General features: G+C 34.6%; 3 protein-coding genes and 1 long non-coding RNA gene across 6 annotated transcripts; 1 reads left to right on the forward strand and 3 right to left on the reverse strand.

Annotated features, from left to right (window-relative positions):
- The first annotated feature begins 7,110 nt into the window (after positions 1–7,110).
- On the forward strand, positions 7,111–7,731 carry LOC146923281 (uncharacterized). The gene is made up of 2 exons (XR_015012873.1): positions 7,111–7,300; positions 7,412–7,731. It is a non-coding gene; the product is annotated as an uncharacterized LOC146923281 (long non-coding RNA).
- Positions 7,732–10,897: 3,166 nt separating this feature from the next.
- On the reverse strand, positions 10,898–18,836 carry LOC146923282 (ubiquitin-activating enzyme E1 1-like). 2 transcript variants are annotated; one of them, XM_085716052.1, is made up of 7 exons: positions 18,755–18,836; positions 18,215–18,576; positions 16,722–16,939; positions 14,014–14,808; positions 12,453–13,321; positions 11,912–12,344; positions 10,898–11,713 (listed from the first exon to the last, which is right to left on the reverse strand). In XM_085716052.1, the coding sequence occupies exons 2-7, from the start codon at positions 18,561–18,563 to the stop codon at positions 11,117–11,119; spliced, it is 3,261 nt and encodes a 1,086-aa protein (XP_085572178.1). In that variant the 5' UTR covers positions 18,564–18,576; positions 18,755–18,836; the 3' UTR covers positions 10,898–11,116. The 2 variants fall into 2 exon arrangements, with proteins under 2 accessions (XP_085572178.1, XP_085572179.1); XM_085716053.1 differs by having other exon boundaries at positions 18,215–18,579.
- A 9,041-nt stretch (positions 18,837–27,877) lies between these two features.
- Positions 27,878–36,728, reverse strand: LOC146923283 (ubiquitin-activating enzyme E1 1-like). 2 transcript variants are annotated; one of them, XM_085716054.1, is made up of 7 exons: positions 36,637–36,728; positions 36,092–36,441; positions 34,183–34,400; positions 31,006–31,800; positions 29,441–30,309; positions 28,899–29,331; positions 27,878–28,691 (listed from the first exon to the last, which is right to left on the reverse strand). In XM_085716054.1, exons 2-7 carry the CDS (start codon positions 36,426–36,428, stop codon positions 28,095–28,097), a joined length of 3,249 nt encoding a protein of 1,082 aa, XP_085572180.1. In that variant the 5' UTR covers positions 36,429–36,441; positions 36,637–36,728; the 3' UTR covers positions 27,878–28,094. The 2 variants fall into 2 exon arrangements, with proteins under 2 accessions (XP_085572180.1, XP_085572181.1); XM_085716055.1 differs by having other exon boundaries at positions 36,092–36,444.
- A 7,617-nt stretch (positions 36,729–44,345) lies between these two features.
- Positions 44,346–49,074, reverse strand: LOC146923284 (uncharacterized). Its single transcript, XM_085716056.1, has 3 exons — positions 48,581–49,074; positions 46,573–47,665; positions 44,346–44,765 (listed from the first exon to the last, which is right to left on the reverse strand). Exons 1-3 carry the CDS (start codon positions 48,967–48,969, stop codon positions 44,475–44,477), a joined length of 1,773 nt encoding a protein of 590 aa, XP_085572182.1. The 5' UTR covers positions 48,970–49,074; the 3' UTR covers positions 44,346–44,474.
- Between the last annotated feature and the right edge of the window lie 23,015 nt (positions 49,075–72,089).

The following is a 72,089-nucleotide window of genomic DNA, read 5'->3' on the forward strand; positions in this document are numbered from 1 at the left end:
ACACACAACAACAAAAACAACAAAAAAACAAGAGCTAAAAATTAGTCTCTTAAAAACAAAACAAAACAAAACAAAAAAAAAAAAAACAGTTCTACTAATACCCATTCTTGTTTTTGGCACAAATAATGAAGATTGGTTATACTTCATAGTTTAGGTATTTTTAGCTTATAATCTAACTTCAAGTTGTTTGTTAGTCTACTTTCTCAAAAATATCTCACCTTAACCTAAGCCACGTTATAAACCTGAAAGACCTCTAAAGTGTGTATATAATGCTAACTTTGAGTGCATGTTTAGAATTGTTTCAAGTAGAGCTATCAAAACGGGCCGGCCCTAACGGGCTTCAGGCTTTATCGGACCGAGCCAAAAAGCCCGGTTGGAAAACGGGATTGAAATATACTACCCGAGCCCAGCCCTGCACGGGCCGCGGGCTAACGGGCCGGCCCGTATTAAAATTACATTTTTTTTATATAAGAAAAGGTACTGTAAAATACTCCTATAAATTTTTTTATAAATAATATTTTTAATATGTTTAAATAATGTCTAGCACAAAAATAAATTGTAAACATTTTCGTACACTAGTCGTAAACTAAAACGGCGAGGAAAACAATTTTAAATAAATTAGATACGTTATGGTTATAGATATTTATATATTCGATCTTTAAAATTATAAATAAGGAAATGAGTAAATATAATTTTATATTACATTTATATGTGTTAATTCATTGAATTTTCACTTTTATTTTTGACTTTGATAATCAACTAAGTAAAGAATTATTTGAAAAATATATATAATTTATAGGATTTTTTTTGTTATGCGGGCTAACGGGCTACCCGCGGCCCGTTCGGGCTAGCCCTAACGGGTACCGGGCTTTTTAGGGCCGGGCTAAAAAGCCCTATTAAAATTCGGGCTCAATATTTAAGGCCCAAGCCCTATAATTAATCGGGCTAAACGGGCCGGCCCGTTTTGACAACTCTAGTTTCAAGTACATAGCAAGGTGCATTCACATGACAATTAGAGTGGGTAAATGTTGTCACCAATTCCACTGGCTTTAACATACATGTATCTTGAAAAAGAGTGTGGTTGAAAGTATGATATGTCTTCTCTAAGCTTGCCCCGCTTCCATGGAAGTGGTAAGTTAGTCAAGCCTGAAAATGGAATGGATGATGATCTGAGAAAATTCTTCGAAAAGGTATTTCTCCGAAAATTAATGCAAATTTAAGATTTGAGCTATTTCGTTACTTGAGGACAAGCAACAGTTTAATTTTGGGGTAGCATGTTTTCAATCATTTTAGTTGTCAATTGAGTCAATAAAAAGGAGTTTTGAAGAAGTTGCTTGTGGTTTATGGGACATTTTGTAATATTTTCAAATCGAGTAATGTAATTTTGTTTCTTCCCTAAACAAGACAACTTCATAAGTCTTCTTTGGTATTGTCTTGAAAAATCATGTAATTCGACAAAACAAGGCACCTTATGAAAGTTTTAGAAGACATGGAATGAAGTTCAAGAAGGCTTTGAAGACATTACTAGTTGGGAGAATTATGTCCCAAAGTCCCAAGACCAAATTGAAGAAGGAAAACACTCAAAGAAACGAAGTTAAAAATGGAAAAATCAATATCAGACATTGAGGCTGAGCGCCTCTCACATTCTACATGCACCCTAGGCCCGTGGGACAGAGAACGTTTTGCTCTCTGTCAGCTGCCATGCGCCTCACGCCTAGTCCCACGAGCGTCGTGCACGCTATTTTGGGAACACAATGTTTTGTTGTATTTTCTCTGCGGGTTTGGAGATAAAACCCAGTTTCCCAACCCAAACCTAGCAAAAAAAATATGCTTATAAATACAGCTTCTATCAACATTCACAAATATTCATTCATAACTTGGTGGTTCAAGAGAAAGGCAAGTGCTAGGACCATCAAGAAGGATGTTTTCATTCACAAATATTCATTTAGAACTTGGTGGTTCAAAAGGAAGGCAAGCGCTAGGACCATCAAGGAGGAGGCTCTCCTGAACCTTCTTAGAGTATGCTTATTTCTCTTGTATATGTGTTTTGTTACTGTGAATAACTAAACACCTTTTGTTTTGGTTTGCAAGATAAATCTCTATTTATGTGTCGGAATTTACTAATGCGAGTTTTTTATTAAGTTATCATTTGAGATCTATTTAATTTTCATATGTATCAGACAACATAATGCTTTCATGCCCTACATAGTGTGACATACCTAGTCAATGTAACTGGTCCTAGATTAGGTGCAGATCGGGATATGGATTACATCCTACTTGTTACATATAAACTATTCTTCTATCTCTAATTAATTATGGTTATTATTAGTTCTTTAATCAATTAGGGTTAATCAAGGTATGTGGTGAAAGTCTAAGATTTGTATGTAAAACTAGTTCCTTTAAATGAGAATTTAGAAATTTCAACTATGTTACGTTTTAATTACTTATGAGAATGTAAGCCCTCGAATTAAGAACTATCTGACTGTGTATGGAACTCTAGAGTATCGACGACCATGTACCCCATATTGTATGTATGACCTTTAGGGTAATTAAGGAGAAACATGACATTTGGGAGGACGTTAGATCTCACCAAACTAACCACTTAAATAAGAAACTTCATTTAATAACTGGTAAATTTGCATTAATTCCAACAAAGTGGTAGGGGGATTGAAGGAACCCTAATTGCCACTAAAACTCTAAATCAGACCTTTTATTTTCTGCAATAAATCCAACTTCTTTGCACAATCAAATCAATTGCAAAACTCCCCCCAATTTACTGCTTATAATAGATTTAGTTAATTGCCTCGTCGAAACGACAATCCTTGATGAGAATATTTTACTTACTACTTGTAACGCCCCAAATTTTTGTTCAAAGGCATTACTTAAAAAGAATAATTCTTTAAAAAAAACACTTTAGTGTTTCCTGTTTCCTTAATATCAATAATTAATTGTAACAAAAAAAAATCAATAATTAATAGTGATTACTGGTTGCGGGTTGTGTATGTGGTGGATAAACTGAAGTTTTCTTCCTTTTTCTTTGTTTTGCAATATTTGAGAGAACTTTCAATTTATTTTGACTCTATTAATTTGTTGTATTTTTTTGTTTGTTTGGTTATGTATTGAGTTATCTATCCTATTGATGGTTCTATTTGCATATTTATTTTTGTGATAGATGATAAAATAGTTTTATTAAGTCAAGATGATGAAAATAAACAATTACTTGTTAAGCCAAATGTCGAATGAATTGATTGAGAGGAAATCAAAGGAGTTATGGTTTGATGTAAATGAATATTGTGGGACGATATTAGAGATTTTTTTCTTTTTAGTGCCGATTTTAGAGAAGTTAAAAAAAAATAGGAAATCTGTAAGGTGGTTAGAGTGGATGTCTTGAATGTTGTGTGCACTCTTCTTTGTTGCTTGGTGATTTGATTATTGTTGACCATATCATTTAATTTTTGGTGTTTATTATTATTGGGCGTTAGATTTACATTTTACTTTTGAAACCCTTAGTGGTAAGACTAAATATTGAAAAAACTTCATACTAAACGAAGTTGTTGTGAGAGATAAAAATGTTAAGTGGGATTGTCTATTCGACCATCATAAGTTGCTTGTTAACTATTGACAAATTGAGGAATCGATCACCCTCAATCACTTGTTGATAGTGATGAAGTAGTTTTGCATCAAACAAGATAAGTATTTGTGTATCGTCTCCAAGTATTAAGAGTACTTGTTTGTTTGAAATGTAACTAGCTAAACTAAATTGCAAAAGTAAAAGTTGAGATAAATAAGGATTGAAACTTGTTAGGAGTAGAGTTCCTTAACCAAGAGTCACACATAACCTAATGATCCATACGAATTCTAGCTTTATAACCAAAATTATCACAATCAATTCTACACTATCCTTCGTGTCCAAAGCGATATAATTAACTCTAAGATATCGTTTAAACATTCGTGTCCAAATCCCTTAAACGATAACAAAGTCGATCGGATAACTTAATCGACCGTGTCCAGCCTGACTAAATGTCCGAAAGCATTAAACTCTTGATTATGGTGATTATCAAAGATTAACAAAGATGTCAAGTAAGTTAACCTAAGATATATTGCTACTCTAGCCCTAGATTCAAGAGTTCGTGTCCAAATCATCTTGAATTTCATTGAAAGCATTAACAACAAGAATAACAACAATTATTGAATATAAATTGCTAGAACCATATATTGCAAGATCAAAAGATTACATGTTAGCAAGGATCAAGTACCTCTCATCCCAACAAAGGGTATTTAGCTACACATCATCATGGAAGCCTTGCAAGGATGGATTGAAAAGGAAAGATTCATTACACCTTGTGATGTCTCAACAAAGGAGGAAAGATCCAACTTCCAAAATCACTCTCACTCTATATGATCTACCCTATTTCTCTCTATAAAATATCTATATCTAAAAACTAAAAGAAAAACTAAGAAAATATCAAGCTCTAAGATCTCTCCTTCAAAGAATAGCAAAGGGGCTATTTATAGAATTCCTGCTTTGCTTGAGCTCGCCTCGCGAGCAGTCTTACTCGCCATGGCGAGTGATGCTTCCTTCACCATTAAGATTCTGCCACGTCACCTTTGGAGGGTCAAACCGCCCTTACTCGCAACGGCGAGTAGCTCTGCTCGCCTCACGAGCAAGAGGGTGCTTACGGCCTTTTTGCTTTGTTTTGATGCTCGCCACTGCGAGCTGCTGTGCTCGCCTCGCGAGCAATGGGGTACATGCGGCCCTTTTGCACTTTTCTTGGTTTTTTTCATCTTTGCTTAGTGTCTTGAGGTCAAATCCTGCGCAATTGGGTAAAGTAAGGCAATTAAAGCGTAATAAGGCAATTATCACTTTTATCTCAGCTTTTCCCTAAATAACTTGCAAAACAAGTAACAAAAGTGCTTAAAATATAACATGAAAGTATCACTTCCTAGCACTTATCAGATAGTAGACAAGATCATGATGATTGGAATGGATCAAACTCACCAACAATTAGAGTGGAGGAAGTTAATCAGATATCATACAAAGAGGTAGGCAATCAATGATTTCATTTAAATATTTTTCTTAGTATGAAATCTTAAAAGTTTGACCTCTTTAACTTATTAATCTTTTGATTTTATATATGACATTGCTTGATTTTAGATATAAAGTGTTTCAAACTATTTTGACTCTATATTCTTAGAGCAATTTAATTCTTTTTTTTTTAAAGGAAGGCCAGATTTCGGTTTGACCAAGGTATTATTTTCCTTAGGTTACTGTCGGTTATTTTGTTATGTCATATAAAACTTATACTTTTTAGGAACTATATTTACTGATTTGTGTTATTCTGAATATTTTATTTGTTTTTATTTGCAAAAAAAAAAAGTAAATTGTTTGTTTTTATGATTAAAGAACTCACTAAAGTTTGTATATAGATGTGGCGTCAGAGTGCGCAACGGAAAAGTAGAGTATTCATTTTCATAAGACATTTTTTCTATCTTGCCATTCGAAAAAGTAATTTTCTATTAATTTATTTTAATAGTTTATCTTTCCATTAGTTTTGTTCTAATATTTTTAAAGAAGTGGATATTTTTAATTAATGTCTTGGATGAAAATACGGGACGTTACACTACTTTATTACTTGGAAACGGTTTGGTGCACTTGTCAAATTTAATCATCAACACTTATGACAATGATTTTTGTACTAGCAGTGGGAAGAACATGCAATCATTGAATGCGTGGGAGAACCATGGATATTATAAAAATGGTCTAGAAACCAAACTATCAAATGATAGTTGAGACCAAATTTCACTTATTATGAGCATCAGGTTCAACTGAGTGCCTTACTCAAAAGATGGGAAAGCTTTTCTGCTAAGATACAGCATTAGATATGAGTTGTCTTTGTTTAAAATATAATTATGCCCACGAATTAATTCATCACTCGTTTAAAAACTCCAATATTTATTGAGAGATGTTCTTATGATCTTATGAACATGCTAGCAAAATTAGGGAACGGAATTTGACTTATGAGTATATGGTTACTCAAAGCAAAATGTTAATTTTACACGTTTTGGTTGAAAAATCAAAATAAATTGAAGCGTAGTCAAAATGTTATGATACTTTGCAAATCCTCTCTATATATAAATGTCATTTGCATATCTATTTTTAGGTTGTTTTTGAACTTTTAATAACTTTTTAATAAAAAATATGTTATATAATACACATCCATTTTTTTTTAGTCAAAGAAAATGTGTATAATTTTTTTAAACTCTTGAAACTTTAATCTACTTAAAGCATAATTCGATAATGTATATGAATTATTTTAAAAACCCATTTCCATTTACATTCAAAATACTTGTTCCAGACCGACCTAAAACCCAATGTGAGTGGCCCAATAAAGTCATTGCTCATATTCCTCAAGAGAAAGCATTGTGACGGTGCACCCAAAGCCATGTGTGTATGCCGCACATAAGCGTGCCAAAATCAATCCTAACCGTTAGAGACATCTCTTACAACCTCTAGGATTCACACCGCAAAATCCTAAGGTAGTTACCGACCTCCTCGGCTATATAAACATGACTCAGCATCACACTCAAGGTACACTTTTATTCACCCAGTTTTTACACACAATCCAACTCTTTCACATACTGACTTGAGTGTTGGAGTCCTACCGTGTCTACAGGCACCATTCTCCTCCGGAGGCGAACTCTCCTCCACATTGGAGCACCATGAACCACCGCGACAACAACTGCAATTTCTGGAGAACCACCACTATGTATCTCTAATCTTCACAAGACAGATCAATACCAAATAATTTTGTAAATCAATATGGATTATATAAGTGATGTAAAAGACAATGTAGAATAAACCATGGAATTATAAAATTAAATACAAGTTCTTTTTTACTCAATGATTTAATCAACCACAAAAATTGATCGTACAATATGTTATACTTGTGAATAACATATTCTCACTTCAATGGTGCATTATTCCGACAAATACCTTTATCATTGTCCAAAAAGAAATTTGTCCCTTTATTATCATGTAAGGTTAAAAAATTAATCAATAAATTGTTACAAAATATTGTTATAATTAGCAAGCTTCTTAAGTATCCTCCTTATTAGGTGTGCTAAATGGACAAACACAACACATTGGTGTACTTAATGAACTTTATAAACTATATAAAGATCAAGTCATGTTCTACTTTTCACATGAAAAGACGAAAAAATATGGTTGAAATTCACAAGTTTGTTTTTCCTATGATTCAATTCATTTCTTTATTTCTTATCACAACAAAAGTTGGTCGTTGTAAGTCATGTTTTCATACATTTCAAATTTCCTTCTTTGCTTTGTAGTTCATACATAACTTTCTTTAATCATTTTTTAGTAACATTATTTTACTATATTTCTTCATTACAGTGTGTTATGGATGTGAAACGGATGCGGATTGTCCACGATATACACACAATAGTTTTTCTTTGAAATGCATTAATAATAAGTGTGAATGGTCTGCAAAGCCTCACTAGTTCTCTGAGCACCAAATCAAGGAGAATGAAAAAAAACTCCCTATAGAGGAGAATGAGTTATCATGGTAGCAAAGCAAATATGCATTATATGTTATGTTCGAATATTTAATGTACTAGAACAATGATTTTATTTTTATTTTCATAAACTCGTGAACCTTGCATTTATGATTTCGTACTCTAATGTTATCCAAAGACAACAACGAGTTTTAATTATATTGTCTTATTCTCTCTTAATTTTGGAGGTAACATTATGTCATATCCAACTCAAGCATAACATAACGTAATTTCAGTCGTACTACCTATAACAATAACTTTAAGAATTAGGTTAAAAGATAGTTATTATATTACTTCAAAACCTACAATTTTATTTTATAACATGTTTTTACACTTATCATTTTCAATCACTTAAAATTATATGTTTCTTACGTGTTAACTAGATTTAGTAGCCTCTCAGTCTCATGCCTTGTTGGGTTTTAGAATTTATGAAATCTAGAACGTCACTACAAAATTATTGTTACTTACCATAATAACAGTAAATAGTTTAATTAATTATATGTATTGTTGTATCGATATAACACCCTGATTTTTAACAACGAGAGTATATTTTTAACATGCTTTGATGTAGTCTAGGTGACTCACACCTCGTTCTACAATGTCTTCAATTTCGCATCAACTTGCGACTTTACTACTAAGAGCCTAGGGCATTATCCAAGTCCATAGGTAAAGTAGAGGATCATGATCCAAAAATAACATATATAAAAGAATATAGATATAAAACATAACATGGCATAGCAAAAAACATGACTTTTAAGTTAATGAATAAGAGAAATGTACAATTAGTTTAAAATGTAAGACTCGTGTAAATTATCCCAGTATTTACCATTCCATAAAGTGTCGTGGATAACCCCCACTAAAAATTTATGATTTCCATAATTATACAACTCAAGTAATCCCTCACAACGGTCGAGCAATCATGTAGTGCCCATTCTAACATGTCCAAGGTAACCCCTTATGACGGTCGAGCAACCAAGACTCGGTAAAACAACAACATACATATCAATCCAGCATATGTAACAACAACATCTAAATGTTAAGTTGATAACGTCTTGGGTATCTAACATTGTATTTGAATATCATACAATACTATTTAATTAATTGGATCTCTCATATTCATATCAACAGTAATGAATGTGTATTTTTTTACATTGTATGAATACGGTGTCAAACTTTAGTTGATCAAATAACCTTAATCATAACAATTATTATTTTAGAGAACAATACTCATAACAATAACATTCTTCCAATATTTGTATTTCGGAAAATCATATCTAATCAAAATCTATCAAATGCAACAACACAATGATAAACACATAGCAACTTGGCACACAAACATGCGTACAAACACACATGCATTCTAATATATGTAATATCGTTATAATGCTTCCTTACCTCAACAAGCTTTCCTAAAATAATCGCTCATGTGCTCATTGGGGCTTGGTTCCCTAAACCACATAAATAACGTATGTCAATAACAAACTTCCCAGTTTGCACTACCTAACCATATGGTTCATCCAACTAAGTCAAAAAGGAAAGGTTCGTTTTCCCTAACTTTTTTGCTCGAAAACTTAGATAAAAAATTTGACTGTCACTTAGAAAAATGAAATCATTTCAAAAACTTTTCTAGACATTGTTTAACGCTTTAAAATTGTTGTTTTCTTCAAAACTTTTAACCTGGAACAAAATTAAATTTGTACCAACATATGCATTTTTCAAAACAACTCTTGCTTGAAACTTTACGCAACGTACTTTAAGCAAATCACTAAGTGCAATTTTCTAATGGCATTTTGACAGAGTCTCCATTGTATTTACATCGTTTACCAGGACTTTCTATCTAGACAATAATTAGAAAGTCTCAGACAAATTATATCATACAAACTCTTAACACTTTCAAAATAGTATTTTGATTCTAAATTTTTTAATCTTTAACCTTTGATCACAAACCATATTTCCATTTTCATCATTTTAAATATACAGGCTCATCTAACTACGACCTAAAGCAAAATTTATTTATTTTTGTGCCCGAAAACTTAGAGAGGGTCAACCTGACACAAACCTTAGCTATCAATTTTTTTTCCAAAATTTTTCTTAGTTAGATTAATAAGTTGGCTCAAAAGAAGCTTATCCATGTAAAGAAAATGATTTTCTGAACCTTCAAAAACTAAAATATTTTGACCAAAACAATTTTTCTCAAAATCAAAATTTTCTTTTATACATATACTCATAATGACCCGGTCTATAATATTTGTGAAGGAATAAATGAGAAAGAGTTGAAAAACCGACCCCTTACCACAATAACAGGGTTCGGCCAACATAGAGGAAAAAAGGGAGAGAAATTTGCTACCTCAATCTTGCAATGTATTCTTGAGAACAATCTATTACAAGTGATGACCAAGGCTAAGCTTTGATCTCTTAAGAACCAAAGAAGGAAAAAATTTGAAGATGAATGTGACAGATAGAGACTTGTGGGTAGAGAGAAGATGAAGAAGAGAAAATGTGTGTAAAAATGAGAGTATTCAAAGGGAAAGTTGAGGATTGAATTGTCACATGATCAAATACATACACTCATGTGTTCGATTTCTAGTCTTAAATTTTCCTCAACTCAATTAAAGCTAAGATAATTATAAAATTTATAGTGTACTTTATTGACTCTAACAATGTGTTAATGCTCTTATCTAAATCTCAATTAAGTCAAATTCCTCTCACGTGACATCTCTAACATATTTTAAGACGATATATAAATCTCAGTACAGGCATTCATGCAAATAACTTCACAAACAAGCTCGTCTACAACAAACTAGAATTAAAGCAGACACTTATCCTTGTCAGCATATGCAAATTAGACGAGTCTTTAATTCAAAAATTATACTGAAATTATGGGTCTTACAATCGACAACAATTTTTCATATTGGTGTTATACTGAAATTATGGGTCTTACAATCGACAACAATTTTTATCTTGGCATATGACATCTATGGACTAGTGAGTTTTTAATACATTTTATCATAATAGTGAAATGTGGTTTTTTTGTGTTAAACCTCCTGTCAATAGTGAATATGGGTCGTAATCCAAAATTCGGTTGGGAGGTAAGTATATGTTGACCAAGAATTGTTCCACACATAAATTAAACTCAGGTTTCGCTAAACAATTTGTTTTTAGTGTAGCTCACTACTCAAGGAAAAAATTTAATAAATACTCGTCAACTTGTGGGACACTCTACCTAGTCCACCATTGGACCAAGATCAATTCCATTAAGCATTAGTAGTCGAGAAATAGAACTAGAAGAGATCAGATGCAGAAGATATAACGTAGACGTAAGTAATTCACCATCTCAAGAAACATTGGTTAACTAAAGAATTATTCAAAGCAAACAAATGATAAACATAAACCGAAGTTGCGTTTCAACTCAAATATGAACTGTGAAACGGTCAACAATGTTTGTCGCCTTGCCTGAAGGCACTACGAATATGGAACACTAAAGTCAAACACTGTCTTTCTAACTAAGATATGTTTAGGACACAACTGATTGGATGAAAACAGCTCAACGGAAATAAATGGATACTTGAGGGATATCAATGTCATTATCATCGTCATCCTCACAAGCCACAACAACATCTATGTGACGACGGTATGAAGGGATTTCCATCTTGGCAATATCCCTTGCTAAATCTACAACTTTTTTGTCCATCCGCTCTTTGTGCCTAGGAAACATGCTATTGAAAAGCAGGCAACTTCCACAAGAAATACTATAAGCATTCAAACCTTTTTCCTTCAGCCAATCAAGAAGCTCCCTGAGAGTAGGATTGTCTTTTATAATCCATCTGTCCCAAACAGTCCAACTCAAATCTTGATGCTTGATGACCTTTGCCGGAACTGGCTCAGCCATGGAAAAGAGAGGCAGTGCTAAGTTGGCAAAGGTGTTTCGGTAGTCCTCAAGTTTGTGCCCTCCATCCAAAGCTTTGTACAACTCCAGACAGACAAGGCCAGTGGCCATAGCAGTTGAGGTTGCAATCGCTGGAATGATCCGCCCAGCAATAAACTTGGCCTTCAGCTTGTCAACTTCAGGAATGCTGTAATTGCGTGCTCTCATGTTGGCAAGCCCAGCTATCACGTCCATATGGTAGTTTGTATCATCATCCTGCAATTTTTAGGTAGAAACTCTTTTCTCAGCTCTGATTTAAATAAATAAATCATGTATTGTGAACCCAATTATATCCTAAGCATGTACAAACTTCCAAAATTGCTTATTGAAACCACCAAATACAATTACAAAAAAGAAAGGACTTCACCAAGCAACATGGTGAATATTATGTCAGAAGAAAAAATAAAAATATACCTTCTCAAACTGGATTGGCTTCATCCTGAAGCCTGGTTGCAGATTTGACCGCAATCTCTCCAACTTAACAATTAGATCATCAATAACAACTGCATCATCCACAGAAGCAGTAGAGAGACTGGTTGCCTTCTCATCTGTCACTATTTTTGCATCCTTCTTTGGCTGAAAGTCAGGTACTATCATTCTATCAACAACTTCTGCCAACTTCATAGGGTTTTTCACCCAGTCAGGGGTAGGGATACCAAATGTTTCTGCGCGTAGTATAGAGGCTGCCATCAGAAACTGGAGATGACTTGGATCAGAGGAGGAGAACTGCAGTGGACGAGGGAACCGTTTCGGTGCAGACCAAAATGGAGCTCCAGTACTAGTTGCAGCATCCTCAGGAAAAGTATAAGCTAACTGCTTCACTCGGTTAGCAAAATAATCTTCAAACCTGTGAATAAAAACCATGCTTGAGTGTAGGACATACAGATACAGATAAAACTAATATACACCGGCAAGAATTAATATAAATAAAACATATATTATCAAGCAAACATACTTAAGCCTGGCCCAAGTAATACAATCTTCAAAAGCCTCGCACTTCTCCTTGTCCAAGCATTCAAGAACGCGCTCCAAATTATCCCTTGCCTGAGCATCACCAGCATTCTTCATAGCATTAGTATATTCACTTGGGTTGGATAAATATGCATTTACTTCAGCTGGAGTTTTCTCAAGCAAACCCTCAAACTCAGATCGAGCCCAAGTCAAGCAGTGGTCAATGTTGTGTGGAAATGAATGCACGGTACACATCGGTGCTTGTTTCTCAGGTGGATCTCTTGAGGCACCATAGTTTTCTGTTAGGTGGGGAATGACCATCTGGGTATTGCATTTAGCTCCAAGAGTTCCAGATTCAAGAAGTGGTTTCTGGAAATACAGGCATCTCTGATCCACATATAGTCTTGCATTCACATTATCTAGTGCATTAATCACAACACTCAAGTTTTCCCAAAAGGTATCATGAAACACATTTTCAGTTTCAGAGCTAACACGGTTTTGCAGAGCTTCAATATTCAGTTGAGGGTTTATAGATGCAGCAGCTGTTGCAGCAACTGTGGACTTCGCCTGGCCAATATTCCAATCACGGAAGAGGAACTGCCTGCTTAAGTTACTCTTCTCTATGACATCATCATCAGTAACTGTAAGCTTCCCTTGACCTCCACAAGCAACTCCCATTAAGGCAAGATTCTTTAAAAATTCACACCCCAGTGCACCAGAACCAACAACAAACACTTTAGCATCTTCAAATTTCTTCTGTAACTTTTGCCCAAAAACTGAAATCTGAGCATCGTAACGACTATTTATTGGTTTTAAATCATTAGGATGCAATGGTTCTGTCGGAAGTGATTCCACAGAGTCGAAGTAGAAAAACTGCAGAGATCACAAGAGAAACAGAAGTTAAAAAACCACAAATACAACTTTGACCAGAAGAAATGTAAGGTATTATAATTATAATCTCCGGGGAGGGGGTAAACTGAATACGGCAAGGAGAAAAAAGAAGTTAAATACATGATATTCACCAACAGACTAGGTATTTTTATAAGCCAGTAAAAACCATATTAATCCAAGTATATCATTGAACTGTTTTAAACTCTTATGACAATGCCTCAAGGTATGGACTACCGTTAGACAGGGATTGTTGTACAGGCAGAGGGAAGAACATGCAATACTTGAATGCTTGGGAGAACCATGGATATTATAAAAGAGGTCCAGAATCCAAACAATCAAATGATAGTCAAGACCAAATTTCACTTATTATGAGGCATCAGCTTCAACCGAGTGCCTTGCTCAAAATATTGAAAAGCTTTTTTTCAAAGATCCAATATAAGATATAAGTTTTCTTTGTTTAAAATATAATTATGCCCAAGAATTATTTATACAAAAGACTAGAGAAGATGCATAGTTCTACTTCCAGAAATCCCAATCAAAACAGCAAAAAGAACACGCAAATCCCTTGGGAGAAATTTTATGGCAAAATACTTCCATATGGGCTAACGTCATTTGCAGTGCCCAATATTTCAAAATACAAGAGGATATAACAATTAACAAGAAATATCAAATACCTGAAACAGTGGATGAAATTTCCCAGAGCATGCTTTGACAACCTCTTGTCCTACAATTCCACCAAACATGGCAGCCATAGGGTTCAATACTGCCCTAGCACCAAAGGCAAATTGCTGTAGAAGCTTGGGATTCACATCTTCCAACCTTCCATCACCTAAGTTCCCATTAATATTACTGGCGATAGAAATGAATTTATGTGCATCTTCCTCTGAACCAGCGACGGGGAAGCGGCCTATCTCAGAAATGAACTTATCCAGGGCCTGGAATGCTAGATGCAGTAGAGGTGGGCGATCAAACTTAGAAAAATCGCTAAGAAGAAATTCGCCTGGATCATTGAGTGCTTCCCTTAGAGGTTTGAAGTTCAAAACCTTTGGTTGTTTGGCCTGTGTGACAATACCACCTTTTTCATATGCACCATAGTTTGTGGTGTCTTCTTCAAGAGTGAATGAATATGCTCTAGCATTTTTAATCTTTCTTGGCTTTCCGTCATTCAACTCTTTCATACCATGAACTTCGGAGAACACAACTAGGTCTCCATCCTGAAACTCAAGTCTCTCATCATCAACGCAAGATACTACAGCAGGGTTGTCATTGCTGATGGACGCAATTATTCCAGTATGTGGTTCCTCTCCGTCAACATCAACAACAGTAAACTCAGGCCCAAAATCACAAAACACGAAACCAAAAAGACCTCTAACTTCAGTTTTAATAAAAGCAATAGGAGGCTGATGACTGTGGCAGTAATCATTGAACTCAACAGCTTTCTCAAGACTGACTTCGGTAAACACAACAGCCTACAAGACAGTTATAATAAACAAATTTAAATTTATTCAAATAAGTCAGAAACAAATGGACGCACTATACAACTACAAAGAAGGACAAGTTTTACTGAAATGGTCAAGTAAATTCAAACTTGCTCCGCTCACATGATTTCATTAATTGATCTACAATAGAATGATGTTATTTCCCTTCACATTTCTACCAATTATATAAAAATAAAGTGACCATCAGAATTATTGTGCGTGATAGACGGTCTACAACAATATAAGGTAATGAACACAGTTGTTTCCAATCATGTTATTGTTGGCATTCATTCCACCTAACATCTAATATCATATCAACACTTCCAAAAACCTTAACATTACATACATATACTGTGTTGTTTAAGATTTTAAGCAAGAAATACGTCTCATTTACTTCAAAATTTTACAAAACTTTTTTTTTTTTTGAAGGAAAAATTTTACAAAACATGTTATCTACATTATATTGGCTTAAAACAATAGTCAAATACATGTGACCCTGTTTTTGCAGCCATTCTTCCTTTAAATATGTTTGTGACATAAAAAAATAACATGAAAAATTAACAATTAATCATATAGACCCAAGACCAAGAACTAAAATATTACTCTAATATGTATGATATGTGACAAGTGACATTATTTCCGTATGATATGTGACAAGTGAGATTATTTCCGAAGTATGACATAAAGTTGAAAAATTCCTCAAGTAGTAGATTAATAAGGGTGGCCCAAGCAAGGAGCAAGTAGTGAAAAGCTATTGGTAATTGCTAATGTTCTATCCTCACTATATTCCTAAAAAAAAAAGTTAACAATTCCATGATTAGTAATAACAGAGTGAAGTTTTCCTCGTAAAATAATATGCCCCTCGTCTTATTATGACTCACTTATAATATGCCTCCCCTCTTATTATGATTAGTTATATCTTCCATGATTTTATAATGTAAACATTAGAATTAGAATAGACCATACTCCCTAGCCACCACAATAATGACTTCCATAAACATTAATCACCTATTATGCAAATGAATCGCCTTCATTCAATAATTTCAAATATTTAAATCTTCAAATCCCATTCCCATTCTACATAATTACTTCACAAACTTGCAGTGTTCTAGTTGTGGTCAATAGAACTTCCTCTATTTCCAAACGAAATACAGGTTCATATCAAGCTTTAATAACATATTTATTTTATTATTTTAACTGGTTTCAAAACACCTCATCTCAAAGTTCAATGGAAGCTTAAATACACATTGGGACACCCGTCTTTACAGATAATAGTATGTTAGAGTCTAAACACATGTGCTGTATAAGTAATATAAAAAAAAAAAAAAAAAAAAAAAAAGAGCGTAACCTGTACTGTTATATAACTAGCAGATATATAAATTCCAAGTATATGTGTTGTACCCACCCTGTACAGATTCAGCTCTCATTTTCTCTCATTAGTTTCTCGCATTCTTCACTTTATAATAGATTCATAGTACACAGTACAATTAAGATAATAGCAACATCAAATAACCAAGAAATGTAAACCAAATAGAGAGAAGTATGTTAGCAATATAATAGGATGTGAAGATGAAATAAAGGCTTAGCACTAAATGCCTCAATAATCTTATTTCATTTTTGCAATGACATTCAACTTTTTAATCATTATAATAGCCAGGTTATATAGTTGATATGCTGCATCCATAAAATAATGTAGCATATGTAAACTATGTATCAGAGGATCTATGAATGTGTATTAAAATGCAAGATTAGAAGTTTGTCATTTCAAAATTAAGGTGTGGATAAGGAAGATCATTTCCTACAATTCCATACACAATCACTCACTTGATATATGGTAGATATACATATGAATGCGTTAAAAAACACTGACTCCAAAAATAAGTAGAGAGCAAAAGTAGAAGCACCTGGAAATTAGAAAGTTGTTCTTTGGTCAGCTCAGTTGTCAAGCTTAGTACAAGCACGGCGTTATTGAGTTCCTGAAGCTTACTGACAGAAGCCACTGCCCTGTTTTTACCAAGATCGTTTTCTGAAAACACAAAGTTGCTTGACAAATCCCATAACTCTACAGTCCCTTCATCGTGCAAGGTTACAGATTTTACACCAGCAAGAATAAGATTCTTTGCTGCACGCAGTCAATTGCAATCCAAGGCATTAGAAAAAGCTGACATGTTGGAATTTTTATCACTAAACTGTTAAAAATAAAACATGAGACAAATGAAATATTTCAAGCAGAGTTTACCCTATTGCTTCTTCATTTGTTGAAAAAACTATTTCGTTTGAAAAAGCTAAAAGCAATACAAGGCATTAGAAAAGGATGACATGTTAGCATTTAAAGCAGAGTTTACTCTATTGCCTCTTCATATGTTGAAAAAACTATTTCATAATCTCTTCTCTTCAATAAAATGTATATTCAAACACCCCATGAAAACTTTGTCCAAAAGTAATAAGATATTCTAAGGAGTTCAACTAAACATTTACTTATAAGCTATCCGGAGAAGTTTATAAATGAGAGCATGGGCATATCTAAAATAATTGCTACATGTGTATCCAAACCAAAGACTAATATAAATACTTATATCAAGAGATAAATTCAAATAAGATTCAAACTTCAAACATGTAATAAGTTCATGTTCCAAATGCCGGTTATTAAAACAAAACACTAAAGTAAATACTTGTATCAGGAGATAAAATCAAAAATTAATTGAACATATATTTTTATGTCATTTAATATTATAAGCATAGTTCTGCCGTTAATTTTATCAAACACTTCACCTAACCTATCAACTATCTGCTATTTCTTACCAAATAAAGCCTAGATCTATCAAATCAATCAAACACATTTATTAGTTGAAAAGGGGTATTTCATAACCAATCTCAACACCAAGTCCCCACATCCCCTAAACAAGAACACTGAAGCAAAAAACGTCATAGTCTCACGGCCAAACAAGTAGCTCATAGCTTAAAGTTTATAGATTATCATTTTTTTCTCAATTTTACCCTTGTTATTTTAATTAGGAAAAAATTAACGATTAAGTAAACATATCTTTTCTATATCATTTAATTTAATATTATTAATAACATTTTATCAGTCCCCGTGAGCTTAGCTCAATTGGTAGGGATATTGCATGATATATGCAGGTGGAAGAGGTTCGAACCCCGGACATTCCACTTCTTCACATTTAAAAAAATGTGTGAGCTTCAGCCACTAAGCTACTTGACCAAAAAATAAAAATAACATTTTATCAACCATACAAATTCAATCAGCTAACTACTTATCAGCTCTCGGCTATCTTATCATCAGCTATCTGCTATTTCTCATCAAACAAAGCCTAGATCTATCAAATCAACAAACATCAACAACGCATAAGTTAGTTAAGAAGAGCGATCATTTTATTACCAATCTCAGCACCAAGTCCTCGCATCCCCGAAACAAGAACGCTACTCGCGAAAAGCCTCCTCATAGTCTCCCTACCATACACAGCAAGCTGCCTGCTATGCAGATCCTCATCAATCTCCTGCGGGTTAGAATTTCCAAAAGCCATACTTGACGCCGCAATCAAATTCCCGGTACTGTTACTGTTATCGCCGCCGCTACTGAAACTCTTGTCACTCTCGTTCACGTTCGATTCACCCATCCGCGCCTTCTTAACCGAACCTGAGTTGTTACTGTTACTGTTACTGTTGCTGTTGTTGATCGGTTCTTCTACAACAACTTCTCCTTCGCTAACTCTCTTTCTTGGAAGCATATAGTGAAATAATCTGCTGAATACGCGGCGACAAATACGCACCATCGAGATTATCAAAAAAAACAAAACAAAATTAAGAAGGTGAAAACAAAGTGATTAAGTTAGAAATTGAAAAACCCTATAAAATCGAATCGATGAAATTGAAAAACCTTAAGAAACATAGGAAGAAGAAGATGAATCTGGAAACGTACCGATAAGGAAGAAAGGAATAGAATCTGATCGGCAATGAGAGAGAACGTTTGGAATTCTTTTTGGTTCAGTTTGGAATTGTGTAAAGAGTGAGGGTTTGGTTTGATTCGGTAATAAAGCGATAAAGAGGGGTATTTCTGGATTTCTGTAGGAATGTTTGAGTAGGATTTTTATAGTTTTACTCTCATCACAATACAATCATTATTTATCGCAACTTTTTTAAATATTTTTACAAATATATATTTAGGGTCATGTTAACTTGTGCCCTAAGGGCACATGTTAAGGAATCCAAAAAAAGCAAATTTGCATTGGAAAACATGATATTTTAACTTTTTAGAAGTTGACTACTCGGCTTTTGATGCATATATTTCTATAATGAGTTCCTTAACATGTGCCCTTGAGGGCACAAGTTAACATTTGCCATATATTTATTAGAAGTTGTGAAACATTAAATACATTTACTAATATTAAAAAGATAATCATTAAATGATGGAGGTAACAGTGGTGGAAAATGTTCTGTTACGGTGGCGACGAAGTCTTTGGAACGAAAGGTGTTTGCAGACACATTTAGGGATGTAAATGGATATTCATGGATGCGGATAGTGTGATATCTGCGTCCGCTCCGTTGGATAAATATTTTTTGAACAAACCGTTGGATAAATATGAAATTCGTACCCTATCCATATCCGTGCGGATATCATATCAGTTTAGCAGGTAATCCACGGATTTTGAGGTATCCGCGGGTTTATACAGATATCCATGGATAACATTTATAAAAGTAAAATAAAAAATTTGTTTAATTTTTTTTAGCTAAAATTTAGAAACAAAGGTTCTTCACATGCATTTTCTTTTCTTTTTAGCAAAACATAATATTCATACATTACAATAATAACAAAATCATTGATTAAACAAAAACATAAATAATGTCTCTTATATTTAATAAAAATAGAGTTCTTTGATTTGACAAAAGCATAAGTAAAGTTCATCATATTCAACAAAAACAAAACTCTTGTAGCAACAATCCCAACCACTTTCATTTCCTTTTAAATTAAAGGAGCGTAATATCTAATAACTCTCACAATACCTAGGATTTTTTCTTAGGAAATTGAATGATATTAAGGTTATTTATGTAATTTACTTGGTTTAATAGCGGGTATGGATATTCGCGGGTGCGGATACCATTAAATCTGCATCCATATCCATTAATTAACGAGTAGTTAAAAAATCCGTTTATTTTATCCATGGATATCCATTAAGGTATCCACTCCGTGTCCGTGACGGATTTTATCCGCAGATATCCATGGGTGCGGATTTTTTTGCCATCCCTAGGCACATTATCACTCAAACGTTCAAGTCAGTCTGAGAAATGAGATATAATGTGTGAAAAGTGTGGGAAAGGTGAATCATACATTAGGGTGAAGCTAAGTCACCCTTATATACGCTGGTGTGAAAACAATCGTTTCCACGAAGTGTGGCGCCTCAACAGAAGATCATTAGGGGACACGTGTACTGTGTCTGATGCACGGGGGCGAGTTTAGATGCAGTGACGTGAACCAGAATTAGGGTGTTCGCCCAAATGACGTGCGTCGATCCGGCGGGCTCCTTGTCCACGTGTCAGCGTTGGATTAGCTTTCTAGCCGGTTCAGAACAGTTGCCCCTCAAGTTGTTGTTGCCTTTATGGTGCAATGGCTTAGTCATGTGAGACGTTTTAACGAGACACCCTTGAATATTGGGGCCTTCAAGGGTCTTGAACCTAAGGAGGGAAACATCTTCCTTCCATTCATTACGTCCCCTGGACTTTCAACATGTCTGTAGAGTTCTCTCCATTTTTTCTTCTTCCTCTGAACTTTATCTATGGTCTTTTCGCACCTTATTTTACTCCTTTTCTCTGTATTTCTGTTCATCCTCTTCGTTTTTATTCTTTTCTGGGTTGAGAGAGAAAAATGATTGTTTGTTCTGTGAATTCTGGTAAGCTGATGGATTCATCATCAAGTGGTTATACGCCTTCTAGTAGTTATGAAAATACTGATTCTGGTGGATAATGTTGTCATCTTAGGGTTGGTGTTGGCTTTGACTTCCCCCGATAGTTTTAGGGAATCAGGTTGTGATTACTGTTTTCAAGGGGATGTTTCACACCTTGAGATGAGGGAATACATCACCAAGTTCCTTATCGTGGAAGCTTGGTCATATGTATCTGCTAGGGAGATATATTTTGGGGTTGAGAAAACCAGGTTAGTCAAAAAGCTTGCCAAGAATAAGCAAGAACATGGGCTATAGTTGAGGCTGCCGATTTGTTGCAAGAAATTGCAGTCGAAACTTTGGGCGCCATGACAAACACTGAGGGAACTACATTCATTCTTGAACAAGTTCGATTGCACCTAGACCGCCCAGACCTCGGCAGTATTCAGATATTCTCATTAAAGATAAGTCCAAGAGTACTCGATGTAGGTGCCTCTAAGGAAAAGAAGGGCGTTCAGCGAGCGGTTGGCCTTGGAATCGAGATCCTCGACTAGTGCGCCCACCTATTTCTTCCTTGAATGGATCAACCTCCTACTTCTGGAGAAGACGTTTGGTGTTTTGGTTTTTCTTTTTATTATTTATGTAAATCCGATGTGAAGCCCCCTCTTGTAATGATTTGACCATCTTAATGAAAAGAGGTTCCTTTGTTCACTTTGTTGTCTTAAGCTTTAATTCTTGCTTTGTGTCGCGTTGATTTGCTTTATTTCATGTCGCGTTTAATCTTTACTTCATTTTCTTGTGTTCGTCTTGCACCCAGGGGAACATGACCGGTCAAGGTTTATTTCTTGTTTGTTCTGTGAATTCTGGTAAGCTGATGATATTTTTACAAATATATATTTAGGGTCATGTTAACTTGTGCCCTAAGGGCACATGTTAAGGAATCCAAAAAAAGCAAATTTGCATTGGAAAACATGATATTTTAACTTTTTAGAAGTTGACTACTCGGCTTTTGATGCATATATTTCTATAATGAGTTCCTTAACATGTGCCCTTGAGGGCACAAGTTAACATTTGCCATATATTTATTAGAAGTTGTGAAACATTAAATACATTTACTAATATTAAAAAGATAATCATTAAATGATGGAGGTAACAGTGGTGGAAAATGTTCTGTTACGGTGGCGACGAAGTCTTTGGAACGAAAGGTGTTTGCAGACACATTTAGGGATGTAAATGGATATTCATGGATGCGGATAGTGTGATATCTGCGTCCGCTCCGTTGGATAAATATTTTTTGAACAAACCGTTGGATAAATATGAAATTCGTACCCTATCCATATCCGTGCGGATATCATATCAGTTTAGCAGGTAATCCACGGATTTTGAGGTATCCGCGGGTTTATACAGATATCCATGGATAACATTTATAAAAGTAAAATAAAAAATTTGTTTAATTTTTTTTAGCTAAAATTTAGAAACAAAGGTTCTTCACATGCATTTTCTTTTCTTTTTAGCAAAACATAATATTCATACATTACAATAATAACAAAATCATTGATTAAACAAAAACATAAATAATGTCTCTTATATTTAATAAAAATAGAGTTCTTTGATTTGACAAAAGCATAAGTAAAGTTCATCATATTCAACAAAAACAAAACTCTTGTAGCAACAATCCCAACCACTTTCATTTCCTTTTAAATTAAAGGAGCGTAATATCTAATAACTCTCACAATACCTAGGATTTTTTCTTAGGAAATTGAATGATATTAAGGTTATTTATGTAATTTACTTGGTTTAATAGCGGGTATGGATATTCGCGGGTGCGGATACCATTAAATCTGCATCCATATCCATTAATTAACGAGTAGTTAAAAAATCCGTTTATTTTATCCATGGATATCCATTAAGGTATCCACTCCGTGTCCGTGACGGATTTTATCCGCAGATATCCATGGGTGCGGATTTTTTTGCCATCCCTAGGCACATTATCACTCAAACGTTCAAGTCTGTCTGAGAAATGAGATATAATGTGTGAAAAGTGTGGGAAAGGTGAATCATACATTAGGGTGAAGCTAAGTCACCCTTATATACGCGTGTGTGAAAACAATCGTTTCCACGAAGTGTGGCGCCTCAACAGAAGATCATTAGGGGACACGTGTACTGTGTCTGATGCACGGGGGCGAGTTTAGATGCAGTGACGTGAACCAGAATTAGGGTGTTCGCCCAAATGACGTGCGTCGATCCGGCGGGCTCCTTGTCCACGTGTCAGCGTTGGATTAGCTTTCTAGCCGGTTCAGAACAGTTGCCCCTCAAGTTGTTGTTGCCTTTATGGTGCAATGGCTTAGTCATGTGAGACGTTTTAACGAGACACCCTTGAATATTGGGGCCTTCAAGGGTCTTGAACCTAAGGAGGGAAACATCTTCCTTCCATTCATTACGTCCCCTGGACTTTCAACATGTCTGTAGAGTTCTCTCCATTTTTTCTTCTTCCTCTGAACTTTATCTATGGTCTTTTCGCACCTTATTTTACTCCTTTTCTCTGTATTTCTGTTCATCCTCTTCGTTTTTATTCTTTTCTGGGTTGAGAGAGAAAAATGATTGTTTGTTCTGTGAATTCTGGTAAGCTGATGGATTCATCATCAAGTGGTTATACGCCTTCTAGTAGTTATGAAAATACTGATTCTGGTGGATAATGTTGTCATCTTAGGGTTGGTGTTGGCTTTGACTTCCCCCGATAGTTTTAGGGAATCAGGTTGTGATTACTGTTTTCAAGGGGATGTTTCACACCTTGAGATGAGGGAATACATCACCAAGTTCCTTATCGTGGAAGCTTGGTCATATGTATCTGCTAGGGAGATATATTTTGGGGTTGAGAAAACCAGGTTAGTCAAAAAGCTTGCCAAGAATAAGCAAGAACATGGGCTATAGTTGAGGCTGCCGATTTGTTGCAAGAAATTGCAGTCGAAACTTTGGGCGCCATGACAAACACTGAGGGAACTACATTCATTCTTGAACAAGTTCGATTGCACCTAGACCGCCCAGACCTCGGCAGTATTCAGATATTCTCATTAAAGATAAGTCCAAGAGTACTCGATGTAGGTGCCTCTAAGGAAAAGAAGGGCGTTCAGCGAGCGGTTGGCCTTGGAATCGAGATCCTCGACTAGTGCGCCCACCTATTTCTTCCTTGAATGGATCAACCTCCTACTTCTGGAGAAGACGTTTGGTGTTTTGGTTTTTCTTTTTATTATTTATGTAAATCCGATGTGAAGCCCCCTCTTGTAATGATTTGACCATCTTAATGAAAAGAGGTTCCTTTGTTCACTTTGTTGTCTTAAGCTTTAATTCTTGCTTTGTGTCGCGTTGATTTGCTTTATTTCATGTCGCGTTTAATCTTTACTTCATTTTCTTGTGTTCGTCTTGCACCCAGGGGAACATGACCGGTCAAGGTTTATTTCTTGTTTGTTCTGTGAATTCTGGTAAGCTGATGGATTCATCATCAAGTGGTTATACGCCTTCTAGTAGTTATGAAAATATTGATTCTGGTGGATAATGTTGTCATCTTAGGGTTGGTGTTGGCTTTGACTTCCCCCGATAGTTTTAGGGAATCAGGTTGTGATTACTGTTTTCAAGGGGATGTTTCACACCTTGAGATGAGGGAATACATCACCAAGTTCCTTATCGTGGAAGCTTGGTCATATGTATCTGCTAGGGAGATATATTTTGGGGTTGAGAAAACCAGGTTAGTCAAAAAGCTTGCCAAGAATAAGCAAGAACATGGGCTATAGTTGAGGCTGCCGATTTGTTGCAAGAAATTGCAGTCGAAACTTTGGGCGCCATGGCAAACACTGAGGGAACTACATTCATTCTTGAACAAGTTCGATTGCACCTAGACCGCCCAGACCTCGGCAGTATTCAGATATTCTCATTAAAGATAAGTCCAAGAGTACTCGATGTAGGTGCCTCTAAGGAAAAGAAGGGCGTTCAGCGAGCGGTTGGCCTTGGAATCGAGATCCTCGACTAGTGCGCCCACCTATTTCTTCCTTGAATGGATCAACCTCCTACTTCTGGAGAAGACGTTTGGTGTTTTGGTTTTTCTTTTTATTATTTATGTAAATCCGATGTGAAGCCCCCTCTTGTAATGATTTGACCATCTTAATGAAAAGAGGTTCCTTTGTTCACTTTGTTGTCTTAAGCTTTAATTCTTGCTTTGTGTCGCGTTGATTTGCTTTATTTCATGTCGCGTTTAATCTTTACTTCATTTTCTTGTGTTCGTCTTGCACCCAGGGGAACATGACCGGTCAAGGTTTAGCCCCCCCCCCCCTCCCCTCATTCCCCTAGTTGACACTTGGTTTCAGGTGTGTTTTTAGGGGGCGAGACTCTCTACCTGAAGGGTGGCTAGACCTTAGGGGGGTCTGCCACAGTTGTTTAGGTTGTCGTTTCACTTTGTATTGAAAGCCATGGTGACTGTTCGTCTTTGGCGGTTGTTTAGGTTGTCATTTCACTATGTAGTGAAAGACTCGACAACTTTTCCTCTTTAAGGATACTACTTCTTGTAGGTTTAGGACTTTCAGTTTTGTCAATCAAAGAATTTAACAAACGCATTTCTTTTTGAGAGAAAAAGCCGCTGATTTTATTAATATCATGAGAATGGATTTACAATGGGTCTTATATGTGAACTTCAAAAACCAAAACACAGGTAAAATTTGAATAGAAGACCATTAGTACTTAGCTGTTATGGGACATCCACACCTTAAAAATTTGACTATCATTTAGAAAAGTGAAATCATTTCAAAAACTTTTCTAGACATTGTTTAACGCTTTAAAATTCTCATTTTCTTCAAAATTTTCAACTTGGAACAAAATTAAATTTGTACCATCAGATGCATTTTTCAAAACAACTCTTGCTTTAAACTTTACACAAAGTACTTTAAACAAATCACTAAGTACAATTTTCCAATGGCATTTTGATAGTCTCCATTGTATTTGCGTCGTTTACCAGGAGTTTCTGTCTAGAAAATAATTAAAAAGTCTCAGACAAATTTTTTCATACAAAACTCTTAACATTTTCAAAATAGTATTTTGATTCTAAATTTTGTAATCTTTAACCTTTGATCATAAACTATATGTCCATTTTCATCATTTTAAATATAAAGGTCCATCTAACTACGACCTAAGGCAAAATTTTATTTATTTTTGTGACTGAAAACTTAGAGAGAGATTCAACCAGACACCAACATATCAATTTTTTTCCAAAATTTTTCTTAGTAAGATCAATAGGTTGTCTCAATAGAAGTTTATCCATGTAAAGAAAATAATTTTCTAAAACTTTCAAAAACTAAAATATTTTTACCAAAACATTTTTTTCTCAAAATCAAAATTTTCTTTTATACATATACTCATAATGACCCGGTCTATAATATTTGTGAAGGAATAAATGAGAGAAAATTGTTACCTCAATCTTGCAATGTATTCTTGAGAACAATCTATTACAATTGATGACCAAGGCTAAGCCTTGATCTCTCAAGAACCAAAGAAGGAAATAATTTGAAGATGAATGTGACAGATAGAAAGAGACTTGTGGGTAGAGAGAAGAGAAAAAACTTGAAGATGAAGTTGAGGATTGAATTGTCACGTGATCAAATACACTCATGTGTTTGATTTCTAGTCTTAAGTTTTCCTCAACACATAAACATTAAGACTCTAACAATGTGTTAATGCTCTAATCTAAATCTGAATTAATTCAAATTCCTCTCACGTGACATCTCTAACATATCTTTACACACGATATATAACAATAAAATCCCAACGAAAAAATATCAATACAGGGCATTCATGCAATTAACTTTACGGCAAGCTCCTCTACAACAAACTAGAATCAAAGCAAACTTATCCTTGTCAATATATGCAAATTAGACGACAAATCTTAATTCAAAGGGAAATGCTAACAAGTGCCCTAAGGGCACTTGATAAGAAACTTAAAGTAGTAACTTTATCTTGGAAATTGTGCATTCAACTTATTGAAATAGTAAAAAGCAACTTTTTCTACATAAAATTTCACAATTATTTCCTTTTTTGATTCCTTAATCATTGCCCTAAGGGAATTGGTTAGCAAAACAAATTATACTGAAATCAAGGGTCATACAATCGACGACAATTTTTCATATTGGTGTATGACTTCTATGGACTAAGCTACGTATTATTTGTGTTATAGACTAATGAATGTTTAATACATTTTATTATAACAGGGAATTTTATTTTATTTTTTTTAAACCTTCACTCAACGGTGAAAATGGGTGATTATGATCTGGAATTTGGCACGTTATCCAAAACCATTAATTTTTTAGTATAGCACACTAACCATTTGAGTTCAAATAGTTGGCTATATCGACACATAATTTAGAAGAAACATATAACAGTATGTCAATTAGTTGGCTATATCGACACATGTTTAGTGTAATGTGTTAATAGAATTAGGCTAAAGAGCACAATTTCAATGGTTAGACACAAATTTAAGATATTAAAATTGTTGAAAAAAATAAAATATACATCGAGAGTGTAATATCTTAATCTTACCTATTAGTATTTTTAAAATAAAACTTATGATAAATGTATCTTATAATTTCTAAAATATATTATTCAACACAATGAATGATAAAATTTTAGAATTAGGGAATAAGATAAATAAATTTATCGATAAGCATAATCATTAGAAAAATTACTCCCAGATACACAATAAAACTAAGCAGCATACACTTACTATAACCTAAATCAATAACCACTAAAAAAAGTCAGCATTTAGCAGAGGTTATTTTAAGACGGTTTTTTAAACCCCGATTATTCCCGTTGAAAACACAATTTCGTGAATAACCACACAAAATCTTAACTTAGTTAGTTAAATAAACGAGTCAGCCTCCTCAAATAGAAATAAAAAATAAAAAAAACCAGCAGAATATTTCATATACCCAAATAGCATAGCTGTACTAACATAAGACATTTAAAAGGAAAAAATTTAATAACTACTCGTCAACATATAATTGTGGGACACTCTACCTAGTCCACCATGGACCAAGAGCAATTCAATTAAGCACATTTCCTACTAGTAGTAGTCGAGAAATAGAATTAGAAGAGATCAGATGCAGAAGATATAACGTAGACGTAAGTAATTCACCATCTCAAGAAACATTGGTTAACTAAAGAATTATTCAAAGCAAACAAATGATAAACATAAACCGAAGTTGCTTTTCAACTCAAATATGAACTGAGACGGTCAGCAATGTTTGTCGCCGTGCCTGAAGGCACTACGAATAAGGAACACTAAAGTCAAACACTGTCTTTCTAACTAAGATATGTTTCAGACACAACTGATTGTATGAAAACAGCTCAACGGAAATAAATGGATACTTGAGGGATATCAATGTCATTATCATCGCCATCCTCACAAGCCACAACAACATCTATGTGACGACGGTATGAAGGGATTTCCATCTTGGCAATATCCCTTGCTAAATCTACAACTTTTTTGTCCATCCGCTCTTTGTGCCTAGGAAACATGCTATTGAAAAGCAGGCAACTTCCACAAGAAATACTATAAGCATTCAAACCTTTTTCCTTCAGCCAATCAAGAAGCTCCCTGAGAGTAGGATTGTCTTTTATAATCCATCTGTCCCACACAGTCCAACTCAAATCTTGATGCTTGATGACCTTTGCCGGAACTGGCTCAGCCATGGAAAAGAGGGGCAGTGCTAAGTTGGCAAAGGTGTTTCGGTAGTCCTCGAGTTTGTGCCCTCCATCCAAAGCTTTGTAAAACTCCAGACAGACAAGGCCAGTGGCCATAGCAGTTGAGGTTGCAATCGCTGGAATGATCCGCCCAGCAATAAACTTGGCCTTCAGCTTGTCAACTTCAGGAATGCTGTAATTGCGTGCTCTCATGTTGGCAAGCCCAGCTATCACATCCATATGGTAATTTGTATCATCATCCTGCAATTTTTAGGTAGAAATTTTTTTGTCAGCTCTGATTTAAAAAAATAAATTATGTATTGTGAACCCAGATTGGCAGATTCTATCCTAAGCATGTACAAACTTCCAAAATTGCTTATTGAAACCAACAAATACAATTACAAAAAAGAAAGGGCTTCACCAAGCAACAAGGTGAATATTCTGTCAGAAGAAAAAATAAAAATATACCTTCTCAAACTGGATTGGCTTCATCCTGAATCCTGGTGGCAGATTTGACCGCAATCTCTCTAACTTGACAATTAGATCATCAATAACAACGGCATCATCCACAGAAGCAGTAGAGAGACTGGTTGCCTTCTCATCTGTCACTATTTTTGCATCCTTCTTTGGCTGAAAGTCAGGTACTATCATTCTATCAATAACTTCTGCCAACTTTATAGGGTTTTTCACCCAGTCAGGGGTAGGGATACCAAATGTTTCTGCGCGTAGTATAGAGGCTGCCATCAGAAACTGGAGATGACTTGGATCAGAGGAGGAGAACTGCAGTGGACGAGGGAATCGTTTCGGTGCAGACCAAAATGGAGCTCCAGTACTAGTTGCAGCATCCTCAGGAAAAGTATAAGCTAACTGCTTCACTCGGTTAGCAAAATAATCTTCAAACCTGTGAATAAAAAACCATGCTTGAGTGTAGGACATACAGATACAGATAAAACTAATATACACCGGCAAGAATTAATATAAATAAAACATATATTATCAAGCAAACATACTTAAGCCTGGCCCAAGTAATACAATCTTCAAAAGCCTCGCACTTCTCCTTGTCCAAGCATTCAAGAACGCGCTCCAAATTATCCCTTGCCTGAGCATCACCAGCATTCTTCATAGCATTAGTATATTCACTTGGGTTGGATAAATATGCATTTACTTCAGCTGGAGTTTTCTCAAGCAAACCCTCAAACTCTGATCGAGCCCAAGTCAAGCAGTGGTCAATGTTGTGTGGAAATGAATGAACAGTACACATCGGTGCTTGTTTCTCAGGGGGATCTCTTGAGGCACCATAGTTTTCTGTTAGGTGGGGAATGACCATCTGGGTATTGCATTTAGCTCCAAGAGTTCCAGATTCAAGAAGTGGTTTCTGGAAATATAGGCATCGCTGATCCACGTATAGTCTTGCATTCACATTATCTAGTGCATTAATCACAACACTCAAGTTTTCCCAAAAGGTATCATGAAACACATTTTCAGTTTCAGAGCTAACACGGTTCTGCAGAGCTTCAATATTTAGTTGAGGGTTTATAGATTCAGCAGCTGTTGCAGCAACTGTGGACTTCGCCTGGCCAATATTCCAATCGCGGAAGAGGAACTGCCTGCTTAAGTTACTCTTCTCTATGACATCATCATCAGTGACTGTAAGCTTCCCTTGACCTCCACAAGAAACTCCCATTAAGGCAAGATTCTTTAAAAATTCACATCCCAGTGCACCAGATCCAACAACAAACACTTTAGCATCTTCAAATTTCTTCTGTAACTTTTGCCCAAAAACTGAAATCTGAGCATCGTAACGACTATTTATTGGTTTTAAATCATTAGGATGCAATGGTTCTGTAGGAAGTGATTCCACAGAGTCGAAATAGAAAAACTGCAGAGATCATAAGAAAAACAGAAGTTAAAAACCACAAATACAACTTCGACTGGAAGGAATGCAAGGTATTATAATTTCCGGGGAGGGGGCGAACTCAATACCGCAAGAAGAAAAAAGAAGTTAAAAACATGATATTTACCAACAGACTAGGTATTTTTATATGCCAAGCAAACCATATTAATCCAAGTATATCTTTGAACTGTTTTAATCTCTTTTGACAATGCCTCAATGTTTGGCTTACTGTTAGACAGGGATTGTTGTGCAGGCAGAGGGAAGAACATGCAATGCATGAATGCTTGGGAAAACCATGGATATTATAAAGGAGGTCCAGAATCCAAACATTTAAATGATGATCAAGACCAAATTTCACTTATTATGAGGCATCAGCTTCAACCGAGTGCCTTGCTCAAAATATTGGAAAGCTTTTTTCGAAAGATCCAATATCAGATATAAGTTGTATTTGTTTAAAATATTATGCCCAAGAATTATTTATACAAAAGACTAGAGAAGATGCATAGTTCTACTTCTAGAAATCCCAAATGAAGCAGCAAAAAGAACAAGCAAAACTCAAATGGCTGGCTAACTTGGGAGAAATTTAATGGCAAAATACCTCCATAAGGGCTAACGTCATTTGCAGCGCCCAATATTTCAAAATACAAGAGGATATAAGGATTAACAAGAAATATCAAATACCTGAAACAGTGGATGAAATTTGCCAGAGCATGCTTTGACAACCTCTTGTCCTACAATTCCACCAAACATGGCAGCCATAGGGTTCAATACTGCCCTAGCACCAAAGGCAAATTGCTGTAGAAGCTTGGGATTCACATCTTCCAACCTTCCATCACCTAAGTTACCATTAATATTATTGGCGATAGAAATGAATTTATGTGCATCTTCCTCTGAACCAGCGACAGGGAAGCGGCCTATCTCAGAAATGAACTTATCCAGAGCCTGGAATGCTAGATGCAGTATAGGTGGGCGGTCAAACTTAGAAAAATCGCTAAGAAGAAATTCGCCTGGATCATTGAGTGCTTCCCTTAGAGGTTTGAAGTTCAAAACCTGTGGTTGTTTGGCCTGTGTGACAATACCACCTTTTTCATAGGCACCATAGTTTGTGGTGTCTTCTTCAAGAGTGAATGAATATGCTCTAGCATTTTTAATCTTTCTTGGCTTTCCGTCATTCAACTCTTTCATACCATGAACTTCAGAGAATACAACAAGGTCTCCATCCTGAAACTCAAGTCTCTCATCATCAACACAAGAAACTAGAGCAGGGTTGTCATTGCTGATGGACGCAATTATTCCAGTATGTGGTTCCTCTCCATCGACATCAACAACAGTAAACTCAGGCCCAAAATCACAAAACACGGAACCAAAAAGACCTCTAACTTCAGTTTTAATAAAAGCAATTGGAGGCTGATGACTGTGGCAGTAATCATTGAACTCAACAGCTTTCTCAAGACTGACTTCAGTAAAAACAACAGCCTACAAGACAGTTATAATAAAAATATTTAAATTTATTCAAATAAGTCAGAAACAAATGGACGCACTATACAACTACAAAGAAGGACAAGTTTTACTGAAATGGTCAAGTAAATTCAAACTAGCTCTTCTCACATGACTTCATTAATTGATCTACAATAGAATGATGTTATTTCCCTTCACATTTCTACCAATTATATATAAAAAATAAAGTAACCATCAGAATTATTGTGTGACTGTGATAGACGGTCTACAACAATATAAGGTAATGAACACACTTGTCTCCAATCATGTTATTGTTGACGGTCATTCCACCTAACATCTAATATCACATCAACACTTACAAAAACCTTAACATTACATACATATACTGTGTTGTTTAAGATTTTAAGCAAGAAATATGTCTCATTTACTTCAAAATTATATAAGAAATGTTATCTACATTAACACTTCCAAAAACTTTAACATTACATACATAAACTGTGCTGTTTAAGATTTTAAGCAAGAAATACGTCTCATTTACTTCAAAATTTCATAAGAAATGTTATCTACAATATATTGGCTTAAAACAATAGTCACATACATGTGACCCGGTTTGCAGCTATTCTTCTTTTAAAAATGTTTGGGACATAAAAAAATAACATGAAAAATTAACCAATTAATCATAGACCCAAGACCAATAACTAAAATATTACTCTAATATGTATGATATGTGACGAGTGGCATTATTTCTGTAAGATATGTGACGAGTGGCATTATTTCCGAAGTATGACATAAAGTTGAGAAATAGCTCAAGTACTAGATTAATAAGGGTGGCTCAAGCACCGAGCAATTAAAGAAAAATAATTGGTAATGGCTAATGTTCTACCCTCACCACATCCTAAGAACAAAAGTTACCAATTCAATGATTAGTAATAATAGGAGTGAAGTTTCTCTTGTAAATAATGGGCCTCTCATCTTTTATCACGACTCTCCTAATTCGCAACTACCATAACTGTCTCATGAGTTGGGTTTTTCTATACTATTATTAATCTTAGTTATACATTCAATTATTTTATACTGTAAACTTTAGAATTAGAATAGACAATGGCCACCAAAATAATGACTTCAGTAAACATTAATCACCAATTTAATATAAACCTAAAACCAAGAGCTAAAATATCACTCTTATTTATGACAGATACAGTTCTGAGAAAATGCTCAAGTACTAGATTAATAATGGTGGCCCAAGCACAGAGCAAGTAATGAAAAGCTATTGGTAATTGCTAATGTTCTATCCTCACCATATTCCTAAAAAAAGAAAGTTAATAATTCCATGATTAGTAATAACAGAGTGAAATTTTACCCCGTAGAATAATATGCCCCTCATCTTATTATGACTCTCTTAACAATACGCCTCCCATCTTATTATGATTAGTTATATCTTCCATGATTTTAATAATGTAAACATTAGAATTAGAATAGACCATACTCCCTAGCCACCAAAATAATGACTTCCATAAACATTAATCACCTATTATGCAAATGAATAGCCTTCATTCAATAATTTCAAATATTGAAATCTTTAAATCCCATTCTACATAATTAATGCACAAACTTGCAGAGTTCTAGTTTTGTAGTCAAGAGAACTTCCTCAAATTCCAAACTAAATACAGGTTCCTATCAAGCTTTAGTAACGTATTTATTTTATTATTTTAACTGGTTTCAAAACACCTCATCTCAGAGTTCAAAGGAAGTCTAAATACACATTGGGACATCCGTGTCTTTACAGATAATAGTATGTTAGAGTCTGCACACGTGCTGTATAAGTAATATAACAAAAGAGCTGAGCATGTACTATTATATAACTAGCAGAAATATAAATTCCAAGTATATGTGATGTGCTCGCCCTGTACAGATTCATAATGCAAATACATGATTTCTCAGATCTCATTTTCTCATTAGTTTCTCACATTCCTCACTTTATCATAGATTCATAGTACACGGTACAATTAAGATATTAGTAAAAGCAAATAACCCAGAAATGTAAACCAAATAGAGAGAAATATGTTAGCAATATAGCATGTGAAGATGAAACAAAGGCTTAGCACTAAATGCCTCCATAATCTTATTTCATTTTCACAATGGCATTCTACTTTTTAATCATTATAATAGCCAGGTTTTGTAGTTGATATGCATCCATTAAATAGTGTAGCATATGTTAACTATGCAACGGAAGATCTGGGAATGCGTATAAAAATGCAAGATTAAAAGTTTGTCATTTCAATATTAAGGTGTGAATAAGCAAAATCATTTCCTACAATTCCATACACAATCACTTTATATATGGTAGATATACATACGAATGCATTAAAAAAACTGAGTAGAGAGCAAAAGTAGAAGTACCTGGAAATTAGAAAGTTGTTCTTTGGTCAGCTTAGTTGTCAAGCTTAGTACAAGCACTGCGTTATTGAGTTCCTGCAGCTTACTGACAGAAGCCACTGCCCTGTTTTTACCAAGATCATTTTCTGAAAACACAAAGTTGCTGGACAAATCCCATAACTCTACAGTCCCTTCATCGTGCAAGGTTACAGATTTTACACCAGCAAGAATAAGATTCTTTGCTGCATGCAGTAAATTTCAATCCAAGGCATTAGAAAAAGCTGACATGTTGGAATTTTTTATCACTAAACTGTTAAAAATAAAACATGAGACAAATGAAATATTTCAAATTGCAAAGCAAAGATCTCTCAATTAATGATTTTAAATTGAATGGGACGTATGTTAGTACCTTTATCATTTTTGGAATTAGGATTGGGATGCATGCATGATGCCATGATCCATAAACCTTACAGTGTTCTATAACCATAGAGATCTAGGGTGTGGTTGGAGAGCGATTTTATTAAGGTAGCATTCGGAAGGTTATTTTAGAAATACTTGTAAAAATAGCTTATAAAATGTTCAGATTCAGACTATTTTCAGCTTATTTTCCTAAGCTCCGATAGCTTATTGTAATAAGCTAACATTCAAAGCAGAGTTTACCCTATTGCCTCTTCGTTTGTTGAAAATACTATTTCATAATCTCTTCAATAAAATGTATATTCAAACACACCTCGTGAACACTTGTCTAATAAGTAATAAGCTATTCTAAGGAGTTCAACTAAATGTTAACTTATAAGCTATCCGAAGACGTTTATCAATGGGAGTATGGGCATATAAAAAATAATTGCTACACGAGTATCCAAACCAAACACTAACATAAATACTTATATCAAGAGATAAATTCAAATAAGATTCAAACTTCAACGTAATAAGTTCATGTTCCAAATTCCGTATATTAAAACCAAACACTAAAATAAATACTTGCATCAAGAGATAACTTCAAACAACCAATAAGTTTCCCTTTCAAATGCCCTTTAATTGCTATTGTTTATCATATAAAGTACCCTATCTTGAAAAGCAAATAAAAATGAATCATGCCTAGTGGTTTGTTTGGAAAGTACAATAAGATAGCTTATAATTGATAGATAGCTTATAGATTATAAGCTTATATGACTAAAATGGACATGTTTGGTAACCTTCATTTTCTCATGAGATTATAGCTTATTTTTACTAGCGTATATCGTTTTCTAATAAGCTAATTTAAGTAGCTTATAGGTTAACATTTTTCTCTCAATTTTACCCTGCTAATTTAATTGAAAAAAATAATCAGATATTAATTAAACATATATTTTTATGTTATTTAATATTACAAGCATTGCTCAGCCGTTAATTTCATCAAACACTGCAAGCTGTCACCTAACTTATCAGATATCCGCTATTTCTTACCAAATAAAGCCTAAATCTATCCGCTATTTCTTCCCAAATAAAGCCTAAATCTATCAAATCAAGAAACATCATCAACACATTTATTAGTAAAAAAGGAATATTTTATTACCAATCTCAACACCAAGTCCCAACATCCCCTAAACAATAACACTAAAGCACAAAAACCTCATAGTCTCACGACCGAACAAGTAGCTCATAGCTTAAAGCTTATAGGTTATCATTTTTTAACAATTTTACCCTTGTTATTTTAATTAGGAAAAAATTAACTATTAAGTAAACATATTTCTTTATATCATTTAATATTAATAAAATTTTATCAAACCCTGCAAATTCAATCAGCTTACTACTTATCAGCTCTCAGCTATCTTATCATCAGCTACCCAGTATAAACTATGTTATCAGCTATCAGCTATTTCTTACCACACAAAGCTAGATCTATCAAATCAACAACACATAAGTTAGTTAAAAAGAGCGATCATATTATTACCAATCTCAGCACCAAGTCCTCGCATCCCGGAAACAAGAACACTACTCGCGAAAAGCCTCCTCATAGTCTCCCTACCATACACAGCAAGCTGCCTGCTATGCAGATCCTCATCAATCTCCTGCGAGTTAGAATTTCCAAAAGCCATACTCGACGCCGCAATCAAATTCCCGGTACTGTTATTGTTATCGCCGCTGCTACTGAAACTCTTGTCACTCTCGTTCACCGTCGATTCACCGTTCCGCACCTTCTTAACTGAACCTAAGTCGCTGTTGCTGTTGTTGTTAATCGGTTCTTCTACAACAACTTCTCCTTCACTAAGTCTCTTTTTTGGAAGCATATGGTGAAATAATCTGCTGAATACGCGGCGACAAAAACACACCATCAATAATATCAAAAAAAACAAAACAAAATTAAGAAGATGAAAATAAAGTGATTAAGTTCGAATCGAATCGAATCGATGAAATTGAAAAACCCTAAGAAGCGAATCGATAAAATTGAAAAACCCTAAGAAACATAGGAATAAGATGATGAATCTGGAAACGTACCGATAAGGAAGAAAAGAATGGAATCTGATCGGAATTGAGAGAGAAAGTTTCGTATTCTTTTTCTTTCGTTCGGTTTGGAACTGTGTAAAGAGCGTAATAGGGTTTGGTTTGATTTGGTTATAAAGCGAGAGAGACAGGGGTATTTCTGGATTTTTGTAGGAAAATGTGTTTGAGTTGGAGTTCTTCTAGTTTTACTTTTCTAGCAAGTAACAAGTAATGAAGGGAGGCCGAATTGGTAATAATATTAACAACCATATTTTTAAAATTTGGATTGGTCATCGACGACTCGGTAAGTACTAACATTGGTCGAAGCACCGAGTCATTAATTGAAGTGTATGACTGAATTAGATTGAATTGAATAACTCGATTATATGACTCGACCTATATAAAAATTAGGTAGTTGCATGCATTTCCTCATGACATTTGGGTTATAGAATGGGCAACACTTCGTTGCTGCATGTATTCTTCTTGACATTTGGTTTGTTGCATGTATTCCATGACTCATGACACTTGGTTTCAGAGCCGGCCCATAGCCCGTCGAGGTTGGGCTATGTCACTAGGCCTCCAATTTTTTGGAGCCCAAAAAAAAAATTTGGAGCCCAAAATATTTTTTTTATATGTAAAACCCGAAAATGCAAAAATATTCAATTTGTTTAGCGTGCTGCAGTTGCGTAGCCTGTTTCTGTTGAGTGTGAGGTCACTGGTTCAAGTCCCACCAAAGTGTGATTTTTAATAAAAAAAAATAAATTAAAATGACTTATTTATTTGTTTTGGGGCCATAATTTAATTTTTTTTTCATCCCTTATAAAACTAAAACTGGGCCGCCTATGAATTTGTTAAGACAACCCTGCTTGGTTTATTACATGAGTAACATTTGACTTGATGCATGCATTCCTTTTGATACTTGGTTTGTTGCATGTATTATTGAGTCATGACACTTGGTTTATTGCATGGGTAACAATTAACTTGTTGCATGTATTTCTCTTGACACTTGGCTTGTTGCATGCATTCCTCACAAATTACCACATTTGGTTTATTGCATGGGTAACACTTGACTTACTCAAGTATTCCTCTTGACACTTGGATTGTTGCATGTATTCCTCATGAGTCATGACACTTGGTTTATTGCATGAATAACACTTGACTTGATGCATGCATTCCTCTTGACACTTGTCCTGTTGCATGTATTCCTCATGAAATATCACATTTGGGATGCATTTTAGGTGCCCAAGGATTTTATTGCATGGGTAACAATTAGCTTGTTGCATGTATTTCTCTTGACACTTGGCTTGTTGCATGCATTCCTCACAAATTACCACATTTGGTTTATTGCATGGGTAACACTTGACTTACTCAAGTATTCCTCTTGACACTTGGATTGTTGCATGTATTCCTCATGAGTCATGACACTTGGTTTATTGCACGAATAACACTTGACTTGATGCATTCATTCCTCTTGACACTTGTCTTGTTGCATGTATTCCTCATGAAATATGACATTTGGGATGCATTTTAGGTGCCCAAGGATACAAATAGCAGGGTCTTTTTGTTGAAAGACAAAAAAGATAGGGTTGTCATTTTCAGATGCTAGGGTTTTGGCGCCAACGAACAAAATAGTGTAAAATTGTAGGACTTTTTTAGGGTTTAGTTAGGGTTTCATGGCATAACTTCCTTCCTTTTTATAATTATTATTACTATTACTATGGCTATTACTATTACTACTTGCGGAAAGACAGACATTATTGTCCCCGTCTGTTCGCTCTTTTTACCGCGCTAACGTGTGTGTATTTTATTATGTTTGTTTGTATAATTTTGATTACAATTTTTAAATTTTTAAATATTAATGGAAATTATTCGTACGTACATCGATTTGTCTACAAATTATTGTCGAAGCTGATGACATGTCATTTTATGATATTCTTAGCATGTTTTTCAGTAAATTTGAGTAGGTTTTACCAGCATAACAAATGAGTATTAGAACAATTACCTATGATTTTGAGACATTTGTAATATTTTCTGAAGTTGCGAAAAACACACAAGAAGAAAGGGGTGAATTGTGTAAGCTTTTTCGTGGGTTTCTTTTTCTTTGGTTAAATAGCCTGGACAGAATCTGAGGTATATAGATTTTGATTCAGAGTATGTGTGCAGCAGATAAATACAAAACACAAAGATAAAGAGACAGGGATAGAGAAAGCAGACACACATCAATTTTATACCAGTTCATCATACAATTATGGAGTAGTTCAGTCCCCTTGCACTTCCAAAGGATTTCACTATAATCACGACTGATTACAAAATGCTGAAGGACACTTCCAAGAGACTTCCCTATGCTCAAGCACAACTGCAAGATACTTCTTTGCTCTAGGACTCTCTACCTAAAGACTTATGCTCTAGGACTCTACCTAAAGACTTCCCTTGCTTAAGCACACTGCTTAAGACCTCCCTTTGCTCAATCCTCACTGATTAAGACTCCTAAGTGCTCAAGGTTTCATCAAGAGACTTATATGCTCAAGCACACAGGCGACATACTTTCTAAAGTGTTAGCCCCAACTGCAAACACACTAATTTGTTCTTACGCTTATTCTAACAAGTAAGCATAAACTAAACAAATGAACAGACTCCCTAGGATTTCTAAGATAAGACTTGAAATAAATCTTAAGTGCTTTTGTGTTGTTAAATTTGACAGAGTAATGGCACAGTTGAATAGCAAAGTCTTGTTACTTCTTCTTCAGGTCCTTTTATAGGCAGTGATTTGAGAGACACTAGAGAAGAGTGTCATTGCAAATAGAGTAGTTGAGAAACTTCAATCACGAGCGTTGGCCCTCTGTCTGATATGGACAGTGTTGTTGGAAAGTACTTTGAATCTTCGTCGCTGAAAGGGAAATAATCTGTTGTTTGTTTTTCTCGTTCCTGACGTCGTTTACACGTAGACGAAAGAAGACAAAATAGTTGATCTACCAGATGCAGTGGTAGAGACAGCTCACATAATAAGACAAAAGCTTACGTGGATTCTGGGTCCCTTAGAATCATGTAAGCAAAATTAAAAGATAAAGCCTAATTGATAAAATTTGAGGGATCAATTGTACAGTTGGAGGGGTTAACTTGTAGATTAAATAAAATATGGGCCAATTTGCAATTTTTGAAAATTTATAGGGGTCAAAAAGAAAAAATTTGAAAAAAATGGGGACGAACTTGTAGTATTTGAGAAAATTATAAGAAGGAAGAAATTTGAAATTCTTAACTTTTAGGTATCATTTAAAATTATCTAAATTTAACTTGAACAAAATACTTCATATTTTTCTATGAATTTGTAAATGCTACAATTTAATCATCCAAACAAATGGAATTTAACTAGAAGGATTTGAATTCCCTCAAAACATTACATTACCTCAAAATATTTCCTCATCCAAACATACTCTTAATTAGACTTTGTTTGTGAATTAGGAGGAAATAGGTGAAGGCAAATATATATAAGAGAATTCCTCGCCTTTTGTTAGAAGAGTGTTTTTAAATATAATGAGATTAAAATACTTGTAAGTAATGCTTCTTGATTTTGAGATAATTATAAAGAGAATTAATGAATTTGAAAGTTTATTCAAAATTCTCCTCCAATCTATTTCTTTAGTTCCTCATACTAGAGAGTTTTAGTCTACCCTTCCCGTTTCATAATTTTTAAGGTGAGGAGCTATTCACCCTTTTCATTTCATTTACTCATTCATTTATCCTCACAGTTCTCCTTTTATCTCTTTTCCACCAAACTCTAAAAACAAAGCTTTAAGATATAGTTTGATGCGATTATGAGCTATCATAACATAATTTTGTTTCTTCGCAAGCACTTTAGATCAAAATGTGGGACTCATATTTAAATAGTTCGAGTCTCTTACAAGCATGTTAACGGGTTCAACTTATAAATACCCACCAGAATTTTAACGGGGAAAACTGTTTTTGCTTGGGCCAAGATGGGTTCAAGCTCTTCTCGCTTTTTATAGTTACAGACAGAGTAAAGGAAGTTGATTTATACCCCACATCTATTATTAAAATGTATTTATTCTCTATTTACATAATCATTATTTTTTTTCATATACGATGTATATTTTGAATTTAATATCCTCTTAATAAAAAATTGTTTTAATAGTTTTTATTTTATGGTTATGCTAACAAAAGAAATTATTTATGAATAATTTATAAATCTTATGTAAAAGAAATTCAGTTTTAAAGTTTCAATACGTTGAATACACAATTCCTAAAAAAAAGTTTCTTCATATTAATGCGTATGTGGGGTAGGGAAACCTGGCCCTAATTATTGGCATGGTGAAGGGAAACTTGACCTCATCGAGGATGAGAATGAATATCTTTTTTCATACGCATCATTGATTGGGGGTTTGAGACAAGTTTTTTATCGAGTGTTAAGAGCAAGGGATGGGAGGAAAAAACTCTCCTCCAACCTACCTATTTATCGAGAGTTCATCCTGGGCTTTTTGAAAATATAAAAAACTATAGACACTCAAAGTAAATATATTTTGACGTTTGTCATATTTCTTATGTATTCATTTACTAGCGATTCACGGAGCTTCTATATTATTCTCCATTATTCTTAATCATTCTCCTCGGATTGGATACCCTCTAACCAATATTTTCTTCATCGTAAATATAATGTGAAAGATCGACAACACAGAAGGTTGTAGAGACTCTAAAGTCACTTCTTATTCCCATGCTGGAGGCACCGTCATTGATATTCTGCATACTTTTGAAAGGATCATAGGTTTTTGGGGATAACTTTGTCCTTTTGCAATTGTATCCATATCAAGTCTCATTTTTTGAACACATGAAACTTGCAAATTATATTTTCTCACCAAGTCTTATGCCTTGAATTTCGCTTTTCAATTCCCTCACGAACATGTTCATGCAAATTTTTGATTTCATTTGCTCTATCTTCTACATTTACATTGTATTGTAGAGCGCTTGAAAGGGTTAAGTCTAATAGAAGGGGACGCATAACATAAATTACCTCAAATGAGCATTTATCGATGGCTTGATTTGTTTATCTTAAGTGAACTCAACTTGTGCAAGGATATAATCACGTTGCTTCAAATTCTTTCAAAAATTTCGAAGTAAATTCTCCAAAAGCTTGTTAATTACTTTTGCTTGTCCATCTGTCCGAGGATGACAAGACAACAATGCTAAATTGTAGTTTAATACCTTTCTCTTCCACAATGTTCTCTAAAATGGCTTAAGATTTTCAGTAAGAAGTGATGGTTTTGGGAATGTCATTAAGACAAACAATTTATGTATAGCACAAGTTTTCAACTTGGATAGTATCATTAGCCAGTATATGAGGCAACAAGTTAAAATAACTTCTCAATTGCTAGCTAGAGTGGCCATATTTTGTCCTTATTGATGAATTTTGAGTTATGTTTCTGATTTTAATGCTAAAGTTATTTCCAATGAAATACTATGATTAATTTCCATAAAAATAAAAACAACATCAGTAATACTTGATGCATCGCCCAAAATCCAATGATAATATTAACAATACAAGCTAAAAAAGGAATTGCCTTGTTTATATTTCATATGGAATTTATGCTTCTTTATACTTATTGATTAAATATTGTTTACCTTATCATAATACAAGATAACATGCCCATTGTTACTTACCACTATTATAATGTGGATGATTTCCTTTTTCTGAGTTTCAAACGGCTAGGCCAAGATGGAGCCATGACACTTTACAGTTTTTGGACCTTTCACTTTGGAATCCGAATTTCACCCTTTTTTAGATGCCCACTAATGAAATTTGCTATTGCACATTGTTGTTTAGCAAAAGTGGAAGCATTATTATCAAAGAGCATAAGCATGTGATTGACTTCAACATACGATCGTTGTTATACTTCAATACATTTTGAATTGCTTCCATTTTGTAGAGGTGTTTACCTGTAGTTTTTTTCTTTGTTTGAATTTTCTTCTTCTAAGGATAAATGAATCTTAATAATCTCGAGTTCGGCCGAGAGACGAATAAAATTTAATTACGATTGTTTCGTTCAGAATTTTAACTTGATACTCCTTAACAAATAAAACATATCGTTTGTTGGTCAATGACGGATCTACGGTAAGGGTGTTTGGGGCACCGCAATCACCTCAATTAAGTACACAACAATGTGAGAGATAAATTATTGAATACTTGGTTGGTCATTTAAATAGTGAAATATACTTTTGATAATTTTGAAAATGAAAGATAGAAAACAATTTCAAAAACATAAAGACACAATATAATTATAAAGACACAATATAATTATAATTTGGAAATGTTGAGATATCTTCAATTTTTTGGTGTATATATTTGTAATCTTCAAATTTTTGCTTGATAGTAATAAACCATCATTTTTTTTCATTCATGCATTCATACTCGAAATTCCTAGATCCATCCATGTTGACCTTAATTTTTGAAACTCGATAGGAAATGTGGATTATAAATAAAATCTTTTATAGGGATCTCACAAAATTTGACAGGATTGTAGTGCTATTATTGGGAAAGGATTTTATGCGGTAGAAATCTCTACTTTTCTTTTTTTTTTGAGAGAAGAAATCTCTACTTTTCTGTAGTGTCTATCAATACAGTTAAACACTTTATCTCTCCTAATTTCTACATTTAATGCTCTATGCTTTCATTTTTTTTTTAATGGACATTTCACTGAACTCTGCAATCACCGCTGAGAATCCAATCCCGCTATTGTTGCAATCGAAGGAAGTAAATAAACGAAGGATTCACTAGATAACTTCAAAAGTAATATGCATGCATAACATAAATATTTGACGCAGATTGATTTAACCACCCCACCAATGAACAAATATTTAATGAAATACTCTGTCCTTATGCATAAAATTAGGCTCAATGTGATAATGGGAGCAGATATATATATATATATATATATATATATATATATATATATATATATATATATATGTGTGTGTGTGTGTGTGTGTGTGTGTGTGTGTGTGTGTGTGTGTGTGTGTGTGTGTGTAAAATTCCTTGTATCCCACACAAACAAGAATGTGTCACTTCGCACCTGAAATGGTTGGATTATTTCCCCACTAAAGAAACACAGAATCAAATGGAACCCACTTTTTGATCCCATTAAGACAGCCTCCATGAAACAAAACAAAAGAAAAACTAACTAATAACCACTTGTTGGCCCATCCTTCAAAAAAAAAAAAACCACTTGTTGGCCCTCAAAACGTGTTATGTTTTGCCTTTTCTATTCCTCACAAAATTATCATGGTTTTCACTAGATAATATTTCTGTGATTCATTTTATTTATTTATTTATAGAAGGTAAGTGTTAGTGGTTAATTTGTTCAAAGAGTGGAGAGTTTTTAAGTAGCAAGGGTCGAAGCCTAGATCCTAGATCGAACTTTGGATCTCTTACACAACACTCTTTAATTAAACATCATTGATCATGGCGTTAAATCGATCATGTTATGTCGACGAATTCGATAACAGCGTGACTGTTTTACTTTCGATTAATAATTGATTAGGTTACAAACTACAACTTAAGTTTAATTACTATATTTCAGTTTACATGTTTACTCCTATACTCGAGTGACCGTTCACTTATCAATAAATACGAGTCATACACAACTAAAGGAATTTTTGTGGCCTCAATAGGAATCAAACCCCTCTCTGATCCTTAACCACAACTAATGACAACTCCCTAAGATAAAAGTGGAAAAATTTATATATCTTCATAACTGCTATATAAACACGACAAACTCATTTCTATATGTTAACTTTACAATTTTCTTTCAACATTTTAGGTTCATCAAAGGCTATATACATATAAATTACCTATTTTTGTTGTATGGTTGCAGCAATATGGCTAAAATATCGGAGAATTGAGGACGTTTGGAAGGGGTGTTGTTCCAGCATTTTGTCATAATGTATTTTAGGTTTGGTTGGCAGTCCTTGGGAACTTCAGGTCTAAGGCCACAAGCAGCAATGCCAACTGCTGCCTGCACAGGAGAAAGTGCAGAATATGCTGCCTCACCACTAACCATCTCCCAAATTACCATGCCATAACTATAAACATTGCTCATCGATGTCTCTGTCACGCTTTCAGGGTCTCCTGCAATTATCTGTTTTCAACCCAAAAAAGGAAGAGGAGACAGAGTTAGCACGAACTAGGGTCATGTTTGGATAAACAACTTAATTAAGCACTTGTAACATACAAATCAAAGAGTGTCACCAACATTCATGTGAATTGGTGTGTTTGTGTGATATGTAAAGACATTTTCTCTTGGAAGACTAGTCAATAAAGCATGAAAATTGAAAACCAACTTATTTATGCACAACAACCAAAAACTATATGGTTATTTGGTACTCGAGTAAATTTTTTTATGTACTGTCTATTAAGTTCTCACTTTTCTCTTTGAATGAACACCTTTAATAGATAGTTTTTTTTTTTCTTTTCGGGTCTGCGCATAAGGTGTGAGGGCATTCATTCTTCAAAAAAAAGGTGTGAGGGCATTCTGATCATCTTCATCAATAAGACAAATAACTATAATACTGTGAAAAAGACCATATCAAAGGCTTGAGACATGCGGGCTCCATTCTCAAATTAATTCTGGTATAATCACAATTACATAAAGCATACTAGTGTATAATAATATACACGAGTGGTTAGTGGTTAAATAATGGTATGCATGCATTATAAAGGGAAAGCAAAAAAAGTAAATTAATAAGATATGTTAGGCATGCTCAAACAATGATGTCAGGACGAGTGACATAAACTTTTTTCAAATGTAAGCTAGTTTGATTTGATGCTGCTTCACATACAATGTATCTAAACAACGATTTTTGAGACAAAAAAATTACTGTAAGTTTCTCTCCGGCTCAACTACTAGCATGTCGTTTTCGTGTTGTACTGGTCCATAAGAGCATAAAAAAGAGATAATAATCAAGACACTATACTGGAATTTTCTTTGAACTAGCTAGTGTATACAAGGACAAACACAGCAACAGAGAAGACAAATAAGAAAATTCACATAACAACTTGGTCATATTACGTAAGAAGAAGAAAACACCAAAAAAGGAAATCAGTAAGAACATAGCTGCAATTCTTCCTTGAACACCTGTGGGATAAAATGAAATTTTTAAGAAACTTTCTTAGTGTCAGATAGCTAGTTATAACATCGTAAATTAGTAAAGCTCTGAACTTCCTTGAGGAGAACGCTAAGTTGGCTAAATAAGCATCTCAAGCAGATTTTTTTCCCCCATGTTTGATAGAATTTCATCTTATTATTGCTTTTAATCAGTGAGAATAAGGGTTCATATACAAGGTTCTACTCCTCCATCTCATTATAAGTGTCATGTTTGAAATATTTGCATGTCGCAAACTATTTGTCACTTTAGAATACCAAGACAATACTTATTAACTTTTTTCAATATTACCCTAATTTAATTAATAGTCCACTTAACTACTTCACAACTGCTACTTTCAGCAACTCCAATTAATGTGAGTATTATAGTCTTAACAAATTAGTGTACTATGAACAATAACATAACTAATCATTTTTTAATAAGTGTGCATTACCCTAAACAACACTTATATGACACAAGGAGAGCATATGATTGAAAATGCATACTCATAGTAAATCCATGAGCATAAGAGAATTAGTATTTTCTCACCCTATACTTAGATACAAATCATTATGAGTCAATCTTTGCAGACAGTATTACAAATTCATGTCAAATCATTATTAGATGGTGTCACACAAATACCGTATCCGATATATATTGTATCTGATACTTGTATCATGTCTACATCACAGTCAGTGTGTTAAAGGCAATTATGTATAGCTAGGACGCATATTTGTGCGACATAATCTTCGATACTTGCAACAATTATTAACATGAATAAAAAGGGAATGAATAGAAGCAAACCTCGGGAGCTAGCCACCTATAACCATCAGTTTCGTACTCCATTGCTTCTCCAACACTCTTGCAGGCAGTGACTACACCCATATTTCCCAAACAAGCATTCCCATGCCTATCTAACAGAATCCTCTGCGTATTAAGATCTCTGTATGCAACACCATGATCATTCATAAACTTGATCCCCTCAGCTACATCAACCGCAATTCTAACAATATCCTTACTCTGAAGCTTCTTGTTCTTTAACATTAAGTCGTGCACGGATCTACCTACCATGAACTTAGTCACCACACATAACCCATGGTTATCATCGACAAATATGCCACAGAACTGCAGAATGTTTCTGTGGCCACAAGTCATCAGTTCCAGAAGATCTTTGTGGAGCTTGAACTCGTAAGCATTTCCTTTTTCACACCCTTTCAGCTTCTCGATTCCAACTCTTTTCCCCATGTAGATCCCTTTATAAGAATTAGGTCCAATCTGTTCTGTAAACTCAACATAATCAGCATTCAACAACCATTTCTCAATCTCATCACCACCTGACTTTATCGTCTGCCATTCATCGACCGATACAATGAAAGATGAGGTAGGCAAAGGCATCTGAAGCTGGATCTTTTGGCTAGAATTCTCAAACTCCTTTCCACTACCACTATCTTCTCCAATCTCCCCTAATTCTCTCCCCTTGAAACTCTCTTCCTGACACCCACAAAGTCCAAATGAAAGCTTCACATTCACAGAACCGGTTTTGGGCTTCTTTATCGCAAATTTCAAAGCATTCTCAACTCGGGTCTTGACCAATTTTTCATGACCAGACCTAACTACAAGAAGAACAACCCCTAAGGTGAAACCTTTCTTCTCAAAGATCTGTGCCCTCTTGCTACAAATGGAGAAACTATCCAATGCAATCGACATTGCAGGCCATGAAATGAGAGCGTTGCAAGCAAAATTGAGCTTCAAAACAGACCCCTGAGCCTGAACCTCACCATCACGACCACCACACTCTTGTTGAATCAAAATCGCAGGCTGATCACTTTCCAATGCTTGTTCCATCAACTTGATGTGAAGAAACACATCCTTCATATCAAATTCAGCCTGTGCATAACTATAAACAAAAAAAAAAAAAACACAAACATAAAAAAAAAAAAAAAAAACATTTTTAATAAACAAATAGACACAATCATCATAACCCATGTTTACTTTTGTTGTGTTATGCTAAAAAATCAAGATTTTCTTAGAAATTTATAAGAAAAAGTGAGAATGAGATACAATAAGACCCATTTTATCAATATTTCATTAAGTAAACCGTCACTTTGTTCTCTAAATGTGTAAGACCTATCACTATATCCCTTGTACGTATTGAAATTACAAAAACATCTGACAAACTGATGAGACATTCGTTGACCAAACTCTTAGAAATTGTGGTTGGGTTCAACACAACCCCACAAAATTAGCTTGCAAGGTGAAGATTGCCCCCATTATGAACAAACAAACCCTCACGCCCATCACTATTGGCCTTGATGCGTGGTCCGCTAGCGGAAACGGATCTTGGAGTAGAGCTCTAATACAAACTTAGAAATCGTGATTGCGTCTAACAAAACCCCACAAAACCGACTTATGAGGTGATGATTGTCCCTACTTATAAACATTTATTCAGATTCAGACCATCTCTCAACCGATGCGGGACTCTACAACACAAACTAACTAACTATAATTAACCAACAAATGACAAATTCAAGGACCAAAATAACTAACAACACATGACACATTTGAGGACCAAACATGCTAAAAAAAGACACATTTAGCTGTTTTTGTAATTTTGATACATTCAAAGACTTATAGAGCAAGTCTCAACACACAATCAAGAACCAAAATTAGTGTATATCGTCATTTTAATTCAGTTAATTCCAATCTATCAAAATCAAAATAGTAAGAACAATAACAACAACATAACATCTAATAACTCTATTATAATTGGCTTCTTACAATCACTAGGAAAATGAAGAGAAGAGAGAGGTACCTGAGAGGGAGAGAATTGTAATGATTACGAATGTTGGAGATAAGATTATCAGGAAGCTGAGTTCCAGGATAAAGTTGAGTAAGATTACGAAGAACAGAAGCCCAAGCAAGTTTCTTAGAAGAAGGAGGAGACTCAGGATTGTTAGTATTATTATTAAGGTTGAGTGTGTTTTTGAAAGATGTGATTGCATCAGAAAGATTACGACCAAGTTTATGAAACTTGTTCTTGTGTATGAGAATGGAAGAGTCTTTAGAAGGAAGAGAAAGAGAAGAAGAAGTAGCTTCTGATCTGTGGTGAGTTTTCATGAGGACTTGTTGTTGTTCAACTGTGTCTTCATCAGTGATGGTGGTTGTGGTGCGAGTTGGCCAACACTCTAAGGCTGCAGCCATTGGAAATGTGAGGTGGAGTATGGTGGTGATTTGAGGGAAGAAAGGCCAAAAGGTGGTGGGTGGTAGTGTGGGGATGATACTAATTTCAACGTGTTTTGCGAGGTTAGTACTCACTTCACTAGTCACTAGTAATAAATGCATCAAATGCTAGAAAATTGCTCTTCAGACATTAGAGAAGGCTGGGACACACATGTAAAATACGCTTTTGCTCCCTTGACAGTTAACTGCCGAGGAATTTGAAATCCGGCTGCAGTTAACTGCCGAGGAATTCCTCGGTAGTTAACTGCCGAGGAAAGCATTTATGCAGACAGCAGGTCCTGCATTAATGCTAACCCTTACCAAGCCGTTTTTAGGCCAGTTTTGACCTGTAATTTCACCATTGCATTTCCATAGGCAATTCAAATTATACAACAATGAAACTCGGTCATAAACAAGAAAAATACAATATCTTTTACATATGTCCATAATTAAATCAAACCGACATTTGGTTCAAACCACACAAAAGTTTGAAATTCATCAAAACGGAACATAGTGTCCATAATCAAACAACACATTACAAGTCATTACACATCATTACACATCATTAAATTAAATCCCTACTTACATTCATTACAATTGCATATGGAACGAACATATATATATATATATATATATATATATATATATATATATATATATATATATATATATATATATATATATATATATTCCACCATATTCCTAAACATAAATCCGACGTCGCTATCGTCTTTAATAATCCAAGGCATATAGCTTGCCGTTTTCCATGTGAATTCATCTCTATCTTCTCCTAGGTCTATCATTGGCATTAGAGCAGACAAGTGACGTGTATATTGATTTTCACCAAGATGCTCAAAATAAGTGTTAAGTTGTGTCTTCAAATCATCAATAGAGTCTGTCGGTGTTATCATAACCTTAACCGTCTTTTTAAACGAGCAATACCTAACACAACCTTCAATTCTTGCAACCTCTGACATGTTTCACTTGACAAAAGCTTTAACAAAATAATCATAGATTAGAACAAAATTAAATGGAATGTAATAACGAATAAATCAAATGCGTAAACATTAATAAGCTATAAATAAGTATTGCACTAGTTTCAAGTCAATAAAAGTCATATTATCATATATATCAATATCAATTACATAATGTTACTTATATATTGGCCACAAAAAATTGGCATTACAATTTTGACCCCAAAATATACGTCGGTGTAATTTCTACCAAAAAAAAGGACTAACACCGACAAAAAATCCCTTGTTAAAGGCCAAGTGATTGGAGAAGATCAAGTGACATAAAATCTTCCTCATCTTCCGCAATAACTTCAAATTGTTGCTTTGGTTTTTCGGGAGTGTCCAACAAAATAGGCACCGCTTTGTTTGATTCCTTTTGTGGTTTTGGCGGTTTGTTTCCACTTTCAATAGCCATGAGCTTTCGGAATAACTCATGTTGATCCAAATACTCATCTTCCCAAGTCACCGCATCTTGTTTCTTGTGATTGTGCCACTCCGTAGATGATGGAGGTAGTGGACAACCATTCCTCAAGTAAATAAGCACAAAGTGATTAGGAATTACCCCAAGGCACATGATGGGAGTTTTTTGCTTACCCGGCGGTGGTGGCCCTCTTAGTGGAAAAAAAAGATTCCGAGTTACCAACTTCAAAATTTGTCAACACAACCACACACCTTTTGTAATAATTGGCAACAATGTGCCCCATGTCCGGAAAAGTCAACCACTTATCAACAAGATGTGCACAACTTTTTGTATTTGCGGGAGGATGTAAGCCATTTAAAATGTAGTTATAACGATCCTCACCCGCAAATACTTCAACATAATCATCTCAATGATCTTTCAATTCTTGAATAAGATGTGTACGAATCATGAGATGATTTTGTTCGGTTAAGCCCATGAACTCGGCTATAGCCCGGAATCCACAATGTCCATCGCCAATAACATCCACCACTTTTTCAATAAATGGAAGCATGAAGCGTGGCATATAATCAATATGCCTCATAACCGGGATAGCCTTAGGCTTTGGATACCGAGAAGGTGGTGGAAGTGGGGAAATTGGTGCTTTACCAAGACGATCACCTTTTTTCCTTTTATATGATGATGTTGTTGGTGATGGTGACGGTTGACTATCCAGATTTTGGGAATCAACAACCTCCCAAGAAGAAGGGATCCGGCTAGTGGATGTAATTCTTCCTTTAGACCTCGCAATGTCCACTTTTTTCTTGGCTCCCTTGGTTGTTGCTTTTTGTGGTGGTGGAGACATCATGGTGGTTTCAGGAAATGCCAATTGCCGCAAAGCCTCCTTGACTTCAAGCTTCATTTGGAAAGGGAGTTTCTTGAGACGTTCTACAATACCCTTCAACTCATCATCCACCGAAAAACCAAGTTCATTACTTTCTTCTCCCATGCGTAACCTTTGCCAATGGTGGTGTATCTCATCCAATAAAATTGGCTTTTCTTCAAGGAGTTTAGTTGCAATTTCGCATGCACATGGTAAGCCGTAAGATGTCCTTTGAACACAACCACAAATTTCCTTGTTCATGCACAACGTTTCCCTACAACGTGACTCTTCCATAGCAATGTTGTCCAAAGCATATCTAGTTACATGACCACCTAAGCCGGAGTACAAAGTGACATCTTTGAATCTATGTTCCAACACGGTAACGCTCTGACCAAAGGCTGTTTGTATCGCAGTGTGTTGAAGCAACAACATGTTATGTATTTTCTCCCAACAAGTACCCAAATCACCCACACTATTGTCCAAATATTTCTTCACCAAAGCATGAGCCGATTCTACCCTATTGGTGGATCTACAACCAAGATGCAACACACGGTCTGTCCATACCCTCACTATTTTCTCCTTCACTTCATTCAAGGTGGTCATGGCATAGGCTAGGAAAGGTGGGAAATCACTACAAGCATCTTGGAACTCCACTAATGCATTTGCATATAACTCTTGAGTGGACGATTCAACCATATCTTTCCATGCCTTCATGATATTCTTGACAACATCGCGATTACTCACCTCTTTCCCATCCTTTTTTTCCCATAGGATATTTACAATCTAAGACGCACCTTTGTTTAACATTTGCTTGCACATGAAAGTAACAATTCATACCATAACTTTCCGGGAAAACAATTCCAACCGCTTTCATCAAAGACCCATCTCTGTCGGTAACAATCACCTTAGGCATATTCATCTTTGAAGTAAGAATTTTACGCAACATTTTTAAAACCCAAACAAAGTTTTCCTCTTTCTCATGCATCAAGAATCCAAACCCAACCGAATATGTCAAATCGGTCGAAGTTACCCCAACTACCTCAAACATTGGCATCTTATACAAGTTGGTTTTGTAGGTGGAGTCCATAACCAAAACCGTTGGAAAATTGTTAAACAACTTAACGGATGTTGGATGAGCCCAAAAGATATCTTCGATTGTATTACTTTCACCATGTGTTCTTGAGTAATAAGTATAGTTGTGCTCCTCCAACTTCGAGATTAGATATTGCAACGGCTTCTTGTCACCTCTATTTGCCTTCCATATTTTTTGACGTTCATTGTACACTTGCTTCACATTTGTCATGCAATGTGGTCTTTTGTTCTTCAAGTGTATCAAAATATTTCTTGGAAGCATCTTGCTCTTGGTCAAGTCATGTACAATCTTCTTGTCATCCTCCTTTAATCTACCGGCAAGAATGTGTCCTTCTAAAGCCGGCTCCATCGCATGGTTGTGAACTCCATTAAGAATGTTCAATCCCCATTCCTTTGTTTGCGTACTTTGATATCCACTAATCATGAACAAGCACCCGCATTTTCTTGAGCCCGTTGTCGCATGCTTTGGTTTTTTTTAGGCACTTTGTGAGCTCCACTCCTTTCACACACTAGGCGCAATATTGGATGGATCAAGCTTGATCTTTGTGTAACAATTGTAAATCCCGCCTTATTTGCTTGACAACGTACCCACCCAAGCAATTATTCTCTATCTTGAAACTTAATGTCGTCAGAAAAAAACCTAGCCGTGTCCACTTCGTGGGCTTGAAGTGGGACGACACCGGGGCTAACATATTTAGAAGCTTGTTCAATGTTTGGTTTGACTTCAACCTTAGGCGGCTTGACATCTCCGGAAATTTGGACAAAATTACGTTTTGTCTCTCCCGAAACATCTTCCGCGTTCTCGGTCATTACTATAATTAAACAACACATAAATATGAATTAACAACTAACTAATGCATAAACATCAATGCCATAATGAACTAAAACAAAAAAAAACAAAGAATTTTTTTTTTTTTTGAAAAAATGGCAGTAGGCTATTTTTTCGTCCTTCAAAATTTTCCTAAGTGTTCCTCGGTACTTAACTACCGAGGTTTCCCTCGGCAGTAAGCTACCGAGGTTTTCCTCGGCAGTAAGCTACCGAGATTCCCCATGACAGTCTTACGTGACTGACGTTGTAAACCAACATGACAGTGTAACATATACAAAAAATAAACCGAATAAAATGCACAATACCTATTTTTTTTACGTCAAAAGTGTGTTGAATCATTCTAGGCTTGATGTTTGAATCATTTGGGGGAAGATTTGATAGAAAAAAATTATTGGATTTGGGGGGAATGGATGAGTTTGATATGGAAGTTGATGAAAATAGTGTGTAGGGGAGCAGGTTTCCTGTTTCTGACGAAACATAATACTCGGCAGTTAACTACCGAGGAAATTCTCGGCAGTTAACTGCAGCCGGATTTCAAATTCCTCGGCAGTTAACTGCCGAGGGGGTAAAAGGGTATTTTACATGTGTGTCCCAGCCATATGGAATGTGTGAACAGCAATTTTCCAAATGCTATTGCAATCTACTCAAATACTTTGAAGCTATTACGGAGGATCAAACAAGACGCTTAATTGTTGTGTGCAAGTATGAGTTATATGTTCCATATCAGATAGAAAAGTGAAAGTTGAACATTTAATAAGTAAGAGGACCTATAAATATATTGCCTTAAAGTTTTGGGTAAGAATGTAATGTCTCTCTTACTTGTGTCGTTGCTCTGACTTAGATGTGGGCGATCCCACGGACTCCCCTTTAACCCAACACTAATCACCATCTTTGACCCAACACTAATCACAATGGGTTAGAAAAAAATAATTTTTTTTATACTCATATTTTATTATGTTAATATTCATGAAAATATTTAATGGATTATACAATGAGGTTATTGTCGTGTGATTTGATGAAATGCACGTCTAAATGAAATTTTTTACATTCTACATATATATCAATTGATTTTATAATATTTATTTGGTTTCATCCACACGAGGATGTGGAATTCCCTTTGAGGCATTGACGACTACTAAATATGGATTTCTGAATCCAATCCTTTTTTTTTAACTCAAGGGAATTCAAACATTGGTTCGTCAAGTTGTGAAAGATTAGTTCATTCTACTAAAGTCAACTTCATATGGTAAATAATTTTGTACTTTAATTGTCGTTTTTTCAAGTAAAAAACTCGTGTATGTGTATGTCTGGTATTACAGTGAGTTAGACTAAATCACGGTACCACATTTTTGTCAAAGTTAAAAAATGTAGGTTTTACAAAATCATACAGACTTGTTGTGATTTTGTCGAACTCACGGTCGATATATAACAATCACTATATATGTTAATAAGATACTAGTGTTATTTATGTTATGTGGTACATAATTTGTTTAAAGTTTGTCATAACAATCATATTTTACATGATAGGCTTATCTATGTTCTACGACTTTGTGTGATGAATCCCTTCTAGCAAGATTACACACCTTGATGAAACAAAACAAAGGTTAACCTAGATTCAAGATTACATATATTGTGTAATGAATCTCTAGTGATGAGTACCTAACACTAGATCCGCCATGCATGAAGGTGTTAGTGCACTGATTAGAGTATAAGGTGGCGAAATCATGATAGAAGATGATGTTAACATTGGTGATTGAATGTAATTGATGGTTGTGTTATGTGGGGAGAAAGTGGAACATGGTAGGTTTGGTTGGATACTAAAGTCATTGGAAGTTTGGAACCCACATCATAGAGAAATTAGTCAATAATGGACTTCATTTTGGCCGTTAATTAGGGTAATCAATATAGTGACACATAGTGGCCGTTGTTTTTGTGGAGCTAATTTCCTATTGTTGGATCCCACTTCATGAATGGATCACATTTCTTTATGATATTTTTTTTGTATTTTTTATGTTTTTAGGTACATGATATTTTTATATTAATATTTTCAAGAAAAATTCAGAGTTCGGTCAAAAAAATAAGTAAAATTTTGTTTGTGATTATTTCAATTATAAAATTTAAATTTGATTCTCTTGCATGATTCTACTTTAAATGAAACTCATTAACCATTAAAGTTAAGCTCTTAATTTTTAAGATATACTTTATTTGTCTATTTTTAATCTTATTTACACAAATTTATAATAGTAAAAGTCTGCTAGTTTAAAAAAAAATATATGATTGAGTTTTTAAATATATTTCAAAACAAACCCCAACTTTGTTAAATTAATTTGCTTATATAACTTAATAAGTGAAGATGAATATTCTTCCTCCCCTAATCCCAACTTTTCAGCATGTTTAAAAGAATGGATTACTCTAAAATAAACAACTTACTTTAGAGTATAAAGACTTCAGTTTCAATCATTAGCTAATAGATTAAAGGTTGATATTACAAATTGCATCATAAGACATCACAAGTTTGTTAGAAAAATAATCTTAACTTTCTCATGTTACACTTTAGAGAAATGTTATGGAAAATTAAAAAAAAAGGGTTATGGAAAATTGTTTGTAGTAAACTATTAACAAATGTGGGAAGAAATAAAAGAGGTGTATCTACTTGTGTGGGAAGAAATAAAAGAGGTGCATCTACTTGTGAACTGTGCTTAAAATGCAACTCGAGCCTTGGAATTGAAACTATAACGCATATGCATGCAATTCGAGATTGTGAGAATGTTAAGCCCCTCGGATTGGAGCATATTTTGAATCTTGGATTCATCCTTAGTGGGAAATAGAACATATCATGTAAGAAAGTGGATGATATTTCTAGGAGATAGCAAAGTTTTTGTTGTAGTCACGATAAGCTCTCATTGATAGGTATGTTAGTTGATATGAAGTAGACAAGAGCGATGAGTAACCAATGAAAGTGCTCGTGCAAGACTGTTTTCAATGTGGCGGAAGAGATTTTCTTGTTAGGAGAAAAGGACACGCAAAATAGATTAGTATTCTGATGATCACAAGTCAATGAGTGAAATGAGGAAGGAAAGACGTGGAAAAAGTGGTAAAATTTGATTGTATCTTGAGTGTGGCATGAAACCACACTTATATAGTAGAGTACAACGTGAAGTGCCGGATAACGTCAGATATTAGTACACTCCAAATTGAATGAGGTGTACTCCTATGCGGTAAGACGCACATGAAGTCTTCCATGTTGCTCCTAGAAGCTATGATTATAGATAGATATTAGTACGCTCCAAATTGAACGAGGTATATTTATTTTGAGCTTATGCAAATAAGTAAGTTTTTATTACATTATGAATAAGTTTGTAAATATAGTTTATGAAAAACAATTTATAATGATACATTTTTTGTAATTGAAAACTCATAAATTAACATAATAACTTATTTATATGCATAAACTCAAAATAAATCTCATCTAAATGGACCCTAAATGACATAGCTGCAAATCGAGTACTAGGTGCAATTTCAATAGAGGTGCCGAACTGTGCCTATCTTTTTAATAAATAGAACCAATTACCAAAAGATAAACAATGTTTTTAATAGAGCCAATTATCAAAACAAAAACAAAACTCATGTCTATTCTCTTTATATAGGGTCTTGTTAACAAATGTCTTCGGAGCACTATTTAAGTATACTAAATTAAGTAATTATTCTTTTAAAATGTCAAAATTTTCAATTTCCAATACATTGATTATACAAACTTTCATAAAAAGTTACCATTTAAAGGCATTAACCAATACCCCGGAGCACCAATTAACATTTCCCTTTATTATTTCTAAATCTCGTTGTTATTTTATTTTATCAATTGAGACATGTTTTTTTTAATAAAAATTCAATAAATAAAAAAAATTCAAAGTGGATCAAATCAGCTATAAAGATTGGGCCCAAAGAGGGAAGACATATTTATTCTACGGGATGTTACTCATTTCAGTTAAATTTTTGCTCTTTAACACCTCAAAGATACCAAAATACTTCCAACAATAATTAACTGCCGCTCGCTAAATGAACCAACTGCAGTCAACTATCGTTGAGTTGCCTTGTCAAAAAAAAAAAACTATCGCTGAGTTGCAAAATTGAAAGAAAACCTCCAACGGCACATAATCACTTTAAATGCTAGGCAATGACATTTTACTAGTAATAAGCAGCACCACTTTGCTCCCACCTAAACCACAATATTTCAAAGAGAAATGATATTTGTACATCCACTTTATTACAATTTTTTGACAACTTTCTCTCTCATACTCACGTTATATTCTTATTATCTCTCTCTGTTTCTCTCTCTCTCTCTCTCTCTCTCTCTCTCTCTCTCTCTCTCTCTCTCTATTGTTTTGGACCAATAAGAATGGAGAAAATAAAAGTTGTCATCAAAGTTGTCTCAAATGGTTGTACATATATCACTCCTCTTCAGAGAAAGCACTTTCACTACATTCACATTTCTTTAATTATCAAGGTATACCAACCTATCCGGGTGTGATATGCCCTTCTGCATCAGCAATCATAATGTAGCCAATCCTGCATGTCAAATATATAACATAAGTCCAACCAAACAAGCACATAATCACTAAAAACCAATGTCAAACACAATTCTAGCAAAAGCATGAATAAAAAACCCAAAATCAGTACTCATAACGACGAAAAAATTAGTTACCTGTCTTTTACACTAGAGCATGGCTCCATTAATTCTAGTTTGGTAGTTTACAACTCCAACGACACTTAACTCTCGTTGGAGATTCTTTTAATTTTGCAATGCAATGGCAGTTAATTTCCCTTGATTCATTTAAGGAACGGCAGTTAACTGGCGTTAGGGTCGAACAACAGTTAACCGTTGTTAAAAGTATTTTGATATTTTTAGTGTGTTAAAAGGGCAAAAATTTAAGTTAAATGGGCAATTTTCTAAGTGCATTCTTATTTCTTAGCCAAGTAATGTGCCATAATATTTTATTTTATTTTTGAACAAAATAGTTTTTTTTTTAACAAGCACAAAATATTTATGTTAAGGGGATGCTGACCCTCAAAATAGAATTTTTTTTTTCGAACTCAGCATTTACAATTTATGTTTACCTCTCTCTGAATGTATTTGCAGGACTCAAATCTTTTTTTTTTTTGAATCGACAAATATTATTAAACGTCATTCCCGCAAGACGCATGATATGAACGAAACAAGATACAAATGATGCCGCATATAGATGGTACACCATAACCACCTAAGAAACACACCCCTGAAAATAAACCCACCAAAACACATCCACACCTAAAACAGACTTCCAAAAAAACAAGCACTGTAAACACAAAATCCACCACCGCCCATCGTCACTACTCACCCCCAAAGAACACCCTTAAAATAAAACTCCAATACCCCAACACTCCAGCTAAGCCACATTCCGAAAAGCACCTGATCGAAGGATAATGCAGCTGCCAAAATCTCGCGACCCCTGATCCACCGAAAGAGCACAAAACAAAAGCCCAAAAAACCAACTTAAGACAAAGAACTGACTCCCGATCTCGAATCAAAAGTGATCGGCCCACCAGACTTAAGTACCAAATTGGCAGGGCACCCCTCGCCCTCAGAACACCAGAGAAAAACCAAAAACAAGTCAAAACAAAGATTGCAGCTGGACCCCAACTCCCGATCTCGAAGCCAAATGAACCGGCCCATCGAAAACCAGCAAAACAATATGTAAGACGAAAGCATGGCATGCGAAGATTAAACAACAAACATACCAAAGGAAAAGGCTCAACATAATGGGACACACACCCTCCAAACTCCGAAAACACCTAAAACACCCAAAAGGCACAAAACCAGAGCTAGTGACGACGAACAAGGACCCGTGTAACAGTTTGTTTCCAGAAGGAATCACACCAACAAACACCCACCTCCTCACTTAACACACCAACCATCTTCACACATCATCACTCCCACCACAGATCACCACCATCACACTGCACCACCTCCACCTCCACCTCAATTGAATAACCTCCACCACCAGTGCATCACCACTGCGCATCACCACCACGATCACCATATCACTACGCCGCCAAACATCCTCACCAAGAAAACAAGCAACCACACAAACATAAATCTAGAGGAAGACGAAATCCAACAACAAAACACGGGCAGCGACGCCGGTTTGAAGCGGAACCAAAGCCTAGACCATAAAAAGGCGGCCGCCTGTGACAAGGAGAAAACGTTCGTCGCCGTAGTAAAAAAGGTTCAGGAGTAAAGACCCAAAACAGAGACACCTAAAAATAACACCACCACCAAAACTCACCACAGCTAGAGTTCACCACCACCCAATAAAAAAAACACCAATAAAACACCCACAACCTTATCTAAACAACACATGTACCCCTCTTCATCCGCTCCAGTCCACCAAGAGATCCGACGTCCAGAATTTCCACCAAGATACCAAGCAACCCACACCCTTACAACCACGACATACCACCACCACCATTGATCCATCCGTGAACCACCACTTCCTACTCATAACCACCACTACTAAAACACAAAGCAGCCGCTTGTCTCCACCACATCAACATCTTGAAAAACCACCACCCACGTCAACACCTCCTCACCACCACCACAAGACCACCCAAGAGCACCATATGTCACCACAACAGATATTCAGAGCAAGTATGACAAACCAACTCCTCAAAGTTGACTAACCACACCTACTAACCACCTATCGCCACCCATACAACAATGCTTTCTCTTACCACCAACCTTGAGACCTCCTAAAATCCTGCGCCTACCACCCTCCTCACCACCACATAGCCACAATATACCTTGCAACTTCCTCCTACAATGAACATCACGTAAAACCCCTTCTCACTACCACCCCATCACCAATAACAGTCACCAACATCACCAGGCGGAAGAGTGCAGGTGGAGAGTCGTTGGTCTCAGACCACACAGATTGGAAAGGATGTGAACAGATAAGATCACAAAACCACAATCGCTGTTTAGTTCGAAATCTGGTACCGATACAACCCAAATGTTTACAAGGTCCGAGACGAAGAAGGAAGAATTCGGCCAAAGCTCCTCAAACAGCACATACAAAACCGGATCCGAATCGAAGAAGGGAAGATAAAGAAAAGAGGGTGTTTCATGTGTTTTAAAATGTAGATCCCTGCTAATATGTTAGTGTTCATCAAAAACTGAGTTCGGATCTAGACTCTACGCAAAAAAGGAGATTTAAAAAACGTAAAAATTTAATGAAGCGGAGATGTAGAGATTCTCCGACGCGGCGGCGCCGCCCTATTGGGCCGGCAACCACCGCGCCGGCGATCAAGGCTCAGTCGGAGAAGGCAAGCTGTTTATGCAGAGCCTCTCTCTCTAAAAATGTTTAGTGAGAGGTTTCTAACAATGCAGGACTCGAATCTCACCTCTCAAATCTTAAACTTATCCGTTTACCATTAAATCAAACCCTAAAAATTATGTGTCATAGTATTGTTACATCCCTGAGTATGAGTAAAAGCTAATTTTCTAAAGTTAGGCAAGAGAGCTAAGCAATATGGTAGGAGCAAACCAGCACAACCCAATAAATCTCGTTTCTCTGTCAAACCGAGAACAACCAACTAGTAATCAAGCTCAAAACCAAATAAATCTAGAATCCTAAAATGAGTCCATTTAAAAATTAACAATAACAAAATTGAAGACATTAATTAGTTGAGTGAAATTTATACTATTAGGACAAAAAAAAAATATTGATAAAATAATATTTCATCTGTTTAACAATGAGTGTTGTTTTAGTAAAAAAAATATTTATTTTAAAATGAGTGTGATTTTCACTTCTCAATGTAGAATCAGTTATCTTTTTTCAATTATGTTTTCTAATACACTACTCTCAAAACACTATCTTCTACTTTACATTTATGATGATAGATACACATCAATAGTTGATAGGGCTAATTTAGTAGAAATGATATATATATCTTGACTACTTTATTGCATTTCTTAGTCTATATGCAACAATCTTAAAAGAGACTCGTTTTAAAATGGAAGGAGTAATATTTAACTATTTATAATTAAATTAAAAAAAAAATCATAAGTTTAAGGTTTGAGGTTTGACTCTAAGACATGTACTTTATTTGCAGCCCCTTAGGTCGGCCCTGACCCAAGCCTCAGCCACAAGAGGATCCGGAAATACATTCTTTCTTCCTCCAATGTTCAACTGAGAGATTATATATTATTAACATAGGGTATATATATTTGTCTTTCAAAATAAAGATAACAGTACATATATTTGATTGAGTCAACTATCATATTTGATTAGCATAACATGCAATTGTTTAATTTCATAGCATGTTTTGGAAGGGATCCTGGCAGGATTTCATTTCAAGTCACATCACAAACTCCGGTCATCGTCTCCGGTCACCTTGAATCAAAATCGATTAATCTTTTTCAGGAAATCTCAAAGATCAATATATTATCATTCTTCTTGTTTGGTAGATAGACGAAATAACAAAATTATTAAAAACTCACACATGAGTGGATAAATCGGGGTTAAAACCCCAATCACGGTGTTCAGTCTAACAATTTTGAGATATTTGTCATTTTAGCCGAGACTTGTGGATGTATATATTATCATTCTTTATGATATATTTTTCCTAATAAAAGATGTAAAACAGGGATATAGTTTGTGATTACAATTTTAACTTTATTGTTGTTGTGATTTGATAGAGTAGGCTGCTCTCTTAGTTCTTTTTCGTGTATTTTACGATGTATGTTGAAACAAACTACAGATGCATGCACGTACGCTTCTAGTTCTATGAATGAATAATTAATTATCTGTGAAAAAGTTTTTGACTTTGTGCAATAGCTAGATCAAGTTACTTGTGAATATGGTCACAAATTACAAATCATCTTTTTTAAAAAGTACCCAACTAAGTTATTTGGCTAACACGAGGTCAAGAACATCACGTTTGATTTGATATATTTCTTATTTCACTTTATTTTGATTCCAATGGTATGAAAGGAGTATTTGATATATTTGATTTGATTGGGGGTAAATTGTTACAATGATTTTATATTCTTGGACAAGGCATCATGGAGATTAGGAATCAAAGATATACAAACTAATAAATTAGATTAATAATAATGATTCTTAAGTAAGTAGGATCAATTAACCAATGAATTAAAAACCTCATGGATCCGGATCACTTGTATGTCTACCGTTTGGTACCTGCTTGATCAGATTATGATCTAACAAGCAAATATCAGATGCCAAGAATCCTAACACGCTCAAATTTTTATATCAAATTTAGTGATCTAATTTACATATTCCGATTTTTTTTGTTGAAAGATTCTTTTTTAGTAGTATCAGTATAAGTGATGGTATATATCTCAAAACTGCCTTATAAAACATGCACTAGATTTTCGCTCTAACTAATGTAGGACTTGGTTTTTTCTAACAGGTAGACCCATCTTTTTTTTTTTTTTTGACAAAAGGTAGACCCATCTTTTTATAAGGTACCATTAACCTTTTTTTTCTTCTTAAGAATAAGGTACCATTAACTATTGGGTTTGATGTGTGGATGATATGAATAGTCCCTTTTTTTTTTGGTTACATGAGAAAAAAATAAGCCAAAAAAAAAGAAAGTTGAAAACAAAGACTAAGCATGAGAGTATGGAACTCCCATGACGTCTGCGAGCAATAGAAGATAAATGGGAGGATTGTTGAGAATCACTAGAAACTCTAGCATCAAGCTTAACGAGAACGTCTGCACTCATATTACCTTTTTGAAAAGTACGTTGAAGTCGCACGGTAAAATCCTAGTCCAATGACAAGTTTATGATAGACTTTTTTTTTATATATATCCCATTAAATCAAGACGTTACAAGGTATGCCTTTTATAACCCTAGTCACCATTCTTAATCATACTGACTTCAAATTTGAGGAAGATTTTAGGATTTTAGATGGGAAATGAGGAAATGAAGTTCTGTCTCCCTTTAAAATGGCACACAGCATGAGTTAACTCACGCAACGTGACTTAACTCACAGATTTAACACTAGCGTGAGTTAACTCACACATGGACATTTTAGGAATTTCAGTTAGGAATGGACAAAATGTGTTGGATAAAGAGCAAAATTCTAAAGATTGGGCCCAAAGGGAAGACATATCTAATCTACAAGATTTTACACATTTCAGTTTAATTTTTGCTCTTTAGCACCTCAAAGATACCAAAATACCCCGATGGTAATTACCTTTCGTTCGCTAAATGAACCAACTGTAATTAATTATTGTTGAGTTGCGAAATTGAAAGAAAACCTCCAACAGAATATAATCACTTTAAATACTAGGCAATGACATTTTACTAGTAATAAGCAGCACCACTTTGCTCCCACCCAAACCACAATATTTCAGAGAGAGCACTTTCACTATATTCACATTTCTTTAATTATCAAGGTATAATAACTTGTCCAGGTTGATAAGCCCTTCTGCGTCAGCAATCATACTGAAGTCAATCCTGCATGTCAAATATATAACGTAAGTCCAAATAAACAAGCACATAATCACGAAAACCAATGTCAAACACAATTCTAGCAAAAGCATGAATAAAAACCCAAAATCAATACTCATAACGACGAACAAATTAGTTACATGTCTTTTACACTAGAGCATGGTTCCATTAATTCTTGTTTGGTAGTTTACAACTATCGTTGGAGGTTCTTTTAATTTTGCAACGCAATGGCAGTTAATTGCAATTGATTCATTTAAGGAACGGCAATTAACTGTCGTTAGGGTCGAACAACAGTTTTTTTTTTTGGTACAAGGGTCGAACAACAGTTAACTGTTGTTAAAAGTATTTTGATATTTTTAGTGTGTTAAAAGAGCAAAAATTTAAGTTAAATGAGCAATTTTCTAAGAGCATTCTTATTTCTTAGCCAAGTTATGTGCCATAATATTTTATTTTATTTTTGAACAAAATATTTATGTTTTTTTTTGGAACAAGCACAAAATATTTATGTTAAGAGGATGCTGACCCTGAAAAGAGAATTTTTTTTTTGGAACTCAGCATTTACATTCGGATAGAGAGCTAAGCAATATGGTATGAGCAAACTAGCATAACCCAATAAATCTCGTTTCTTTGTCAAACCGAGAACAACCAACTAGTAATCAAGCTCAAAACCAGATAAATCTAGAATCCTAAAATGAGGCCATTTAAAATTAACAATAACAAAATTGAAGGCATTAATTAGTTGAGTGAAATTTATACTATTAGGACAAAAAAATAATGCTCATAAAATAATATTAATGAGTGTCGTTTTAGTAAAAAATAATGAGTGTGATTTTCACTTCTCAATGTAGAATCAATTATCTTTTTTCAATTATGTCTTCTAATACACTACTCTCAAAACACTATATCCTACTTTACATTTATGACGATAGATACACATCAATAGTTGATAGGACTAATTTAGTAGAAATGATATATATTTTTACTACTTTATTGCATTTTTTTAGTCTATATGCAACAATCATTTCTTAATCTATATGCAACAATTGTAACAAAAAAAAATCTATATGCAACAATCTTAAACGAGACTCGTTTTAAAATAGAAGAAGTAGTATTTAACTATTTATAATTAAATTAAAAAATCATAAGTTTGAGGTTTGACTCTAAGGCATGTACTTTATTTGCAGCCCCTGGCCTGACCCTCACCCAAGCCTCAGCCACAAGAGGATATGGAAATACATTCTTTCTTCTTACGATGTTCAACTGAGAGATTATATATTGAAGTTTGCTTTTTTGACATCCATTGTTTCCTAGAAACACATGGAAATAATCAAAAACTTAGTGGTAGTTAATTATCATCGGTTTTCTAGTTATAAGCCAGCGGTAGTTAACTACTGTTGGGGTGTTTTTGGTTATTTCCATGTGTTTGTAGGAAACAATGGATGTCAAAAAAGCAATTTTCTTATATATTACTAACATAGGGTATATATATTTGTCTTTCAAAATAAAGGTAACAAATTTTGGTGGGGGAGCAAACAAGGTGAGCGTAAAATTCATTGGATTAAATGGGAGACATTATGTAAAGAAAAAAAGAAAGGTGGAATGGGGTTTAGAACATTTCATGATTTTAACCTTGCAATGTTGTCTAAACAAGGTTGGCGAATTATGCATAATGACGACTTATTGATCTCTCAATGTTTGAAAGCAAGATATTTTCCTAGAAGTACTTTCTTGAGAGCTTCAGTCGGTTATTGTCCAAGTTATACTTGGAGAAGTATTTTGCAAGCTCGTGTGGATGTTATTGAGAAAGCGGGTCTTTGGAGAGTAGGGAATGGTCACCTAATTCATATATGGGAGGACAACTGGCTTCCTTATCAAAATGGTCACAAGATTTGGTCACCAAAACCTTCTAACTGTGATATTATGTTTGTTTCAGACTTCATTCATGAAGATATTCGATGTTGGAATGCTCCTTTAATTAATGAAACTTTTCTCCCCTTTGAGGCTCAACAAATTCTTCAGTTGCCAATTTCTTTCTCTCAATCACAAGATGAGTTTGTGTGGGGTACTTCACGATCAGCTATTTTTCTGTGAAGAGTGCATATTGTTTCTTAAAGGCAAGGCGTGAGGTAATTGTCTCCCATAGCTCAGTTCAGGACATTGACCAGCAAGTGTGGAAAAAATTGTGGAAAATAAAAAGTATTTCAAGATACATACATTTTGCGTGGTGGATTTTACATGAAAAACTACCACTCAAAAATGATCTTTTTAAAAAAGAAATCAGTTGTGATCCATTGTGTGTTTTTTGTGGGTAGCATAATGAAACAATTTCACATCTCTTTATGGATTGTCATTGGTCAAAGCATATATGGTTTGCTTCCGCCTTGGGTGTGGTGTTTAATTCACATGCTTTTAGGTACGTGCCCTTTCAAGAGTGGTTGAAAAGAATTATTATTGATGAAAATGAGGATGTTATAATTAATGTGTTGGCCTTGTGTTAAGAAATTTGGTGCACTAGAAATAAAAAATTCTTTGAGGGGACAGAAATTGATGTGGCTACCACTGTACATAAGGCACAAAGATCCATTGCTAATTTTAATAGTGCTAATACGGTGCTGTTGGAGACGTTAAGTGGAGGTCCAAACTTACCTATATCTGATGTTCACTGGACACCCCCCTGATAATGGTTGTTATAAGGTAAATGTTGATGCAGCAGGTCCAACAGAGAGAGGTAAGTGGGGTATTGGTGTTGTTGTGAGAGATTATGAAGGTATTGTGGTTGCTGCTAGTTGTTGTCAAATCTTTCCATTACCAGATTCAGAGGTAGCAGAAGCTTTAGCTATGCGAAAGGGGTTGGAATTTGCAAAAGACATGTTTTTTCTGAATCTTATAGCGAAATCAGATGCTTCTAATGTGGTCCAGGCGCTGAACACTCATCAACAACATCCCAACTATGTTGGATCTATTATCGGAGATTGCATTAATTTTAATGTCTTTTTTCGTAGTTTAAAATTCTTGCATGTTAGACGTGAGGCTAATCAAGCTGCTCATTATCTAGCTCAATACTCTCTTCATAATCCCGATTGTATATGGATTGAAGAGACCCCACCTTGTATTTCTGCAGTCTTGACTTTTGATTTATTGTCAGACTTTTGTTAATGAAATATTATTTATTGTCAAAAAAAAAAAAAGATAACAGTACATATATTTGATTGAGTCAAAGCTATCATATTTGATTAGCATAACATGCAATTGTTTAATTTCATAGCAAATATATTCTGGAACGGATCCTGACAGGACTTCATTTCAAGTCACATCACAAACTCCGGCCATCGTCTCCATCCACCTTGAATCAAAATTGATTAATCTTTTTAAGGAAATCTCAAAGATCAATATATTATCATTCTTTCTTTTTTGGTAGATAGATAAACTCATAAAGTCATTAGAAACTCACATACATAAGTAAATGAATCGGCGTTTGAACCCAATTACGGTATCTAGCCTAACAATGTTGGGATATTTGTCATTTTAGCCGTGACTTGTGGACGAATATATATTATCATTCTATATTGATATTTTTCCTAATAAAAGATGTAAAACAAGGATAGTTTGTGATTACAATTTTAACTTTATTGTTGTTGTGATTTGATAGAGTAGGCTGCTCTCTTAGTTCTTTTTCGTGTCTTTTCCGATGTATGTTGAAACAAACTACAGATGCATGCATACAAACTTCTACTTCTATGAATGAGTAATTAATTTTCTGTGAAAAGGTTTTTGACTTTGTGCAATAGCTAGATCAAGTTACTTGTGAATACCCAACTAATTGATTTGGTTATACGAGGTCGTGTTTGATTTAGCAGTGTCCATTTCTTATTTCACTTTATTTTGATTCCAACAGTATAAGATATTTTATATATTTGATTTGATTGGGGTAAAATGTTACAATGATTTTATATTTTTGAGCAAGGCATCATGGAAATTAGGAATCAAAGATATACAAGCTGATAAATTAGATTGATAATAATTATTCTTAAGTAAGTAGGATCACTTGTATGTATGTCTACCATTTGGTACGTGATTGATCAGAATATGATCTAACAAACAAATATCAGATGCTAAGAATCCTAACACGCTCAAATTTTTATATCAAATTTCGTGATTTAATCTGTACATATTCCGATATGCCAAATCTTAGACTTCTTTTTTGTTAGTTTTTTTTTTGTTGAAAGATTTTTTTTAGTACTCCCTCCGTTTATTTTTAAGTGTCTTTTTAGGGTGAATTTTTCATTCCTATTTAACTGTCTTTTTGGTATTTTAAGGGTACGATTTGTCAATTATACCCTTTGTCAATTACTCTTATTTTTTCAATAAAACTAATTAATTCTATCTATTTGGAAAAATAGAGTTTGTTTTTTTTTTTAAAACAAATTTTGTTTCTTATTATCTTAAAATTTAAACAAAATTTTGTTACAAACAATGGTTCCAAGAAGAGTTAAAATTCTATAAATAAGATAAGTAGCAATTGTTAAAAATTTCAAGTTCAAAGTAAAATAACGGATTTGAGAGAAGAAAAATAAAAGACTCCATGAATATTCAAAAGGAAGAAAAAGTTGAAGACTCGTTGGAATTGCTGAGGAGAGGTGAGGAGAGAGAAATAGTTGAAGACTCATTTGACAAGATACAAGAGCAAGAACAAGATGACAATGAAGAAGAAGAAGTTTCATCAATATAATTTTTATAATTTAAAATAATTAAAAAGATGTGCATAATATTTAGAAAATTGGCAATTGTTTGTTATGAGAGAGAAAGTGCGCTAAAAAATAGAAATTTGTTGGAGAAAAAAATAATAACTGAATTATTTGTTACGAGAGAAAGATATTATGTTTAAGAAATGTTAAGAGCGTAGAAAAACAATGCCAGTAAGGACAAAAAACTAAACTTTTTTTTTAAGGAACGAAACAGATTTTTTTGGAAGGAGGAAAACATCCTATTTTATTTTTTAGGGACCTCATGGTAGGCGTGGTTATAACCTTCTAAGAGTTAACTCATGGTAGTGTCATAGCCTATTTCTAGGGACCATTACACAAACAAACAGAACATGAGTTAACTCACGTTGGGCTATAAGTCTATAACCTGCGTAAGTTAAGTCACGTTGGGGTATAACCTACATGATTTAACTCACGTTTGCTATATCCAATATAAGTTAACCCACATTACGTTGTTTTATAGCTTAGACAATGACTCATTTCTTCATTTCACAACTCAACTCTCTGAAAACTCTCTCAAATCATCCAACCCAAATTTCTTCATGTTCAAAATCAGCCACCACTCCAATAATACGCAAGTTTTCATAAACAATTATCATTGACATTTTATGTTTACATGCTACATTTTTCCTTTTAAATTAGAAATGTTTTAGTTTTAGGGTTTATTTAAATTTAATTTTTCTTTTGCAAGAAATGATACAATGTTGTAGTTTTTAATTTTAGGGTTTATGCATAATTTGCACTCCAAGTGTTTCATGAAATATTTGAATGAATCTTTCATTTATTGTTATTAATAATTTCTTATTGTGTAGATTTGAATCAATGGACAATTATCTAGTAGATCTGAACACAATGTTGGCTGAAGTCTGCTTCAACGGTGGAAAACCCATCAAGTAGTTAAGGGTTCGGGTCGATGTCACGTTAAAAGATCTGAATGATCAACTGAATCAAATCAACCAACGACTCAACCACATATATACAAGGAGGGTGGAAGACGTTGGGTATCAACGTCCATCGATCAACTCAGTCAGAAGATTGACGTTCAACCAGATGATGCTCACGAACAACGACGATGAGAGGAACATGTTCTCGATATTTGGTCAGCACAACATGTTTCCGACGATCGAGATGGATGCTTCGTTGTTGAGCTCACCTGAAGATATTCTCAAGAGTTTGATTCGGTCAAATGAAGATGTTTAGGTAGTATCATTATGTTGTGTCATTATTATTTTTTTGGATTTTAGTTTAATTTTTGCTAATTTGCTGAAGATGTTGACATTTAAGTGTCTTATACTTAGCGTAAAGGTTTCCAAGTCTCTTTGAAAACTCAAAAAATGAAAAGAACACATTTTGTATTCTACCAAATCAACCATATAGGCTTTCGCATCGAATTCCTTCGTATAAGATGAGTGTAACAAACGAGAATGCATTTCTAAGATGTGATTTTTGAGCTTGATCAAGCTCCTCTATCAATTGAAACTTGTCAGTTGGCATAACATTATGATTAAATTCAAAAGAATATATTGGAATGCTTTCCTTTTTGTCATGACTCACCTTATATGAAGGGATTCAATGTGAGAACATGTATACTTGATTTGGTAGAATACATGTGATGTGTTCTCTTCATTCTTTTGAGTTTTCAAAGAGACTGGTAAATTTTTGATTTATGCTCTTCCCCCTGCACTTATCGCTCGCACCCAGCTGAAAAGACAATGATACCCCTGCGTGAGTTAAGTCACGCTGTGTGACTTAACTCACGCACCTTATAAGCTCTTGCGACTTAAGTCGCACACAATTGGCATATGCGCGAGTTAACTCACGCACGTTGGCCGGTGGTCAAAGTTGAAGAACAAACGTTTTTTGGTCTTTGGTCAGTTTTTCAACATTCAATCTACACGTTTTTTTATCCATTTTACACGTTTTTTTTACCACATTAATGGTATTTATAACATATACTACCATTCCCATCTATAAATACCCCTCCATACTTCCATATTTCCTCACACCATATCACTTTCCCTCCCTCCGCACTCTCTCCCTCTATTTCTCTTCTTTCTTTTTTTTCTTTTCGATAGTCACTTTGGGGGCAAAAGTGATCAGACTTCTTCGGGGTAAAATAGTGAGTAGCCGACTTGGGGAAGTGATCAACATTTGGGATAACTTTAAATTTGTTTTTTTTTACCCCAGAAACTTTTTACCGTGGGTAAAAAGAATCTTCTTGGGGTATAAAAAAAACCAGATTTAAATTTAGCCCAATGGTTGATGATGTATTTTCCCCAAGAAGACTGCTCACAATTTTACCCCAAAAAGGCTGGTCACTTTTTACCCTAAGAGGGTAAAAAGAAAATAAGTAGATTTAGTGAATTCGAATAAATCATTGTATCAATTATTGTATGAATTATATTAATAAAATGAGATGTTGTTATATGCCTCAATTTTGTTCATTCCTTTTTATTTATATTTGCTTTTATTTTCTAATTTTGTATTTAATGAATAAATATTAATTTAGTGCATTTCCTTTTATTTATATTTGTATTTATTTAAGGAATAAATTCGAATCAATATTTATTTTAAGTTCATAAATAAATTAGAATAAAGTAAATACGTAAATAAATTAATTTTAATAAAGTAAATAAATTAGAATAAAGTGAACAAATAAATTAGAAAATAAATAAATTAGAATAAAGTGAAAAAATAATTTAGAAAATAAATAAATTAGAATAAAAGTGAAAAAAAAATTAGAATATGTGTGACTTAAGTCACACAGCGTAACTTAACTTGCGCAAATTTTTGCACTTGCGTTAGTTAACTAACGCATGGGTAGTTTGGGTATTTCAGCTGGGTGCGAGCGAAACTTGCTGGGTGCAGAGCAGAAATCTAAATTTTTACACTAAGTATAAGACACTTCAATACCAACATTTTCGGCAAACTTTCGAGAATTTAATTTAAATCCAACATCATGATGATACCACATATGTAGGGAGAATGTAATGTAACGTAACGCTTCGTTTATTGCCTGATTTGAACATAGATGAAATTAAAACTAAATAAATTTGTCACATTCGATTATTTTGGAATTGATTTCGCGTACTTGTGAATTTTTATTTATGATTTATTTTGGATCATAAATGAAATGATCTTTCTAAGACATGCTTTTAAAAAATGAACATAACACATTGTACGTTTAGGGGATTAAAAATGGCATCTTTATGAAAAATTGATGGTTTGTTTGCTTATCTAAAACCAACACAAGTTAACTCATGTTGACCACCAATACAAGTTAACATACATTGGATCAACGTGACTTAACTCACGTTGGATTGACCGAATGTGACTTAACTCACGTTGAAGTTATTTTAGGAAGTTTGAGGTGGGAATGAGCAAAACTGTTTGGGAGAAGAGCAGTTTCCCTCATTAGCCAATATAAGGCTAACATCAAGACCTTACAAGGTATGCCTCTTTATAACCCTAGTAACCATTCTTAATCATACTGAATTGAGCATTCAAGTGTCATTACAAGTACCACCCCCTCCGTTCCTCTATAGACTCCGGTAAAATCAAAACCCGCATTAAAATATATCAAATTTTTACCATCTAAATTTATTTATG

The sequence above is a fragment of the Medicago sativa genome, chromosome 5 (genome assembly GCF_051527215.1).
Source record: "Medicago sativa cultivar Bolivia chromosome 5, Bolivia_mono, whole genome shotgun sequence".
Lineage (NCBI taxonomy): Eukaryota > Viridiplantae > Streptophyta > Magnoliopsida > Fabales > Fabaceae > Medicago > Medicago sativa.

What these genes read in the sequence shown, in the direction of transcription:
- LOC146923282 (XM_085716052.1), bottom strand. Translation starts at nt 18,563, where the DNA reads ATGCTTCCAAGAAAGAGAGTTAGCGAAGGAGAAGTTGTTGTAGAAGAA. An exon ending in AATTTCATCCACTGTTTCAG is followed by an intron (nt 13,322 to 14,013) that starts GTATTTGATATT and finishes TGATCTCTGCAG; the next exon opens with TTTTTCTACTTCGACTCTGT. An exon ending in ATTACTTGGGCCAGGCTTAA is followed by an intron (nt 12,345 to 12,452) that starts GTATGTTTGCTT and finishes TTTTATTCACAG; the next exon opens with GTTTGAAGATTATTTTGCTA.
- LOC146923283 (XM_085716054.1), bottom strand. Translation starts at nt 36,428, where the DNA reads ATGCTTCCAAAAAAGAGACTTAGTGAAGGAGAAGTTGTTGTAGAAGAA. An exon ending in AGGACTTGGTGCTGAGATTG is followed by an intron (nt 34,401 to 36,091) that starts GTAATAATATGA and finishes TACTGCATGCAG; the next exon opens with CAAAGAATCTTATTCTTGCT. An exon ending in AATTTCATCCACTGTTTCAG is followed by an intron (nt 30,310 to 31,005) that starts GTATTTGATATT and finishes TGATCTCTGCAG; the next exon opens with TTTTTCTATTTCGACTCTGT.
- LOC146923284 (XM_085716056.1), bottom strand. Translation starts at nt 48,969, where the DNA reads ATGGCTGCAGCCTTAGAGTGTTGGCCAACTCGCACCACAACCACCATC. An exon ending in TACAATTCTCTCCCTCTCAG is followed by an intron (nt 47,666 to 48,580) that starts GTACCTCTCTCT and finishes TTTTGTTTATAG; the next exon opens with TTATGCACAGGCTGAATTTG. An exon ending in ATAGGTGGCTAGCTCCCGAG is followed by an intron (nt 44,766 to 46,572) that starts GTTTGCTTCTAT and finishes GGTTGAAAACAG; the next exon opens with ATAATTGCAGGAGACCCTGA.